Source organism: Oryctolagus cuniculus, chromosome 21, assembly GCF_964237555.1.
Source record: "Oryctolagus cuniculus chromosome 21, mOryCun1.1, whole genome shotgun sequence".
NCBI classification, from domain to species: Eukaryota; Metazoa; Chordata; class Mammalia; order Lagomorpha; family Leporidae; genus Oryctolagus; species Oryctolagus cuniculus.
Window position 1 is genome coordinate 22,197,694 of NC_091452.1, and position 70,575 is coordinate 22,268,268.

The 70,575-nt window shown below is 48.1% G+C and overlaps 2 protein-coding genes across 2 annotated transcripts; one reads left to right on the forward strand and one right to left on the reverse strand.

Moving 5' to 3' along the window:
* The first annotated feature begins 19,074 nt into the window (after positions 1–19,074).
* CCDC117 (coiled-coil domain containing 117) lies at positions 19,075–33,763 on the forward strand. The gene is made up of 5 exons (XM_051826653.2): positions 19,075–19,407; positions 19,998–20,054; positions 25,670–25,894; positions 26,562–26,699; positions 30,859–33,763. Exons 1-5 carry the CDS (start codon positions 19,226–19,228, stop codon positions 31,094–31,096), a joined length of 840 nt encoding a protein of 279 aa, XP_051682613.2. The 5' UTR covers positions 19,075–19,225; the 3' UTR covers positions 31,097–33,763.
* A 2,706-nt stretch (positions 33,764–36,469) lies between these two features.
* Positions 36,470–43,105, reverse strand: XBP1 (X-box binding protein 1). Its single transcript, XM_051826650.2, is given in 6 exon segments — positions 36,470–37,577; positions 37,842–37,925; positions 37,928–37,987; positions 39,376–39,510; positions 41,661–41,757; positions 42,820–43,105. Coding segments are annotated over 6 exon segments (1,167 nt in total). The 5' UTR covers positions 43,053–43,105; the 3' UTR covers positions 36,470–37,019.
* Positions 43,106–70,575: the final 27,470 nt, after the last annotated feature.

Sequence of the window (70,575 nt, forward strand, 5' to 3'; positions counted from 1 at the left end):
TGCTGGCGTCGCAGGCGGAGGATTAGCCAAGTGAGCCATGGCACTGGCCCATGAGTTATCTTAACTGTTAGGCCACATGCCCACCCTTCCAATGTGATCTCTGTGATAATTACTATTTATCTTTACTTTGGCAATAAAATCAGGTCTTTCATTGCAGAGTAAATATTATCCTTTCAACAAAGTTCCAGCACTTATCTTGTGAAAGACACTGCTCAGCCCTGGGAGAGATACATAGAGCAATTATCTGCCTCCTGTCTATGAGAAGATGACCAAGAACCAAAACAATAACAGAAATGTCCACTGGGTGCATGGTTACTTATTTTTTTTTAAAGATGTATCTATTTATTTGAAAGGCAGAGTTACAGAGAGGCAGAGAGAGAGAGAGGGAAGGAGAGAGAGAATCTTCCATCACTGGTTCACTCCCTAAATGGCTGCTGGGGAATGTCAATATTCAAGAGTCAATATTCAAACCCAAGTATCTCCAAAGTCTCTACCCTTAGGGAAGCTTAACCCACCAGGATTAAGTATCAACCAAGGAGCCGGCGTTGTGGCATAACGGGTAAAGCTGCCGCCTGCAGTGCCGGCATCCCATGTGAACGCCGGTTGGAGTCCCGGCTACTCCACTTCTGACCCAGCTCTCTGTTATGGCCTGGGAAAGCCGTGGAAGATGGCCCAAGTGCTTGGGCCCCTGCAGCAGCGTGGGAGACCTGGAGGAAGCTCCTGGCTCCTGCCTTCAGATGAGCTCAGCTCCAGCCATTGCAGCCAGTTGGGGAGTAAACCAGCAGATGGAAGACCTTTCTCCCTCTGATCTTCTTCTTCTCTCTGTGTAACTCTAACTTTCAAATAAATAAATCTTTAAAAAAATATATATCAACCAAGAGGGTTAAACAACTCATGACAAGAAGTGCCACTTACCAGAGCCTGCAATGTGCCAAGAAGAGGCAGGATTTGATTTCAGGCCCTATCTCCAAAGCCTGTTTAGAGAGGTCCAAGTTGGTAGGTCCTCCGGGTACAGGGAGGGATCACTCCCAGGTGTGGTAGCCATGGAAAAAGACTTCAGAAAAGAAGAGGAAGAGAATCCAGGCAGGCAGAACCTGACCTGGGTCAGATCCTCCCACCAACACCCCGGATCAGATGATTTTCTTGGAGGACTCAGGATATAGTCCTTTTCATTGCTTTAGGATCTATTACAGCAACAAAATACAAGCAAACAAAGGGAAAAGGCACGTGGGGCAAGTCCACTCAAAGTCAGGTGCAAGCTTCCAAGTCTAGAGAACAAGTCAAACTGGGTTTAATTTATTGGAATCATACAAGGTACTGCACATAGTGCCTATCATAAGTAACCATGCAGGGGCCTGCGCTGTGCCCGTAGTGGGTAAAGCTGCTGCCCGCAGTGTCAGCATCCCATATGGATGCTGCTCCACTTCCGATCCAGCTCTCTTTGATGGCCTGGGAAAGCAGTAGAAGATGGCCTAAGTCCTTGGGCCCCTGCACCAGTGTGGGAGACCCAGAAGAAGCTCCTGGCTCCTGGCTCTGGATAGGTGCAGCTCCAGCCATTGCAGTCATCTGTTAGAGTGACTCTCGGCCGGCGCCGTGGCTCACTAGGCTAATCCTCCGCCTTGTGGCGCCGGCACACCAGGTTCTAGTCCCGGTCGGGGCACTGAATTCTGTCCCGGTTGCCCCTCTTCCAGGCCAGCTCTCTGCTGTGGCCAGGGAAGTGCAGTGGAGGATTGCCCAAGTACTTGGGCCCTGTACCCCATGAGAGACCAGAAGTACCTGGCTCCTGCCATCGGATCAGCGCGGTGCGCCGGCCGCAGCGCGCCGGCTGCGGCGGCCATTGGAGGGTGAACCAATGGCAAAAGGAAGACCTTTCTCTCTGTCTCTCTCTCTCTCACTGTCCACTCTGCCTGTAAAAAAAAAAAAAAAAAAAATAGAGTGACTCTCTGGGTCTCCTCTCTCTCTAACTCTGGCTTTCAAAATAAATAAATCTTAAAAAAAAAAAAGGCCGGCGCCGCGGCTCACTAGGCTAATCCTCCGCCTAGCGGCGCCGGCACACCGGGTTCTAGTCCCGGTCGGGGCGCCGGATTCTGTCCCGGTTGCCCCTCTTCCAGGCCAGCCCTCTGCTGTGGCCCGGGAGTGCAGTGGAGGATGGCCCAGGTGCTTGGGCCCTGCACCCCATGGGAGACCAGGAGAAGCACCTGGCTCCTGGCTCCTGCCATCGGATCAGCGCGGTGCGCCGGCCACATCGCGCTGGCCGCGGCGGCCATTGGAGGGTGAACCAACGGCAAGGGAAGACCTTTCTCTCTGTCTCTCTCTCTCTCACTGTCCACTCTGCCTGTCAAAAAAAAAAAAAAAAAAAAGACTTCATTCTTCCAGCAACAAATTGAGACAACACATTTGTGTTTTTCTTGAGGACTACTGAGCACCTTCTGTCTAGCATGTACCAAAATTCTAGACTCGCAAAAGAAAAGCAGGTATTTGGCATGAACTACATTGTTAGTACTACAAACAACTTAAGCACAGTAGGCCACTCTTATTCTGGGACTAGGAAACCTTTGCAAAATCCTAGTTCCAGACACCAGCCAAAGGCCAACCCTGCAAACAAGCCACTGTACAGACATGCAAACCACAGGCCTGCTACATGAACTCTTTTCTACACAGAAGCCAAAGAGAAGCCCCATTATAGTCAAGGGAATTTTAGAACAAATAATTCAAAATCAAAGAGGACAACATCTCCATCACTGATGGGCTTTTTCCTGTCTGTGTGGCCACCTTCAGACAAACAGAAAAATGCTACTCTGAGTTGCCAAAGCAGGCAAGCCATCTAGTGCATTCCATGGCAAGTGACAAATGGCCACAACAGACATGGACCCAAGTTTGCTCTGACAAAGAATTTCTTTGGTTCTTTCCCTATTTTTGACATGTTGGATGTATCAGATTTGGCCATATGAAAAAATAAAGGTAAGAAGACATCATCTTTTCTTCTTCAGGGGTCATTATAGGGAGGCAAGAGAGACCCAGAAACTAATTATCAGAGAACAAAGGGGTAAGGGATCAGGCAAGAAACACACACAGTGACAGTGCTGGAGGTGGAGAGCAGAGACCTCGGCCACCAGCTCAAAACTGTGGAAGGGAGGAAGTAACACTATTTGACCCTCATAATTACTTCCACAAAGAAGTTCAGATACTGTGTTGATAATCTCCTGACTTTTTGCAAAAGAAAATGGAATTAAGAATTTTTTTAGTTTAATTCATTTTTTTAAAGATTTATTTATTTGTTTGAAAGTCAGAGTTACATAGAGAGAGGAGAGGCAGAGAGAGAGAGAAAGGTCTTCCATCCGATGGTTCACTCCCATTGGCCGCAACAGCTGGAGCTGCACCAATCCGAAGCCAGGAGCTTCTTCCAGGTCTCTCACACTGGTGCAGGGGCCCAAGGACTTGGCCTATCTTCTTCTGCTTTCCCAGGCCATAACAGAGAGCTGGATCGGAAGTAGAGCGGCCGGGTCTCCAACCAGCACCCATATGGGATGCCGGTGCTTCAGGCCAGGGCATTAACCGGCTGCGCCACAGCGCCGGCCCTGGTTTAATTCATTTTAAAGACAGAGTCAAAATAAAGAGATCTTCCATTTGCTCCACTTCCAATCCAGCTCTCTGCTATGGTCTGGGAAAGAGTAGAAGATGGCCTAAGTCCTCGGGCCCCTGCACCAGTGTGGGAGACCCAGAAGAAGCTCCTGGCTCCTGGCTCTGGATCGGTGCAGCTCCAGCTATTGCAGTCATCTATTAGAGTGACTCTCTGGGTCTCCTTTCTAGCTCTGGCTTTCAAAAATAAATAAATCTTAAAAAAAAAAAAAAAGACTTCATTCCTCCAGCAACAAATTGAGACAACACATTTGTGTTTTTCTTGAGGACACAAGGACACTTGCTGGTTTTCTCCCCCATCTGCCCACAATGACCAGAGCTTGGCCAGGCCAAAAGCCAGGAGCCTGGAAGTCCATCTGGTCTCCCACATGGATGGCAGGCACCCAAGCTCTTGAGCCATCCATCACCTAGCTAGGACTTGAACCAGACACTTTTCAATATGGGATGTAGGCCTCCTAATTGTGGCTTAACTGGTGCACACACCCGTGCCATAGCATTGTCTTTTTTTTTTGTTTTTTGGACCGGCAGAGTTAGACAGTGAGAAAGAGACAGAGAGAAAGGTCTTCCTTTCCATTGGTTCACCCTCCAAATGGCTGCTACAGCTGGTGCGCTGCAGCTGGCGCGCTGTGCCAATTCAAAGCCTGGAGCCAGGTGCTTCCTCCTGGTCTCCCATGCGGGTGCAGGGCCCAAGCACTTGGGCCATCCTCCACTGCACTCCCTGCCACAGCAGAGAGCTGGACTAGAAGAGGAGCAACCGGGACAGAATCTGATGCCCCAACCGGGACTAGAACCTGGGGTGCCGGCGCTGCAGGTGGAGGATTGGCCAAGTGAGCTGCATGGTTGGCCAGCCTTAGGGTTTCTCTCTCTCTCTTTCTCTCTCTCTCTTTCTCTCTCTCTCTCTTTCTCTCTCTCTCTTTCTCTCTCTCTCTCTTTCTCTCTCTCTCTTTCTCTCTCTCTCTTTCTCTCTCTCTCTTTCTCTCTCTCTTTCTCTCTCTCTCTTTCTCTCTCTCTTTCTCTCTCTCTCTTTCTCTCTCTCTCTTTCTCTCTCTCTCTTTCTCTCTCTCTCTTTCTCTCTCTCTTTCTCTCTCTCTCTCTCTTTCTTTCTTTCTTTCTTTCTCTCTCTCTTTCTCTCTCTTTCTCTTTCTCTTTCTCTTCTTTTTCTTTTTTGACAGGCAGAGTGGACTGTGAGAGAGAGAGAGACAGACAGAAAGGTCTTCCTTTCCATTGGTTCACCTCCCAATGGCCGCTGCGGCCGGCGCGCTGCAGCCGGCGCACGACGCTGATCTGAAGCCAGGAGCCAGGTGCTTCCTCCTGGTCTTCCATGCGGGTGCAGGGCCCAAGCACTTGGGCCATCCTCCACTGCACTCCCTGGCCACAGCAGAGAGCTGGACTGGAAGAGGAGCGACCGGGACAGAATCCAGTGCCTAGACCGGGACTAGAACCCAGGGTGCCAGTGCCACAGGCAGAGGATTAGCCTATTGAGCCGCGGTGCGGGCCTAGCATTAGGGTTTTAACAGGAAATTTCCCTGAGGTTTCCAGGTCCCACGGAAGCCACACAGATGGGAAGAGGAGAGAGGAGGGATAGGCCTGCAGAGGATGCGATAGGTGAGCCATCAGTTTAAAAGGGCTGGTGACATACAGCAGGTCAAACTGCCACCTGCAACTCCAGCATCCCCTACTAAGCAGCACTAGTTCAAGTCCAGCTACTCCATTCTCCATCCAGCTCCCTGCTAACGAGCTGGGAAAGCAGAAAATGGGCCAAGTACTTGGGCCCCTGCCATCCACGTGGAGACTCAGATGGAGCTCCATGCTCCTGGCTTCAGCCTGGCCCAGCTCTGGCTGGTCTATTTCTCTCTCTCTCTCTCTCTCTCTCTCTCTCTCTGTGTGTGTGTGTGTGTGTGTGTGTGTCTGTCACTCTGCCTTTCAAATAAATAAATCTTTAATAAATAAAATAAAAAATGAGGCAGAGTTCTGTCGCTCCCCCTCTTCGTGGAGGAGCGACACAGGACCCTGCGCTGTTCTTCTGTCTGCTCGGCCCTTCCCGGGTTTGCTGCTGGTTCTTCCCGGGTTGGCTACCGACCCTTCCACCTCCCTGGAAGGGCGGTTCCCCCTAGCCACTTTTCCCCACTTCCGCGGGGGAGCGGCACACCGCCGGCCGGCTCTCTCGGGGGCTGCACAGGTGTTCCTTCAGATAGATGTTCCCCTTAGATGTTCCTGGTGCATGCCGTCTCTCTCCTCCTTTATAGTCCTCCTCCACCAATCCTAACTCGGCTGCCCACACGCCGAGTACGCTGCTCTCCTCCAATCAGGAGCAGGTCCTGCAGCTTGTCAAGTTGGTGAGAGGCAGCTGGGTAGAAGCTGTTGCCTCCTCTCCCAGCGCCATATTGTGGGAGAGCAGATGCATAGAATAAGTCTTAATTCCAGTAACTCAGTCCAGTCGGGGTTGCTCCCCACAGAGTTCATTAAATGGACTAGACAAGGAAGAAGTTACAAAGTATAAACTTTCTATGCTACAAATTTCTCAGAAGCGCACAGAACTGGTCCATCTGGTGGGTTTACCATTTGGTACCCATGGCACCAGGTCTGAGAGTCCTGGACGCAGGGCTTGCATGCCCTCTCCCCACAGGATCAGGGCATGTCAGCCTCCTAGCACATCACTGTGTTCATCACCCAGGACGTACCACTGACCTTTGGTGTCTCCAGTTTTATTGTTTTCTAAATTTATTTGAAAAGCAGAGAAACAGACACACAGAGCTTCCATCCACTGCTTCAGTCCCCAAATACCTGAAATGGCCAGGACTGGGCCAGGCTGAAGCTGAGAGCTGGAAACTCAATTCAGGTCTCCGACATGGGTGGCAGGAACCCAACTACTTGAGCTAACACCACTGTCTCCCAGGGTCCACATTAGCAGGAAGCTGGGATCAGGAGCCAGAGCCAGGAATCAAACCCATGGACTCCAATAGGACACAGGCAACTCAGTGGCTAGGCTAAATGCCTGCTGGATATTCACAGCTTTTATTGGGGCTTTTTATATAAACATCATTAACTGAATCACTGGCTATGCACTTGAATTCAATCTCCAGTCTCCTTCCTCTATTTGCAAGCTGTGCTAGCTCACAAGCCCAATCTACTAATGGCATGGTTGGGCTTTCTGGTAAATAGCCCCCATCTAAGTCACCTCATCCTATTAGCAAAAACTGAGGTGTGATCCAAGGGGCTCATAAGTAACAAAGAGACACCTATCACTCAGAAAATTACAAGGATTTAGAGGCTCTCTCCAGGAAACAGTGACAAAGCTAGTCAAATTCTTTGTTATACTTTACTTGCATTTCTGTATGAATTTTACAATCAGTTTATCAGTTTCTGTAAAAAAAAAAAAAATCAGATGGAGGGACCAGCACTGTGGTAAAGCAGGTTACGCCGTCACCTGCAATGCTGGTATCCCCTTATGGGCGCCAGTTGGATTCTCAGCTGCTCCACTTCCAATCCAGCTCCCTGCTAAAGCGCCTGGGAAAGCAGTGGAGAATGGCCTAAGTCCTTGGGTCCCAGCACCATGGGGGAGACCCAAAAGAAGCTCCTAGCTCTTGGCTTCAGCCTGGCCCAACCCCAGCCATCATGTTGATTTGGGGAGTGACTCAGCAGATAGAAGACTTCTCTCTCTTTGTCTCTCCCTCTCTCTCTTTCTGTAATTCTGCCTTTCAAATAAATAAAATAAATATCTTTTAAAAAAATCAGATGGAAGTGCTAGCCTCTTGGCATAGCAGGTAGAGCCACCACCTGCAATGCCAGCATCCCATGTGGATGCCAATTTGTATCTGGCTGCTCCACTTCCAGTCCAGCTCCCTGCTAATAGACTTAGAAAAGCAGCAGATGATGGCTTAAGTGTTTGGGCCCCTGTTACCCTCCTGGGAGATCTGTAAGAAGTTCCTGACCCTTGGTTTTAGCCTGGCCCAGCGCTGGTGATTGCGACCATCTGGGGAGTGAACCAACAAATGGAAGATCTGTATGTCTCTCCCTCTCTCTCTGTAGCTCTAATCTTCAAATAAATACATATATCTTTCTTTAAAAAGTCAGATAGAATTTTAATAAGAATTGTATGACTGCATAGACAAGCGTGAGGAGTATTCAATATTAAAACAATATTAAGTGTGCTAGTTTTATGGCACAGAGGGTTAAAATGCCGTATACCACAACAGCTTCCCACATCAGAGTACCAGTTTGAGTCCTGGCTGCTCTACTTCCAATCTAGCTCCCTGCTAATGCACCTGGGAGGGCACATATGAAGGCCCAAGTACTTGGGCCCCTACTACTCAAATGGATGACCCAGATGGAATTCTTGGCTCCCGACTTCAGCCTGGCCATTGTGGCCATTGTGGAATGAGCCAGCAGATAAAAGATCTCTTTCTCTGTTTCTCCTGTATGTTGTCACTCTTTTCTTTAAAAAAGAAAAAAAATTTATTTTCTTGAAAGGCAGAGTTACAGAGAGAGAGAGAGAGAGAGAGAGAGAGAGGTCTTCCACCCACTGGTTCACTCCCCAAATGGCCACAACGGCCAGGATTGGGCCAGGATGAAGCCAGGAGCCATGAGCTTCTTCAAGGTCTTCCACATGGGTGCAGGAGCTCAAACACCTGGGCCATCTTCCACTGCTTTCCCAAGCACATTAGCAGGGAGCTGGATTGGAAGTGGAGCAGCCAAGACCAGAACCAGCACCCATATGAGATGTTGGTGCTGCAGGCAGCAACTTTACCCACTACACCACAGTGCTGGGCCAAAAATAAATCTTTCCAAATGTATATATTAAGTATTCTAATCCACGAACATGGACTATTTTTTTTTTTCATTTATTTAGATCATCTCTAACTTCTTTCAACAGCTTGGTAATTTCTTTTTCTTTTTTTTTTTTTCTTTTTGACAGGCAGAGTGGACAGTGAGAGAGAGAGAAAGAGAGAAAGGTTTTCCTTTGCCATTGGTTCACCCTCCAATGTCTGCCGCGGCCGGCGCGCTGCGGCCGGCGCACCGCACTGATCCAATGGCAGGAGCCAGGTGCTTCTCCTGGTCTCCCATGGGGTGCAGGGCCCAAGGACTTGGGCCATCCTCCACTGCACTCCCTGGCTACAGCAGAGAGCTGGCCTGGAAGAGGGGCAACCAGGACAGAATCCGGCGCCCCGACCGGGACTAGAACCCGGGGTGCTGGCGCCGCAAGGCAGAGGATTAGCCTAGTGAGCCGCCGCACCAGCTAGGCTTGGTAATTTCAATGTAAACATCATGAGGTTTTCTTTGTTAATTTTTTTTTTTTTTTTTTGACAGGCAGAGTGGACATTGAGAGAGAGACAGAGAGAAAGGTCTTCCTTTGCCATTGGTTCACTCTCCAATGGCCGCCACGGCCGGTGCGCTGCGGCCGGTGCACCGTGCTGATCCAATGGCAGGAGCCAGGAGCCAGGTGCTTTTCCTGGTCTCCCATGGGGTGCAGGGCCCAAGCACCTGGGCCATCCTCCACTGCACTCCCTGGCCACAGCAGAGGGCTGGCCTGGAAGAGGGGCAACCGGGACAGAATCCGGCGCCCCAACAGGGACTAGAACCCCGTGTGCCCGCGCCGCTAGGCGGAGGATTAGCCTAGTGAGCCGCGGCGCAGGCCAATTTATTCTTAAATATTCTTTTTTTTTTTTTTTTTTTTTTTTTTTTTTTTGACAGGCAGAGTTAGACAATGAGTGAGAGACAGAGAGAAAGGTCTTCCTTTTCCGTTGGTTCACCCCCCAGTGGCTGCTCCAGCGGCGTGCTGTGGCCGGTGCACCACACCAATCCGAAACCAGGAGCCAGGTGCTTCTCCTGGTCTTCCATGCAGGTGCAGGGGCCCAAGAACCTGGGCCATCCTCCACTGCACTCCCGGGCCACAGCAGAGAGCTGGACTGGAAGAGGGGCAACTGGGACAGAATCCGGCGCCCCGACCGGGACTAGAACCCGGGGTGCCGGTGGCGCAGGCGGAGGATTAGCCTTTTGAGCCATGGCACCAGCCTTAAAGCCTTAAATATTCTTTTTTAAACTCTTATGAATGGAATGATTTTTTGGGTTTTCTTTTCAGATTATTTATAATTGATCCTACAACCTTGCTGAACTCAATTATTAGCTCCAATATGTATTTTGGTTTTTGGCTTTTTTTACAAAACCAACACTAGAGACCCATTCACAGGGCCTGTTTTTATTTGTTTAATCTTACATGGTTGTATTTTACTTGGAAGATAAACTATGATCCCTAAATCTTTGTCATTTCACTAATCTCTCATAACCTGGCCCTGTCCAGCCCCTACCTGGAGGGCTCAGCTTCTGAATGCTGGAGGTCAAAGGCCACCCAGGCAGCTGGTGACCTGAAAGGCAGCTAACAGATTGATGTGGTTGTATAGCACCATTCCCAAAGCCATAACGGGCATAATCTTGGCTTACTTCTTTTTTAGAGGAGCGGCCAGGACTAGAAAAGGCGCCCAAATGGGATGCTGGCACTGCAGGGGGAAGATTAACCTACTGCACCACAGTGCCCGTCTCCTTGGCTTCCTTCTCTTCTCCTCCCTCTTCCCCTCCTCCCCTTCCTTCTCTTTTTTGTTTTTAAGATTTATTTATTTACTTGAAAGTCAGAGTTACACAGAGAGAGGAGAGGCAGAGAGAGAGAGGCCTTCCATCCTCTGGTTCACTCCCCAGTTGGCCGCAATGGCCAGAGCTGTGCCAATCCAAAGCCAGGAGCTTCTTCTGGTTTCCAACAAGGGTTTAAGGGCCCAAGGACTTGGGCCATCTTCTACTGCTTTCCCAGGCCATAGCAGAGAGCTGGATTGGAAGTGGAGCACAGCCGGAACTCGAACCCACAGTCATATGGGATGCCGGCACTGCAGGCGGCGGCTTTACCCACCAATGTGCCGGCCCTGGCTTCCTTCTTAAAGATGAGTAAGAGGTTGGGGCTGTTGCAGTGTCATAGCGGGTGGGGCCGTCGCCTGCAGTGCCAGCATCCCATATGGTCGCCGGTTCGAGACCTGACTGCTCCACTTCCCATCCAGCTCTCTACTATGGCCTGGGAAAGCAGTGGAAGATGGCCCAGGTAATTGGGCCCCTGCACCCATGTGGGAGACCCAGAAGAAGCTCCTGGCTCCTGGCTCCTGGTTTCGGATCAGCGTGGCTCTGGCTGTTGTGACTAATTGGAAAGTGCACCAGCAGATGGAAGACCTCTCTGCCTCTCCTTCTCTCTCTCTGTAACTATGACTTTCAAATAAATAAACAAATCTTTAAAAATGAAAAAAGATGAATAAGAGGCGTCGCTGTAGCATAGCAGATAAAACTGCCACCTGCAGTGCCAGCATCCCATAAGGGCTCTGGTTCAAGTCCCGGCTGCTCCACTTCCTATCCAGCTCTCTGCTGTGGCCTGGGAAAGCAACGGAAGACAGCCCAAGTTCTTGAACCCCTGCACCCGCATGGGAGACCCAGAGGAAGCTCCTGGCCCCTGGCTTCAGATTAGCCCATTTGGGAAGTGAACCAGCAGATGGAAGACCTCTCTCTCCACCTCTGCCTCTCTGTAACTCTGTCTTTCAAATAAATAAATAAATCTTAAAAAAAAAAAAAAAGAGTAGGAAAAGGATGCTGAAGATAACTGTCTTTCCCAAGAGCCCTCTCTCTTGTTCCCTCCTGGGCCCCCAGTGTCTGTCACACAATCTGATCTACTCCACAATGTTTTTTAGTAGATTTATTGGGCCAAAGCCAGGAGTTGGAAACACAATCCAGGTTTCCCAGACAGGTGACAAGGACCCAAGTATTTGAGCCATCATCTACTAACTCCCAGGGTGTGCATGAGCAAGAAGCTTTGTCATACACAAATGTCATACACAAAGAGCTATAGTTTTACTCCTTCTTTTCCATTCCGAATGCCCTTGTTTCTTTCCTTTTTTTATTTTAAGATTTATCTATTTAAAAAACAAAGAGAGCGAGAGGGAGGGAGGAAGGGAGAGAGAAAGAGAGAGAGAGAGAGATGTTCCATCTGCTGTTTCACTCCCCAAATGACTGTGACAGCCAGGTCTGGGCCAGGCACCTGGAACTCCATCCAGGTCTCCCACATGGGTGGCATGGGCCCAAGTACTTTGGCTCTCTTCTGCTGTCTTTCCAGGGAGCCAGATGGGAAGCAGGGCAACCAGGACTCAAATTGGAACTCTGAGAGAGGACACCAAAATTATGACAGCTTAACCCACTGTGCTACAACACTGGCCCCTGTTTCTTAAGTATCTTGCCTACTGGTCTGGCTAGAATATCAAAGCCATGTTGAATAAAAATGGCAAGAACAGACATTTTTGTTTTATTCTCAACTCTACCAGCAATCAGCTTTTCACAATTTAGTAAGATGTTAACTGTAAATTTTCCTAGATGCCCTCTATGAGCTTGAGAACTGTCTCTTCTAATCCTGATTTGTTTTATTCATCATAAAAGATGTTGCATTTAGACAAGTGTTTTTTCTGTATCTATTGAGATGATTTTATCATTGTTTTTTAGCCTGTTGATGTGGTGGATTGAGTTTATTGATTTTGATCATTGAACCAGTTTTACTGTACTAGTTCATTTTTCATTACTGTAATGAAATATTTGAGACAGGCTAACTTCTTTAAAAAAAAAAAAAAGACGTTTGTTTTGGCTCGCAGTTCTGTCTAGTGATGGCCTTCTTATTGGCAGCATCCCAAGGCAGCACAGACATCAAATGCCAAGAGCCAAGAATTACACGTGTGTATATATCTTCTGGTCTCTCTTCCACTCTCACTCTTCCTCTCTCTCTCTCTCTCTCTCTCTCCCCTTCTATAGCCACCAGTACTTAGTCCTGGAACTTCAACTTTGATGACCTTATCTAACCCTAATGACCTTCCAAAGGCCCACCTGTAAACCCTACACTTGGAATAAGTTTCCACTATCTTAATATCTCACAATGGGGATCCAGTCTCAACCCATGGACCCTTGGGGAGCATCCTCATACCATATCTAAACCACAGCATGTGCTTTCTGGAATTAATCCCATTTGGTCCTGGTATACAATTGTTTAAAATATGTTGCTGGGTTTGGTTTGCTAGTATTTTGCTGAGAATTTTTGTGTCTGTAGTCATGAAAGATATTGGTCTGTTTCTTTTTCTTGTGATATCTTTGTCTGGTTTTGATATCAGGGTAATACTGACCTTATGGAATGAGTGAGAAAAAGTTGTCCTCGCTCCTCTATTTTCTGGAAAAGGCTGTGAAGGACTGCTGTTGATTCTTCTGGAATATCCAATACACTACACACTACACTGGTGATCACATGCACATGGTCTTTTCTTTGTAGGAAGATGGTTAATTACTAATCCATCTCCTATACGTCTTTTCAGAAATTCTTTCTTTTAAATATTATTTTAAAAGCAAAAAGACAAAAAAAAAAAAAAAAGGAAGATACAGACTGACAGAGAGATCTCCGATTTGCTGGTTTACTCCCCGCTTGCCCCCAGTAGCTGGGGCTGGACCAGGCCAAAGCCAGGAGTTGGAAACACAATCCAGGTTTCCCAGATGGGTGACAAGGTCCCAAGTATTTGAGCCATCATCTACTAACTCCCAGGGTGTGCATGAGCAAGAAGCTTTTTTTTTTTTTTTTAAAGATTTACTTATTTATTTGAAAGTCAGAGTTACACAGAGAGAGAAGGAGAAGCAGAGAGAGAGAGGTCTTCCATCTGCTGGTTTACTCCCCAACTGGCCACAATGGCTGGAGCTGCGCCATTCGAAAGCCAGGAGCTAGGAGCTTCTTCCAGGTCTCCCACACAGGTGCAGGGGCCCAAGGACTTGTAACATTTTCTACTGCTTTCCCAGAGCAGAGCAGAGAGCCAGATTGGAAGTGGAGCAACCAGGACTCGAACCAGTGCCATTATGGGATGCTGGCACTGCAGGCAGTGGATTTATCCACTATGCCACAGCACCAGCCCCAAGTCAGGACTCTTTAGGCACTGTGATATGGAACGTGGGCATCCCTAGTGGCGGCTTAACCACTGGACCCAGTGCCCACTTACACCAGGTCCTCACACTTCTCTCCTCAGTCACTAGCAAGCTTGTAGCCAAATGCCTACCCCTATTCAGGATTTCTATTTCTATTCTATTTCTATTTCTTCTTGAATTTCTTCTGTTAATTTGTGTCTTTGTTGACACACATTTATTCACAATTCCCTCTTTGATTCCTGATTTTAGTAATTTGAGCCTTCAAATTCTGTTTCTTCATCAGTCCAGCTAAAGGTTTGTATATTGTATTAGTCCTTTTCTTTTTTAAAGACTCATTTATTTTTTTCCAAAGTCAGAGTTACAGAGAATGAGAAACAAAGAAAGAGAGAGATTTTCCAATTACTGGTTTACTCCTCAAGTAGCCACAAAGGCCAGGCTGAGTTAGACTGAAGCCAGGAGCTTCTTCCAAATCTCCCTCAGGAGTGGCAGGGGCCCAGGCAGTTGGGCCATCCTCCACTGCTTTTCCCAGGTCATTAGCAGGGAGTGGGATCAGAAGTGGAGCAGGTAGGACTTGAACCAGAGCCCATATGGGATGCTGGCATCTCAGGCGGCAACTTTACACACTACATAACAATCTTGCCCCTGTGTTAATATTTTTAAGGAACCAACTCTTGGTTTTGTTAATCTGTCTCTACTCTTTATTTCTGTTGTAATCTTTGTTATTTTCTTCCTTTTGTTTATTTTGGGTTTAGTTTGCTCTTCCTTTTCTAGTTTCCTAAGGTAGAAATTTAGATTATTTGAGACTTCTTTTCTAAAATAGGTGTTCATAGCTATAAATTTCCTTGCAGGCATTCTTTGTGCTGAATCCTGTAAGTTTTGGTATATATATTTTCATTTCGTTCAGAGAGGTCTTCCATCTGCTGGTTCACTCCCCAGTTGGCCGCAATGGCCAAAGCTGTGCCGATCCAAAGCCAGGAGCCAGGAGCTTCTTCCGGGTCTCCCACATGGGTGAAGGGGCCCATGTACCTGGGCCATCCTCTACTGCTTTCCCAGGCCATTGCAGAGAGCTGGATCGGAAATGGAGCAGCCAGGACTTGAACCAGCGGCCATATGGGATGCCGGCGCTTCAGGCCAGGGTGTTAACCTGCTGTGCCACACCGCCAGCCCCTACATATCTTTTTTTTTTTTTTTTTTTTTAAGATTTATTTATTTATTTGAATGGCAAACAGTTACGGAGAGGCCCAGAGAGAGAGAGAAAAGTCTTCTATCTGCTGGTTCACTCCCCAATTGGCTGCAACGGCCAGAGCTGAGCTGATCCAAAGCAAAGAGCCAAGAGCTTCTTCCAGGTCTTCACACATGTGCAGGGGCCCAAGGCCTTGGGCGATCTTCTCCTGCTTTCCCAGGCCATAGCAGAGCTGGATCGGAAATGCAGCAGCCAGGACTCAAACCAGCGCCTCTATGAGATGCTGGCACTGCAGGTGGCGGCTTTACACACTATGTCAAAATGCAGACCCCAGCCGGCGCCGCGGCTCACTAGGCTAATCCTCCGCCTAGCGGCGCCGGCACACCGGGTTCTAGTCCCAGTCGGGGCGCCGGATTCTGTCCCGGTTGCCCCTCTTCCAGGCCAGCCCTCTGCTGTGGCCAGGGAGTGCAGTGGAGGATGGCCCAGGTGCTTGGGCCCTGCACCCCATGGGAGACCAGGAAAAGCACCTGGCTCCTGGCTCCTGCCATCGGATCAGCGCGGTGCGCCGGCCGCAGCACGCCGGCCGCGGCGGCCATTGGAGGGTGAACCAACGGCAAAAGGAAGACCTTTCTCTCTGTCTCTCTCTCTCACTGTCCACTCTGCCTGTCAAAAAAAAAAAAAAAAAGCAGACCCCTAATCTACATATCTTAAACACCACTTATTTTATTAATGAAAAACCCATTCTAGCATGGATAATATTAAGAAGCAGAAACCTCTAGAATTAAGAAGAGTGAATGAAAGCATTTGTAGGAGCTGCCTGAGAAGGGTGGCCTTTGATTAAATCTCCAAACCACACCAGGAATGTGTGCTGTAGTTGGAGAGGTCCATACCAGCCCTGTGATGGGCCACTGCCAGCACCCACATTCTGTAACCCCCTCGGCATAGAAATAGTAAAGAAAAATTTAGGCCATATCGTAGTGCCATGCAGGGAGAAAATGTCTCTTGGTGAAACATAATTAACTGTGGTTTTATTTTTTTAGACGTATGTAAAAGGCTATGAGAGGGCCGGCGCCGTGGCTCACTAGGCTAATCCTCCACCTTGCGGCGCCGGCACAGCAGGTTCTAGTCCCAGTCGGGGCGCCGGATTCTGTCCCGGTTGCCCCTCTTCTAGGTCAGCTCTCTGCTGTGGCCAGGGAGTGTGCAGTGGAGGATGGCCCAAGTGCTTGGGCCCTGCACCCCATGGGAGACCAGGAGAAGTACCTGGCTCCTGCCATCGGATCAGCGCAATGCGCCGGCCACAGCGCGCCAGCCGCGGTGGCCATTGGAGGGTGAACCAACGGCAAAGGAAGACCTTTTTCTCTGTCTCTCTCTCTCACTGTCCACTCTGCCTGTCAAAAAAAACAAACAAACAAAAAAAAAAAAAAGGCTATGAGAACAAAGTATAATGAATGACCAAGAAACCATTCAAAGGCCCTTCCATTGTTCCTTGAAACCGAATGGAAACAAGGGAAATACTTCACTGCTCAGACCAATTGCCCATTTGTTCTGTCCCAGTCAAGGGCACCAAAAAGAGGCATCATGGGCATTCTCATTCATGTTGGCTCCAGCAAGCTATGTGAAAGTCCTGAACTTCCTGGTTTTTTCTGCCTACTAATAGAAATCATTCCACAGATAAGTATCCCAAGAATTTAAAGTAGAACCATTCTCTACTGCCTGCAATTTATATTGCCTTCCTCCTGCTAGATCCAAAAGCACCACACACAAGTTTTTAAATTTATGTATTTTCATTTAATCTGAAAGGCAAAGAGGAGAAAGAGAGAATGAGAGAGAGATCTTCCATCTGTTGATTTAATCCACAAATGCCTGTAATAGCCAGAGCAGGACCAAGCTGAAGCCAGAAGCCTGAAACTCAATTAAGGTCTCCTGCATGGAAGGCAGAGACCCAAGTACGTGAACCATCACCTGTTGCCTTCCAAAGTATGCATTAGTAGGAAGCTAGATCAGATGTGGAAGAGCCAGAACCTGAACCAGGCACTTGGATAGGGGATACAGTGTCCCAAGCATCATCCTAACTGCTGCGCCAACACTCACCCCCAACCACAAATATCTGATATAGTGGGAAGCTCTGTTTGGAAGCAACAGATGGCAGTTTTTAACTAGGAAGAGGGACAAATGTATGCAAAAGTTTGGAGGTCAGGGGAACTGATAGAAATTCAATTAAAAAATGGGGAAAAAAGAAATCCAAACAGCTGGATGGGCAGATCAAGTAGAGAGTGGGAGGAGACGAAGCTGGAGAGGTAGGCAGGAGAGGGATGCTGAGGAATTTGCAGATTAATCCTTGTCCCAGGAGTAAGAGGGTAGCTAGTGTGCTGGAGGAGTAGGAGTGGTGACAGAGAGATCAGCTGGGAGACTCCGGCAGGCAAGCGATGATGGATCCTATGGGGTCATAGTAACACGGATATCCCAGTCCCTCTGCAAAGTCCCACTTGTTTACACACTCAGTGGTACTTATGCTTACCTGTAAGTGGTGGTATATGCCTTGTCTTTTTTTTTTTTAAGATTTTATTTTTATTTATTTGAAAGAATTACAGAGAGACAGAGAGAGAGAGAGAGAGTCTTCCATCTGCTGGTTCACTCCCAACTGGCCACAATGACCAGAGCCTAGCTGATCCAAAGCTAGGAACCAGGAGCTTCTTCTGGGTCTCCCACACAGGTGCAGGGGCCCAAGAACTTGGGCCATCTTGTATGCTTTCCCAGGCCATAGCACAAAGCTGGATTGGAAGTGGAGTAGCCATATGGAATGCTGACATTGCAGGCGGCAGCTTTACCTACTATGCCACAGCGCTGGTCCCTGCCATGTCTTTCATCCTGTGTTCCAAGCTCTCATGTTGACGGACCTGAGAAGCCATATGTATGTGGCTCATCATCCATCAGTGCTCACAAGGATCATGCCCAAGTCCAGAAAGTCCAATTAATCAACAAATACATAAAAAGGGGGGTGGGGTGGGGAACCCATATGAGACCAAAACATGTTTGTGAAACAGGCAAACCTAATGCAATATTGAACCAAGTAGTTGGGTCCCTGTCACCCACTAAGTGGGGGTTGATCTAAGTTCCTGGCTCCTGGTTTCAGCCTGGCCCAGTCCCAGCCTTGGGGACATTTGGGAACTAATCAGTTGGGAGATCTCTTTCTCTCTATGTGTTTGTCTCTCTGCTTTTCAGGTTGAAAAAATGAAAAATTTTTAAAGACAAAAATTTTTAAAAGGAACTTGACACTGACTTGAAAAAAGGTTAAGTTTATTTTGGTGCAAAAAAATGAAATTCATGTACACAAGGGGTCTTCAAAAAGTCCATGAAAAATGTGTGTTATGAGCAAACTATGCATGGATTTCAAAAGTTTGTGCACAAAAATAAACATCTTTAAATTTCATTTTTCCATGAACCTTTTGAAGTTCCTTTGTAATTTCATGTGACCTTCACAGAGCAAGCTAAAAACAAGACCACATGGTAATCATGTCTGAGCACAGATAAAAACATGAACATTGTCCAAACCACAAAAATGATGGAACATCCAGGTTTGGCCTCCCTTCACTCCTCCTAGTGTCTAGAAAAGATAAAAATACCAACCTCACCATTATCTCTGCTTCCTGACTGTATTAATTCCTGAGCAAGGCTGCTTTTGTGAACCTTTCCCCTAAATCAGCCAACACCAGCCCAGATCTCATCAAGAGCCCTCTCCCTCACTTCAGTTAATCAATGAACCCATCTTGGCTCAATCACAGATGTCTTGTTCTTTCCCGGAAGGGCGCTGACATTGGCATAAGCGGCCCAGACTGCAAGACGGTGCCATTCCCTGAGGCGGAAAAACATGGCGCCCGGTCACGTGATCGGGGCCGACAGTCTCTGCTATCCGCTCCGCCATTACCCCCCTCAAGCGCTCTGACGCTTCCTTTGATGACACCGTTCCCTCTGAGGCATCACCAACTTCATTTAAACAGAAGGAGTCAAAATTGATCCCGGTGCACCAAGCAGTGTTCTGAGGGCTCTGAATGTTTGAATTCATTTACTCCTCACATCCAACAGAGTTATTCTCCTTTTTCACAACTGAGGGACACAGACGTTACACCTCTTCCTCAGGGAGGATTCGAACCGACGATTTACCTCAAAGCCCCAACGACGAAGTCAAGAGGCAGCCATATTGTTTGTAGTTCCCGAGGACCGCAACTCCCGGCATCGCTCGCGGTAGCGGCCCGCCACACACAACAAATCCCGGCATGCCCCCTGGGCGGCTCGGGGTGGAGGGTTCTAGAAGGCGTGACGTGGGGTCGGAGCGGGCTCGGAGGCGGGCGCCTCTCGGCAGTCGCCGTGGCCGCAGCTGCCGGGCCTGGGGACGCGGGTGGCGGGGGCCGCGGACGAAGCCTCCTTGTGTCGCCGGCCATGGCCGCGCTCGGCCGGCCTTTCAGCGGCCTGCCCCTGAGCGGCGCCTCGGAGTTCCTGCAGCCGCCGCCGGCCTTCCCCGGCCGGGCCTTCCCGCCGGGAGCTGAGGGCGCCGAGCTGGTCCCGCGGCCGGGACCCCGCGCCGCCCCGAGCAGCCCTTGCGGGAGCGCGGCGCGCGGACGGTGAGGAGCCGGGCGGGCGGGCGGGCGGCCGGGCTGACTCCCGCGGCCGTGCGCGGGCGGCTTCTCAGCCCCGTGGAGAGCTGAGGAGGCTGCTCCCCAGAGAGAGCGACGTTAACCGCAAGTCGCCTGCGGTCGCACCGCGCGGGGAGTCCCGTAGGACAAGTGAGACTTTCCCGGTCGGAGCCCGGGTGCCCTCTCGGCGCGCCCCCCGCCGGAGCGCGGCGCGGTGACAACTTGGGGAGCCTCTCGCGGACCCTCGGTTGCCTCAGGTCGGCGGAGCAGAGGGGGACGGAACCGGGGTCGCTGCCCGCCGTGGCGGGGTCCCGGAGGAGCTTAGCACGCACTGGCGGCCCTGCCTCGCTCCCCGCCAACCCCCCGTTACCTCGCCGAAATGACAAGTTTAGATGTCGCTGGCTGCGGTTGTGGCCGCGTCGGGGGCCGCCGGCGTGACCCGACTGACCCCGTGACCGGTACTTTCGGCCAGGAACGGGGTGCGCGAGCCGATTGGAGCAAGGGAGAAGTGATGCTCCGGTGTGTAACCGCGCGCGGAGCTCTGCACGGACTGACCTGGGTTTGTTTTGTTTCAACAGTGTCTCGGTTCATTGTAAAAAGAAGCACAAGCGGGAGGAGGAGGAAGAGGAGGAGGAGTAAGTTTCGGCGGTCTCTTAGTCCCTGCATAGTCGCTCTTAAGTTAACCCCGGGCCTAAACTAAACTAACTAAAGTGAAAAGGTAAAAAAAAAGAAGAAGTTAGGTGTGTCTCTGGACGGAGGCCCAGGAAGCCCGGAACGTCGGTTGCCTTTTAGGGACAGTGAGTGGCTGGCAGAGGAGTCCGGAGAGAAGTGTTCCCTCTGGAAGGGGTTGTAATTGTTTGAAGTTTGAAACATGCTAGCATTCTGTAAAAGAATTCAAAGGCACTTGTTGAAAAGTCATAAAGACTCCATGTACCCAGGTCTCCTCTCCAGAGGCAGCCACCGTCTTACCTGGTTCCTGTTTGGAAGACAGTCTCAAAACTGTCGGATTTGGGATTGTGTAAGCCTCTGGGTCTTCACTTTGCTGGGAAGATGCTGTCTGGCCTGTGTGACCCGGTTGATCTTTTTACTCCTGTGGTTCTACGTCAGCAAATAGCTCTAGCTAATTCTTCAGCAGTTGAGTGGGGTTCTGTTACAGGACTAGGTATGCATAATTAGCTAGTCATCGAACGATGAATTTCTAAGTCATTTCTGACTTTTTGCAGTTAACCAATTTATTGTGAATATACTTCTCAAGTCTCTTATGTATGTTTGCAAGTAGATGATTCCTTGTTGCAGAATTGCTGGGACGTAAAGTGTGTGCCGTTTAAAATTTGAACAATTTATACTTGCAGTGAAAAATACCCATTTTTCCATTTTTCTTAGAGAATTGCACTTTATTTTGAGAGGTAGAGGAAACAGAGCCGCCATCTGTGGCTTTACTGTCCACATGCCTGCAGTGGTTGCCACTGAGCTGGGCTGAAGCTGGGACCTGGGGACGCATTCCAAGTCTCCTGTGATGGTGGCGGGAACTGTGTTACTTGAACCGTCACTGCTTATTCCCAAGGTCTGCATAAGCAGGAAGGTGGAGTCCGGAGCTAGAGCTGAATAAGGAACCCAGGCACCCTTCGATGTGTGCCAGCACCGGTGTTAACTGCTAGGCTGAACACTCCTACTTTTTTAAAAAAAAAATTTTATCAGAGATCAACTGGTAGCTGAAAAATTACATCTCATAGACAGCCTATCTAATAGCAAAGGGAATAAGAAAATTCCCCAGAGAGTAATTTTCACATTACCAATCAAATGAAAAAGTGTTCAGCCATATCAGTCTCTGGGGAAGTGTGTAGCAAAGCCACAAAGCTCTCTCCCGCTAGATACTGTGGCACATATGGCACACGGAGAACACCCAGACACTGAATGAGAGCATAACTCAGTACATGTACTTTGAAAAACAGCTTGATCTTGTCTAATAAAGTTGAAGGCACACATACCTACCTGCTTACCAAACACCTTCCCTCCTGAGTATGTACTTAGAGAGCTTCATGGACATGTGCACCAGGAGACAAGGCAGTTCCTAGCATCCTTGGTCATGAGAATTCAAAACTGGAAACGTCCCAAATGTCATTGAGCAGTGAAACGGATGAAATACATTATGAATCTGTGCAGTAGAGTTCCATACAGGAAAAACAAAAGCTATACTTATCAACATCATGTGTCTTACAATATGAGCAAAAGAAACATCACAAGAATGTGTACAGTATAATTCTCTAATTGTTTAGGAGTGATTAACCTGTGTATTACTGATTCGGTTCACTCACCAAATGCCTACAGTGGCTAAAGCTAGGAGGTGAGAATGCAATCCTGGCCTTCCAGGGTCCAACCACTTGCTGCTCCTAGAGTGTGTATTAACAAGAAGCTGGAGTCCAGAGCTGAGGCTGGAGTCCAGAGCTGAGGCTTGAACCCAGCCAACCCAGTATAGATTATAGGTCTCCCAAATTGTTGTTTTTAAAAATGTTTTGTTTTGACATACAGATCTTCTATCCTTTGGTTCGCTCCCCCAAATGCTTATGACATCCAGGGCTGGGGCCAGGCTGAAACCAGGAACTAGGAACTCAAACCGGGGTATTTCACGTGAGTGGCAGGGACCCAAGTACGTGAGCCATCATCTCCTGCCTCCCACAGTGCACATTAAGCAGGAAGCAAGAATTCAAAAGTAGAGCCTAGACTCAAACCTAGGCTACCCAGTATGGGAGTCAAGTGCCCCAACCAGTGTCCTAACTTCTAGACCAAACAGCTGCATAGGGCTTTATAGTTAAAGAAGTGAACCGAGTTAGATTAGTATTTCAGTTTGTATTTATTCATTATGAGTGATATTGAGATATCTTAACTGCTAGGCCAGCCAGTCCATGTGTAGGTTTCTTATAGTTAAAAAGGTGAAAGAAGTACGTAAACTCTCAGTTTGTATTTGTTCATTATAAGTGGTAGTAAATATTTTGGTGTTTAACTTTGTGTGAATTCTTGTTTCTACACATTTTTATTAGTTTATTGGTCTTTTCAGTGGTTTATAGGGAAGTTAGCAGCTTATTATGTATGTTGCAAATAATGTCCTCAAATTTGTCCTTTATCTTTCAGCTTTGACCTTTTTTTGCCATCAGAAACTTGATTACATAAATTCATCAGTTTCTTTATAAGTTGCCTTAATGTATTTTTAAAATTTTGTTAAATATTTATTTATTTATCTGAAAGTCAGAGTTACAGAGAGAGATCTTCCATCCAATGGTTCACTTCCCAAATGACCACAGCAATCAGAGCTGGACCAATCTGAAGCCAGGAGCCAGGAGCTTCATCCGGGTCTCCCATGTGGGTGCAGGGGCCCAGGCACTTGGGTCATCTGCTGCTTTTCCCAGGCCATTAGTAGGGAGCTGCTTCAGAATGTATAGCAACCAGTACTTGAACTGGCACCCATATGGGATGCCAGCGTCACAGACAGAGGCTTTACCTGCTGTATCACAATGCTGACCCCAAGTTGCCTTAATTTAAAACCACTGGACCAGATAATATTTGTGATTTTTAAAAAAATATTTTTATCTATGGGTGCTGGCTTTGTGGCACAGCAAGTTAAGCTGCTGTCTTTAAGCTGCTGTCTGCGATGCCGGAATCCCATATAGGTGCTGGTTTGAGTCCTGGCTGCTCCACTTCTAATCTAGCTCCTTGCTAATGTGCCTAGGAAAGCAGTAGAAGATGGCCCAAGTGCTTGGGAGACCCAGAAGGAGTTCTGGGCTACTGGCTTTGGCCTGGCCCAACTCTGCCTTTCAAATAAAATATAAATATTAATTTTTTTAAAATCTATTTTCCTTTTATTTAAAAGGCAGAGAAGCAAAGATCTTTAATCTGGTTCACTCCCCGAATGCCTGTAACAGTCCATACTGGGCCAGGCTGAAGTAAGGAGCCAGGAATTCGATTAGGGTCTCCTGTGTGGTTGGCAGGGACTCAGGTTCTTGAACCATCACCTGCTGCTTCCCGGTGTGTGAATGTGTAATCAGAAGCACAGCTGAGATGCAGCTGAGGCGGTGTGGTATGGGCTTTGTGCATCCCAAGGTGCATCTTAAACACAGCTGTATGTCTGCCCAAATAGTTATACTCTTGCTGTGGATAAAATAGGGACCTTTTTGCTTTTACCTTTAGAAGTTTGCCCTAAGATCTTACTAGGTAAGGGGTCCCAGCTCTGAGATAAATAAAAAAGTTTAAAGTGTGAAAGTTTTTGGCTTAAAAAGTCAACCACCTTTAATTTGCAAATGGAGATTGAGATGCTGGGAGGATAAGACTAGACATTTGAATGTCCAGTGGCCAAATGTTTGCTGCCTGGCTGCTACCTTCATAGCTATTACCAATCTTATGAGTCTTCTATATTATATTACGTTTTGAAGAGAGGGCATTACTGATCTCTATTTCCAAAGTTGACCACCAGGCACAAAATAGCTGAATCATGTTAGAGAGCAGAACCCAACTTTTACACTCGTAATTTCATAGCTGAGTTTTTAGATGTGCTAGGAAATTGCCTATTCCTTTTAGATTTATTCTCCTTTTTCTTAAATGCATTTTTACATATATAACTATTGTTTCTAAAACATCACTTTATTCAAATGTTTTAGAAATATTCAGTATGTAACTAAACATTCTTAATACTTTCTTAGGAATTAAAACTAACGATAAACCCATCACTTTATTTGAGAGTTGATTCCTATCAAAAATTAGATAGAAGAGGACATTCTTGGTTGTCAGGTTTTATACAGCTGGAGACTAATGTTGATGTCCGCATTCTTGACATAATATAGAAATTTCCCCTTGTAAAAAGACTACTTCCTTTGATTCTCAGTTTAGAGAATCAGGAGCTGTGGTGGCCATTAATGATTGTTTTGTTTTGTTTTGTTTACAGAGCTGTATTCTGGTCTTGAGATTGTGCTTGCTGATGTCAGGCAATAACATACTTTTGGTTTAAATACTTAAATAGAAGAGAGCCAGGTGTCCATTTAGCTTGGTTCAGATAGCTTTCAGCGTATTGTAGTGCTTACAAATACTAGTTCATAGTACAGGCTGGAACAGCTGAACCACCTCTGAGGAGGCGGGAGGATTTAGAAATGGCATAGAGGTAGGTAGGGTTCAGGAACTCTGGAATGTGGTTGCCAACACTCAACTCCACTATGGTAACACTTTGGAGGAGCCAGTTTAGATTTTCTAGGTTCTTTTTTCCAACTCTGCAAAAGAAAGAATTTGAATTTGATGAATCGTAAGACACCTATGAAGTACAAATTTTTCCAAGAAATGGAGCATTTGCAAGGTAGGACCCCATTATTGGTTGGGGACTGATAGAACCTAAAGATAGTCCCTGATATATTGGAGGAGACCAAGAAATCAGTGATACCACCTGTCTCTGCAGTTCTTGGAACAGATCTGGTGAGGCCTATGTTTTTTTGTTTTTTTGACAGGCAGAGTGGACAGTCAGAGAGACAGAGAGAAAGGTCTTCCTTTGCCATTGGTTCACCCTCCAATGGCCGCCGTGGCTGGCACGCTGCGGCCGGCGCACCGCGCTGATCCGAAGGCAGGAGCTAGGTGCTTCTCCTGGTCTCCCATGGGATGCAGGGCCCAAGCACCTGGGCCATCCTCCACTGCACTCCCGGGCCACAGCAGAGAGCTGGCCTGGAAGAGGGGCAACCGGGACAGAATCTGGCGCCCCGACTGGGACTAGAACCTGGTGTGCCGGCGCCGCTAGGCGGAGGATTAGCCTAGTGAGCCGCAGCACCGGCTGAGGCATATGTTTTTGTTGTGAAGGAATGAAAAATGGATGCCAGACCATCTCCCATATATTTGATCGTGCAGCAGCTATGTGACAAAATATAACTGGTGCTGAATGGCTTCTTTGTGATATTTGGTTCTTTACTTCCCACTTGACCTTTCCAGAGTGAGATCAGTAGAAATGACTTCTGAGTTCCCATATTGAAGCTTTAAAATCTAAAAAGACAAGATTTTGCAGGTACAGCCTAATTTGACAATGATCAGTAGAAGAAAACATCTTAGGGAGGCTATAAGAGTGATGGAGAAAAATGCGTGATTTTCCATGTTGTAATCACACTCCATCAAAACTAGTTTTTTCTTATATTCATTTAATTTGAAACACATGATATATGTTTGCTTTATATTGGAATTTTCATTGAACAAATGAGCGAACTTTCTCTCTCTCCTTTTTCTCTTCTAGTTGTCCAGTAAGGAAAAAAAGGCTAACTGAAGCAGAGCTCTGTGCTGGTCCTAATGACTGGATTCTTTGTGCACAGCAGAATGTGGAGGGTCCTGGAGTCAGGCCGTGCCCTAGTGACCTTTCCGTCCCTGGCATGTTAGATGTCGTTTGTGAAGAAATGGATCAGACAACTGGAGAAGCCCAGTGTGAAGCTGCCCGAAGGAGGCTTCAGGAGATTGAGGACAGGTAAATGGCTCACTGCTGTTCTGTGCAACTCTTGCAAGCTAGTCTAGTTCATCATTTGGTGGTGTCTTGATCTTTAACCTCTCAGAAAGAATGTAAAACTCAGGGAATTCAAAGTGTGCAGCTTTAAAGTGAGTTCTTACAGAATTGTACTAAATACAAGATAGTTTTCCAGAACACCTTTCTCAAATTTGATTGAAAGGGGGTCCCCAGCTAGACTGATTCCAGGGTTCTTGTCTTGGCATAGGAGTTGAATTAAAAGCAGAGACATAGGTAAAGTTCCAGAATGGGATCAGGGTTTACTTAAAGAGATAGGTCACACTCAGAAGTAAATGGGGGCGGCCCCTTGAGGAGAATTGCGCACACTCCAGTTTGGCTTCTCTCTTGCCTGGGGAAGGGGAAGCATCTCTGGGAAAGTTTTATGGCATCTCTACACAGGGCTCAACATATACTTATTCACTGTGGCATCTTTGTGGTGGAGGAGACTGAGGTGCATCATGGGAAATTGGATATGTTGAATTTGGCATGGAAGAGGGTGGAGTTTTCAGTGTTACAGGGTAGAGACACAAAGACTGCCAAAACCTCTCAGCTCTTTCGTTCACTAACTCCCTGCCTAGCCCATATCCACCTCACTATTCTTTCTCTGCTTCTGCTGCCTTAATTTATTTAGGATAATTGATGAAGATGAAGAAGTTGAAGCTGACAGAAATGTTAACCACCTCCCCAGTCTTGTCCTTTCTGATACCATGAAAACAGGTTTGAAGAGGGAATTTGATGAAGTCTTTACAAAGAAGATGATTGAGTCCATGTAAGTTTTGGTGCCTGATTTCCATTTAATTATTTCTTGGACGGAAAACCTATTGTTTCTGTATACCATCGTCCAATCTTTTTTATTTAAAGATTTATTTTATTTATTTGAAAAAGTTACAGAGAGAGGTAGAGACAGAGAGAGAAGTCTTCCATCTGCTGGTTCACTCCCCAGGTGGCCACAATGGCCAGAGCTGCACTGATCTGAAGCCAGGAGCCAGGAGCTTCTTCCAGGTCTCCCACACGGCTGCAGGGGCCCAAGGGCTTGGGCCATCCTCCACTGCCTTCCTGGACCATAGCAGAGAGCTGGATCAGAAATGGAGCAGCTGGGACTAGAACCCGACGCCCACATTGGATGCCAGTGCTGCAGGCAGAGAATTAACCAAGTGAGCCATAGTGCCGGCCTTTTTTTTTTTTTAAAGTAGGGGCCGTTGCTGTGGCACAGTGGGTTAAAGCCACTGTCTATAACTCTACCTGTCAAAAAAAAAATTTTTTTTTAAATTAAAATGATGTATTTATTTATTTGAAAGGCAGAATTTTCAGAGAGAAAGAGGAAGAGACAGAGATAAGAGATTTTCCATCTGCTGGTTTACTCCCCAATTGGCTGCAATGGCCGCAGCTGCACCGATCTGAAGCAAGGAGCCAGGAGCTTCTTACGGGTCTCCCAAGCGGGTGCAGGGGCCCAAGCACTTGGGCCATCTTCCACTGCCTTCCTGGGCCACAGCAGAGAGCTGGATGGGAAGAGGAGCAGCCGGGACTAGAACCGGCACCCATATGGGATGCCGGTGCTTCAGGCCAGGGCTTTAACCCGCTGGGCACAACACTAGCCCCTAGAAGCACATTTAAAACCACATTTCTAGTCTACTTAGTTATTTCAGTTACCTAGAAGCACCACTGTGTTTCATAGCAGTCAAGATAGTTATCACAGGCTGGTGCCGCGGCTCACTAGGCTAATCCTCCGCCTAGCGGCGCTGGCGCACCGGGTTCTAGTCCCGGTTGGGGTGCTGGATTCTGTCCCGGTTGCCCCTCTTCCAGGCCAGCTCTCTGCTGTGGCCTGGGAGTGCAGTGGAGGATGGCTCAAGTACTTGGGCCCCACACCCCATGGGAGACCAGGATAAGTACCTGGCTCCTGCCATCAGATCAGCGCGGTGCACTGGCCGCAGCGCGCCAGCCACGGCAGCCATTGGAGAGTGAACCAACGGGAAGACCTTTCTCTCTGTTTCTCTCTCTCTCTGTCCACTCTGCCTGTCAAAAAAAAAAAAAAAAAAAAAAAAAGATAGTTATCACAAAGGCTGTAAACCAAAGTTTATATTCTTGGCATAGCATAGCCCCTCAGGGCTTTTAGCAGAGGTATTTTGCCCTTAATTTAAAGCAGTTTCATGAGCTCAGTAATGTGGTCTCCTAGATCATCAGAAGAAACAAATGAGTACAGAACAAACTCCAAGTAGAAACTGACCACAGTGTGAGGACAAGAGGGGAAATGGGAAAGCAACACAAGAACCTAAAAAGCAAAGTGGGCTGGGGCCATTTAACCTAGGAACTAATGATTAGCCCCATACTCTTGAAGTCCTTGAGCCTAGATGATCTCAAGTTGTCATTATCCGCTGTGTATAGTAGTAGGCAGATTATACAGTGCTATTGAGCTGTTCCAAGAATTGAAGCTGATTTGGTACTCAGAGTAAATTTCGGTTATGGGGCTGACACTGTGGTGTAGTGGGTAAAGCCTCCAGCTGCAGTGCCAGCACCCCATAGGGTGCCAGTTCAAGTCCCGGCAGCTCCACTTCTGATCCAGCTCTCTGCTATGGCCTGGGGAAGCAGTAGAAGATGGCCCAAGTCCTTGGGCCCCTGCACTCACGTAGGAGACCTGGAAGAAGCTCCTGGCTCCTGGCTTCAGATTGGCCCAGCTCCGGCCGCTGCAGCCAATTGGGGAGTGAACCAGCAGATGGAAGTCCTCTTTCTTTCTCTACCTCTCCTCTCTCTGTGTAACTCTGACTTTCAAATAAATTAATTAATTAAAAAATGTTTTAGTTACCTGAAAAAGTTTCCTAGGACACTTGCTGGGCACTGTTGTCTTTGAATACTGTGGGAGTGATTTGCACACAGAGGCTTCAGGTTCTGCATGAACTCCGTAGCTTGAGTTTATAATTAACAACCCAGCACCCAGGGCAGGTAAATAGTTCAGCCAAACATAAGCAGGTCAGGTTGCCTTCCAGCCAAAAGGCCTCTAGTGAACAATTTTTACTCTTGGTAGTTTTCCAGAAACTAGCCTTCGGGGTATTACCTTACTTGTTTGGGTTCTAGAAGTTATCACTACCATGAGGGTAGGAGGTATTTGTGATAATCATTTTGGCTTAACTGTAAAGCATTACACTTATTACTGTACCAAACAAAAGGGCATCTTAATATGTTCGTGCAGTGTTTCATTTTCATTTATATTGGTTAACTACAAGATAGGCAACTATATCTGGTAAGAGTAACCAGAATTCTTTTTTTAAAAGTTTTAAAAGTTTGGGGCTGGCGCCGGCGCCAGCGCCGTGGGCGGCGCCGTGGCTCACTTGGTTAATCCTCCGCCTGGGGCGCCAGCATCACATATGGGCACCAGGTTCTAGTCCCGGTTGCCCCTCTTCCAGTCCAGCTCTCTGCTGTGGCCCAGGAGGGCAGTGGAGGATGGGCCAAGTGCTTGGGCCCTGCACCCTCATAGGAGAGCAGGAGGAAACACCTGGCTCCTGGCTTTGGATTGATGTAGCTCCGGCTGAGGCGGCCATTTGGGGGGTGAACCAATGGAAGGAAGACCTTTCTTTCTCTCTCTCTCTCTCTCTCTCTCTCTCTCCTTCTCTCTCTCTCTCTCTCTCTCTCTCACTGTCTAACTCAATCTGTCAAATAAAATTTTAAAAAAATTTAAAAATAAATAAATAAAAGATTGTGCCAGCATTGAAGCATAGTGCCTGGGCTACCACCTGTGAAACCGGCACTCGATATCAGTGCCAGTTTGAGTCCTGGTTGCTCGACTTCCGATCCACCTCCTGGCTAATGGCCTGGGAAAACAGTGAAAGATGGCTCCTGCCCCTACATGGGGAGACCCAGACGGGACTCCTGGCTTCAGCCTGGCCCAACCACAGCCATTATAGCCATTTGGGGAGTGAAACATTAGGTGCAAGATCATCTCTATTTATTCTTTTTTTCTCTAGCTCTACCTTTCAAACAAAATAAATTTTTTAACTTTTTTTTTTAGTTTATAACTTTAAAAAAGTGCTTTATTTTTCATGTGGGATGTTATACTAATTTTTTTTTTTCAGATTTATTTATTTATTTGGAAGGCAGAGTTACAGAGAGGCAGAGAGAGATCATTCATCTGCTGGTTCACTCCTCAAATGGTCACAACAGCCAGAGCTGGGCCAATCCGAAGCCAGGAGTCAGGAACTTCTTTCACGTCTCCCATGTGGGTACAGGGGCCCAAGGACTTTGGCTACATTCTACTGCTTTCCCAGGTCATAGCAGAGAGCTGGATTAGAAGTGAAGCCAGCTGGATCTCGAACCATATTCCATATGGGATGCTGGCATTGCAGGCGGTAGCTTTACCCACTACGCCACAGCGCCAGCCCCCTGTACTGATTCTAATCACAGCACTAATATAACCATTTGTTTTGATTTAAAATACATATAGAATGTAAAATCTTATGTATTTGTCCTTTCTAACAGTCACTTTGAATTGTCTTAAATTCCTATTTTGATGCCATCAATTGTTAGTTGTAGGGGCTGGTGTTGTCGCATAGCAGGTAAAGCTGATGCCTACTATGCCAGCATCCAGTATGGATGCCAGTTGGAGACTCAGCTGCTGTACTTCTGATCCAACCCCTGCTAATTCAGCTGGGAAAGCAGTGGCTGAAGTGCTTGGTTCCCTGCACCCACATGGGAGAGCTGGAAGAAACTGCTAGCTCCTGGCTTTGGCCTGGCCCAGCCTAGCTGCTACAGCCATTTGGGCAATGAACCAGCAGATAGAAGATCTCTGTCTCTCTCTCACTCTGCCTTTCAAATAAATAAATCTTTAAAAAATTTTCTTCATTGTAAGGTATTAAGGCATCATTTACTAGCTTTTCTATATATAACTTTTATTTTCATGTTCTAAAACTTGATACAAGAACCTGTATTTTCTATCTTAGGAGCCGCCCTTCCATGGAACTTGTACTCTGGAAACCTCTCCCTGAACTCCTTTCTGATAAGCCAAAGCCATCATCTAATGCTAAGAACTACGCAGGAGAGAGCCAAACAAAGCATGCAGCTGCTGGCACTGCCTTCCCTGGGAGAACTGAACTGTTCTTGGAACCCCGGCAAGCAGAGATGCCTCTTTACAATAGTTTGGAGACAGCTGCTAATACGGAAGAAGAAATGGAACTCTAGAAACCGAGTTCTACATGAACGTCAAATGTTAGAAGGCTCTGTGTTCATCTGGAGCCTACTTGCCTATCTAGGGACTCGAAAATTTTATGAAACGGGTGTCATAATACCTCCACCTGTGATTTGGGGTGGGACTCTCATTTTGGGTAACCATTTATAGAATTCAACTTTTTGCCAAGGAAGCTTGTCTTAAGAGAAAAGCAGTTTTCTAGGGGGCTTTTTAAAGGAATGTTAGATTTTAGTCTTTTCAAAGGCAAATATAGAAGCTGTTTGTGTAAGGGTGACTTTAGTTATCTGTCACTTTGTCTAAAGATACTTGAAGATTATTGTCCTTGAGTTGAAAAAGATGGTTAAGAAAGATGCTCTTACTAAAACTGTACCCTGACAGTTGAGTCGCGATTTAGTCTGCACATATGAGCTGTTTATAGTGGTGACTGTATATGATTACAGAGAAGGTGGGAAGACAGCAGGGGCTTAACCTCTTGCCGAGCCCATGAAACTTGTATGTTAGTTGTCAGTCCAGTATAGCTGTATTAATTAAATAGCCAGTAGCATTATGATCTCCTCTTTGCCTCTGAAAATGCAATGAAAACATGAAGGTATTTTTCCTTCAAGGCTTTTTTTGCTGTGTGCTACTGTTGCTCCTTGGTTTCCCTTGCATAATTGACTAAGCCCAATTATTCCATAATGTTTACAACTTAATTAACTTTGAGGGATAGTTTAGTTTAAAATATTGTGAGGTAATCCATCTGCAGATCGCCTAGGAGAGATGCATCCTTTAGTTAAACCTAAGGAAGTGCAGTGTCAGCCAAGCTAGCAATTGAGAATTTCTGTAGTTTAACAAATATTTTACTTGTGTGAGCAAGTAGAGTTTTTAAATGTTAATTTTGAAAACAATATTAACTGAGAATGTATGGGCAAGTGACATTGAGATTTACTGGAATAGCCAACTTGTCTGGTGCTTAAACTTAATAGTTCTTCTAAAAGTTAGGAGCGAATAGCTTCCTGCTAGCAGAAACCCTCATCTGCATGAGTGCTTAAATCAGACTCCAGGTGTCTTTTGAGGATAACCAGGATTGAAGTTTTTAATTCTCAGGAAGAGCTCGTCCACGTGGCAAGGACTCACAGTGCAAATAAAAACGAGAGCTTCTTTATTGCTATGGAATATCCACTATAAGCTATTGATTTAATGTCATAGTGTAGTACTGGCCCTTTTATCACACAACAGGCAACTACCCCAGTTCTCTTTGTTTTCTGGGTTTCTTCCTGCTTTGTAAGAATCAGATACCTTTTGTAGAAAAACATGGTTTACACCAAGTAGGAACCAGCTTCCAGGCATTTTTGAAACCCATGCTGAACTCCCGCCTCTCATTACAGATGGCGTAGAAGTCTCAAGTCTGTTCTTTGGACTGTTTCTTCTTTTGCCTGCTGTTCTTTCTCTATTTCTGTCTGAATAGTCAGGAAAAGATTTAATGTTTAATATTTAAACAATATTTAATGTCTATACAGTAAAATTATTCAAACTTCAAAACAGTATTGAACCAGTTGGAAACCAGCTAATAGTTTCTTAATCTCAGACTTAGAGATGAATGTAAACTGTATTCTTTTGAAATGTGCAAGTGTTTGATTCATGCCATTTGAAAAACTCCTGCCTTGATGTCATTGTTTAATGGGACCAACTTGTAAAGTTTGTAGCCTTAAAGAAATCATACTGAAAGTTTGATCTGATACAACCCAAAAACGTGAAGAGACTGAGTTGGAGTTAGTCCTAGTGTTAGGGTGGAAAGGGAGTTGAAAGCTTTCCAAAGAGCAGAGCCAGAACACACCAAGATGTCTTCTGCAGGAACTGCTGGGCTGACCTCTGGTCAGAAATGTCAGTGGTGAGGATGACGGGAGAGGAGCCTCCTAACAAGACTCGATGCAAATGAGCAAATACAGGAGACAGTGAAGATTCTGTTCATTAGACTCTGGACAGAACTGGTTTAGGAGTCAAGCTATCTAAAATAATTATTTCTGCAGAAAAATGGATGTTTGATGCTCCTTTCTAAACTTAACCTTGCAAATGTTTGTACAAAACCTGTCTTCTTCCTTGTGGTGCTTACTCATCTGAGCCGTCTCCACAGTCCTAAGGCCTCTGCATTATATTTTATTTTTTTCTTTTCTAGCAAAAGGCTTTTGCTTTTGCCTTAAGGTTTCCCTGGGGAATTAACAGGTCTTTTCATTTTGTACAGCTTTGGCAGCATGGATCAAACATTGGCTTAACTATGCTAATGTGTGAAGAGAAAAAAATTACCTAAAGCAGGTGAGCTTTAAAGTACCAATGTATATTTTCTCTGAGTTTGAGTAGGGTGTGTGTGGAGTGGGTCTTAATATGAAGAAAGTAAGTCCAATTCTCACATATTAATCAGTTTTTTTAAACCTACTTTTTCTTGAAAAGGTACAAATGTATAATTTAGAAAAATAACTAGAGTAGGAACTAGGACCATGAAAAGAATGTTTACCAGCAGGTTCATTTGTTACTTTGGATCTAGAACTTGGTCTTATTTTTTGATAGTGACAAGAATGGTGCAGTACTAGCAAAGTTCTGGAAGATGCTGTCAGTTTTACTTTGAGAATTTGGTGTTTCTGTATTTTGTTTTCAATAAAATTTCTTAAGTGTTTTGGACTTTTGATATATTTGTATTATTGTACTTAAGTAAATGAAATTGTGTATTTCTTCTAAATTTTAGCTGAAACAACATTCATATCAGTGAAGGACTTGTATTTACCCTAAAGGGATGATTTTATTGGGTTAGAGATAAGTTCTGTAATTGATAAAGTTTCCAAAAGAAGCAGTCTGTGTTTTGCCATTCAGAAACCCATACAGTGCTTCCACCCCACACAGGACAGTTCACTGTGGCTGATTGTCAGCACTCAGGCAGCAGTGGTGACTAAGTTTTCAAAAATGTTCAGATGTGGAGTTCCCTGAGAGAGGTCTGGGACCTTTAAAAATGAGGAATAGGAAAATTCCATGATGTTATCTGGTGGTTCATGCCTGAAAGTTGTCAGGTAGTCACTGGGTGGCAGTATTGCCTGCATATTTACCATCATTCTTTGATAAATGTGGAGTCCCCTTTTGGGTTGCCGTTAACAGAAGACAAAGTATACTGTTATTTGTGTTTAATGAAAATTTGGAAACCATAGCTAAAAGCTACCTATTTTATAGATTTGGACACTAAAAGTCTAAGTAGATAGTAACAATGTAGTTTTATAATCCACCTTACCAATGTTCTTTCCACTTGACCAGTTGGTTTTACAGAGTCTTTGCACTGCTACCTTGGATCTGAGTTACTGTACAGTACAGTGTGGTGCAGGTAGTCTAAACTCCTTGAGGGAATAGAGTTTTATGTGTGCTCATGCAGTTCAAATCTCCTAACTCTGTAACGTACTTCCCACAGAGCACCAGTGGCATTTTAGAGATGAAGCAGATGCAGGTGTAATAGTGCATAGTATAGACCTGAACCTCACCAAGGCAATGCTTCCCATCAGCTGGGGCATGAACAAGGTGGTCTTCTTGTCCCTTAATGAGCTTTAGGAATCCAAAGGGTAAAAATTCAGTTCTTAGGAGACTAGAACAGAACTGACCCCTTACAGTATGCCTGGAGTGGGTAGTATCTCTGCTCCAGGAGTAATTTCAGTAGGAAAGCAAGGAGGCAAGTGTAGATGGGTGTTGCAAAGCCTTTAGAAATGATGTGTGTCTTGTCACCTGCATCTTTAATCTCAGGTATCTGCACTTAATGGAAATCCTGGTTTGGTTTTTGCAGATTGTGATTTTTAGCTCTAACCAGGCAATTTGGTGTTTCATTATGAAAATGTCCTTGAATGACAGGTGTTTTCTCAAGGCCAAGCACAGTACTTGGTAATTTTCACCCATCTGTGCAGGAAATGAAAGTCCTGATAGTCTACATAGGTTATGTATATCCTGCCCTGTATGTACAGCTGCCTCTTTCATATGATGTCATTGAATGTAAATTACTTGAGCCTCAACCTCACCCTGCTATTATGATGGAGGCTAAAATACATCTATAATTACACCTGCTTCTAAAATCCCTAAATAGATTCTTGACTCTCAAGTTTTCATTTCAGTTGTACTGACAGCTTGAAGCCATCCTTACAGAAACTCCAGTGCCTTAGCAAGCTTGTGTTGCTGAACACCAGGCTTGGCTCAGGCTTGAGTGGCTGGATCTTAGCCTGACTAACCTTTAAGCACTCTCATAGATCTACCTTTAGTCACCATACTTGGTTTAAACTGTAGCCTTCTTTGGTCTCTTAATTCACTTTGACCGCTTAGAGGTAGTTTTAATGTGGAATATATCATTTTGATGCTATATTGGTAGAGTGACTTCATCTGGGGAATTTCTTTAATATCTTGTAAGATCCCCAAGGAAAGGATGGTGGGGGTTACCGAGTCTTTCTTGTGTTGGGGTTGTATTAATGTCTGTAGGATTTTTTCTTTGAACAGCTTTATTTTGTGAAACAAGGAAATATGAGATCAGGGGCCAGCACTGTGGCGTAGTGGGTAAAGCCACCTGTGGTGCTGGCATCCCATTTGGGTACGTTTTGAGTCCCAGCTGCTCCAGTTCTGGTCCAGCTCTCCCCTACGGCCTGGGAAATCAGGAGAAAATGGCCCAAGTCCTTGGGCCTCGGTACCCACATGGGAAGCCCACAGGAAGCTCCTGGTTCCTGGCTTCTGATCGGCCCAGCTCCAGCCATTGTGGCCATTTGAGGAGTGAACCAGCAGATGGAAGACCTTGCTCTGCCTCTGCTTCTCTCTAACTCTGCCTTTCAAATAAAAAATGAGATTAAAATTCTTCCAGAATGGATTAGGACATAAAACCTAACTTTCAAGTGCTTAGTATGCTGCCTGGTGTATACTAAGTCCTTATAATGCATCATGGTTTTGAATCCTTTCAGTGACCTTCAGCACTATCATCACTCCTTGTAGATAATAAGTGACGTTATAGCCCAGCTCATCAGTGGCAGGTGAAACCAGGGGGTTTGAGTCTAGAAAATGCTCCTATTCCCTATTGTAATGGCGAGAATGAATCTCGATATCTGAGGGCATGTTCTCACATTTACAAGCTAACACACAGCACAACAGTGGTTGTGGTAATGGTCAATTAGACTAAGAAACTCTCAGATAACTGCTCAAATCATGGATTATATCACATACAGCAGTCGGGAACTGGAGCAGGTAGTTAAAGCAGAAAAGCCTTCAGTCACTTTAAAAATGGCAGCCTCAGTTTTGTTGGATAAATGACGACCACAGCACACAGTGGGACATCTATAGAGAAAGTGAAACTTACAGCCTTAGAAGAAATCAAAGAACAAGGATGCTGCATTGCACTTTTTAATTGCATGGGTAGTTTTAAATAAATGGAGAAAGCACCTTCCAGAAGCTAAACTAGTAGGAAAAGATTCAATCAAGCATTTACATAGTAAATTTCTGTAATTTTACAAAAGATTCTTGATCTTTACTTGAAGCCCCCTCAGGTAGGTGTTCTCTGCTTGCAGAAGCAAACTAAAGGACCTAAAGTCAGAGGCAAGCCTGGGATGCTGAGAAGGGGAGAGAGAAACGACACAGGGCCATTCCAAAGTTCCATGTCTACTTTAAGACACTTGTCCATTAATGACTTAAATAAGGATTGTAGGGCAAGCTACCGCCCTTAAAACCTCCAAAGCTGTAGTTCAGAATTATGTATCTGAATACCTTGGACTGCTGAATGTCAAAAGACAGTACTTGGGCTCATCTATGAGATTGAACAAATACTTTAGAGGAGTTCTCTACGCCCTCTACTTTGGCTTTCTGAATGAAGCACAGACGGGCTTTGCTATCCTCCAGGCAGTGGAATAGTTAGGGGGAAGGGGAACAGTATTAGATCATTTCTTAGACACTGATCAGCTGGGGAAAGAGTTCATTGGCAAAAGTGTCCTCCCAAGAATGGTTTACACCAAGGGGAGAGGACATGGCGCTGAAGGGGGAAGGGGCGCCCTCGTATCCACAGTCACCATACGCATCCAACAGGCAGGAAGATGGCTTCAGGCAGTGGCTGGATGAAAGCAGGTTTGAGATACCCAGCTCTGGAATGAAGTCATCTTCTCTAGGTTCTTCCTTCACTGAGACAATGAATTCGGGGTGATCATTTTGTGAGGGGCTGAGAGGTGCTTCCTCGATTTTCACTACCACATTTGGTTGGCTCTCTGTCTCAGAGGGTATCTCTAAGACTAGAGGCTTGGTATAGACGTGGTCAAAACGAATTAGTTCATTAATGGCTTCCAGCTTAGCTGATGACGTCCCCACTGACAGAGAAAGGGAGGCTGGTAAGGAACTGGGTTCTTCTGGGTAGACCTCTGGGAGCTCCTGCAGGCTGGCAGTTTCTGGGGAAGGACATTTGAAGAACATGACTGGGTCCAAGTTGTCCAGAATGCCCAACAGGATATCAGACTGCAAGAGGCAAAAATGGAATGAGCACAACTTGTCAGAATACAGTTGAGAATCTGCCCGGAATGCTTACCACTGGTCCCATAATGAGTAAATTGCTCATTCCCCCAACCCCAGACCCCACTTTCTCTATGTCCTAAACTCCAGGAACTAAGAACATCATTGATGTTCACCTCTGACCCCAGCAAAACTAACTCTGCCCTCATCTGTCTGGCTAGGGTTACCAGGCATCAGAGACACTACTGAGGAAGTCGGAAGGATCCGTACCTCAGAGTCTGAAGAGTCAGCGCCGTCAGAATCCACAGGGAGATGTGGTGGAGGGGTGACAGCTGGGCCTGCACCTGCTGCAGAGGTGCACGTAGTCTGAGTGCTGCGGACTCAGCAGACCCGGTCACTGGCCTCGCTCCATTCCCCTGGGAGGAAAGGTCAACGTGAACACACAGCAGCAAGCCCCCCAGGAAACGCTCACCCGGAAGCTGTGATCCTCAGTTTTTAAGAAAGCCAGAAAACTACTCTTTATAAAGTCTTTCCCCTGGTATTGTTGCTTCCATTTTCTTCAGACCCTCTCAAGAAATGAGAAACGAAACTTTCCATTGTGATTTTCTGTGAAATGAAGGTTTTTTTTCTTCCCTACGCAAAGATTTACACAGGACTGATAAGTGATAGCTTAATAAAATTCTCAATAACAATAGTATTCTTTTTTTTTTTTAAAGAGTTATTTATTTGAAAGAGTTATACAGAGAGAGGAGAGGCAGAAAGAGAGAGAGCTCTTCCATCCACTGGTTCACTCCCCAGTTGGCTGCAACGGCCAGAGCTGCACTGATCCAAAGCCAGGAGCTTCCTCTGGGTCTCCCATGTGGGTGCAGGGGCCCAGGGACTTGGGCCATCTACTGCTTTCCCAGGCCACAGCAGGGAGCTGGATCCGAAGTAGAGCATGCCGGTACTGCAGGTCAGGGCGTTAACTCGCTGCACCACAGTGCCAGCCCCAGTAGTATTCTTAATAATAAAGTTCTGTAGGGGCTAGCATCTTGTGTGTGCCCCACTTCTACCCAGCTCCCTGTTAACATGCATGGGAAGGCAGTGGAAGATGCCCCAAGTCCTTGCATCCACGTGGGAGACCTCGATGGAATTCCAGGCTCCTGGCTTTGGTGTGGCCCAGACTGGGTGGTTGCAGCCATTTGAGTGGTGAGCCAGTGGATGGAAGATCTCTCTCTCTCTTTCTGTCTCTCCCTCTATCTGTAACTTAGTCTTTCAAATAAACAAGTCTAAAAAATAATAATAAAGTTATATAGTGATGTAAGTGAATTTTTTGGATTACAATTTAAATTCCTCCTGAATATTTCCATGACAGAATAAACTGCCTATTTTCAATTGTAGATCATTTAGGTGGTGTCATCAAATCCGCCAGTATATAGATTAAATAAAACCCATAAATTAACCTTCTTTTATCAGAGATGTCACTATCACAATAACCTCTTCCCCCACTCATTCATATTCATCAAAAACTATCATTTGATGGCATTCAAAGTCAATCTGATTGTCTAACTCTGGTTCTCCTTAATGCTTCCATTGTGGTACATTTTATTGGCAACAGATAGGTCTCAGGACTTGTTCTGAGAGAGCCATGTTATTTACTTTGATTATTAGGATTTAGTACTGTTTGCTGTCATTAAAAAAGAACATCTTGCCTGCCTGGAAACATCTTCAAACTAGAGAAGAATTTCAGAGGACCAGAATGTGGACCTGACCCCTGGGCCGTGTCCCCGGGAACCAGTTAAAGCAGCTCACACAGTTTATCTACCTTGGCCTCCGCCTCTGCCTCCTCTTCAGTAACCATGGCATCCATCCCCAAGCGTTGTCTTAACTCCTGGTTCTCAATGACAAGGCCATGAGTTTTCTCTCGTAAAAGCTGGTTTTCTAGTAGAAGTTTTTGGTTCTGGAAGAAAGAGGCAAAACCTCAAATTCTTTCATTTAAGAATCTGTATTTTTGAAAAGATTTATTTGAAAGGTGGAGTGATGCAGGAAGAGGGAGAGAGACAGAGAGAGCATCCTTTGCTTATTCACTCCCCAAATATCTATAATGGCTGGCCCTGGGCTAGGAGCCCAGAACTCCATCTGGGTCTCCCGCGTGGGTGGCAGGGGCCCAGCACTTGGGCCAGCATCTGCTGCCTGCCCAGATGCACTAGCTGGGAGCCGCATTGGAAGCAGAGCAGCTGGGACTTGAACCTGAGTCCATATGGGATGGCGGCATCGCAGGCAGCAGCTTAACCCATTGTACCACGACACCTGCCCCTGTTTAAGAATCCATCTTCTAAAGTTTCGCTATAATTGGGTTCTCTTTCTTTGAACTCTTGGATACCCTATGCTTATGCAGCTGCTTACAGCAGGTATTAGAAGGATAGGCTGTAATTATTAAAAAAAAAAAAAAAAAGTTATTTAAGAAGAGCCATTTAATGGAGTCAAAAATAACACAATGCCTCCAACTACTAACAACATAGAGTTCAGCAATATAGACTGTGGCTTTCATCTAGTTTTGATGTTTTAAAAATAGCCTATCTTGGGCCAGTGCAGTAGCTCATTTGGCTAATCCTCCACCTGCGGCGCCGGCATCCCATATGGGCACCGGGTTCTAGTCCTGGTTGCTCCTCTTCTGGTTCAGCTCTCTGCTGTGGCCCGGGAGGGCAGTGGAGGATGGGCCAAGTGCTTGGGCCCTGCACCTGTGTTGGAGACCAGGAGGAAGCACCTGGCTCCTGGCTTCGGATCGGCGTAGCTCCAGCTGTAGTGGCCATTTGGGGGGTGAACCAACAGAAAAAGGAAGACCTTTCTCTCTGTCTCTCTCACTAGATCTGTCAAAAAAAATTTTTTTTAAAATAGCCTATTGGCCAACGCCGCAGCTCAATAGGCTAATCCTCCACCTTGTGGCGCCGGCACACTGGGTTCTAGTCCTGGTCGGGGCACCGGATTCTGTCCCGGTTGCCCCTCTTCCAGGCCAGCTCTCTGCTGTGGCCAGGGAGTGCAGTGGAGGATGGCCCAAGTGCTTGGGCCCTGCACCCCATGGGAGACCAGGATAAGTACCTGGCTCCTGCCATCGGATCAGCGTGGTGCACTGGCCGCAGCGCGCCGGCCACGGGGGCCATTGGAGGGTGAACCAACGGCAAAGGAAGACCTTTCTCTCTGTCTCTCTCTCTCTCTCTCTCTCACTGTCCATTCTGCCTGTCAAAAAAAAAAAAAAAAAAAAAAGCCTATCTTGAATTGGCAGGTAATAATAAAAGTGGTAGTGGTACACTATAAAACCAAAATGAAACAACCCACTGCTCCCAAATGATTTGTGTTTATTGTAAGAACCAGTTAATGGCTCAGATTAGATAACGGGGCTGCTGCTGTGGCGTAGTAGGTTAAGACTCTGCCTGCGGCACTGCCATCCCATATGGGTGTCAGTTCGTGTCCCAGCTGCTCTCTTCCAATCCAGCTCCCTGATGGTGGCCTCAGAAAGCAGTGGATGATGGCCCAAGTGCTTGGGCCCCTGTAACCGTGTGGAAGACCCAAAAGAAGCTCCTGGCTCCTAGTTTCAGATCTGCCCAGCTTCAGCCATTGCAGCCATTTGGGGAGTGAACCAATGGATGAGAGACCTCTCTCTGTGTCTCTCCCTCTCTTAATAATTCTACCAACCAAATAAATACATAAAAATCTAACAACAACAACAAAAAAACTCTTATAAAAAAAAAAGATATCAGGTGGACTTTGAGAGACAAAGGAAAACTTGAGTGAACTTTTGGCCAAGCCAGGAAGATGCTAAAGTTTAAGTACTGATTTTGTATTTGCCTTGCTAATTGTTGTCTCAAACTCACTAAATATTGTTGACAGATCTAGCACCAAATGCTAGAGCAATTACTTGTGCTTTCAACAAACTTCAGCACTTCACCAAACTGCCAATCATGCCCTAACTTTGCTCAGTTTAGCTTTTAATTACATACTCTACTCTGTCCTGGAAGAGACTAAAAGCACTTGGTGTGGGCAGTCAGTTCCGGCACAGTCCTGGCAGACAGATTCACATGGAGAAAAGAATCTGGCCTCCAGCCGTTTTACCTCTTCTTCCAAATCCACGACTTGCTGTTCCAGCTCGCTCATCCGAGCCTTCTTGCGATCTCGGGCGGTCTGAGCTGCCACTCTGTTTTTCAGTTTCCTGAGAAGAAAGGAATGCGCCACACACTGAGTCATCTCCAACCTTATCTGTATCTTGATTTGCAAACCTGGCCAGCTGGTGCTTTCAAGGCAGAGGACAAGGCAAACTAATGGCGAAAACACGCCTCAGGAGCCCCCCTCCCCCCAGCAAAACCAATAAACAAACACAGGCCTCTGTCCATCAGCCTTGAAGACCTGCGTTCCTCTCTCCCCGATGGCGTCATCCGCCTGGGTCTCACCCTGCCGCAGAAGCAGGCCTGGATCACCGCTATGTACCCGGCATCATAAGGGACTTCTCTCCTACCCCTTCAACTCCCCCACCGCTTCCTGACTCCAGTGCCCTGGAATAGATCCCAGGCTGGGTGATGAAATCCAGTGTTCTGCAGCCCACGCCCGCCCGCCCGCCCTCCCCAAGCCCCCCTGATGGGCCTCTCCCGCCCCAGTGCGGAGACCCTCGGCAGTGCCCTGATGACCCGGGCCCAGGCCTGCTCGAGGAGAAACTCGAGAGACCACAAAAGGCACAGTGATCATAAAAGAAGGAGCGCTGACCCACGCCTGAGCGCCAGGCACGTTATATGCACGTCTCGCTCTCCGCAGCGACCTCCTGGACCCGGGGACTTTTCCGGGTGAGCCTCTCCAGGGTTCCCAACTCTTTCACCCTTCCAGCAGTTCTGTCATTTCACCTCTGCACCCCACCCCACCCCCCAAAAAAAGCAGGGCAACTCAGAAGAGCCCCATCGACTCCGTGTCGCAGAAAGGCTGAGCGACCTGTCTGCGGCCGCACGGCAACAGGGAAGCCCTGCATCCCCCAGGTCCGCTCATCTCTGACAAGGCAAGGGGAAAGTAAAGAAAACAGGCCCGGGTAGCCCTGGACTCCAACCAGCGCGGCGGATCCGGTCTGTCCAGCCGCCCCGCCCCGCGCGCCCCGCCCCGCGCCACGCTGGCACCGCACCCCCCAGGCCAAGGGCGCCCGAGCCGCTGTGGGGCGGCCAGCGCCCGGCCCCAGCCCCCAGTTCCCTGTCCCGGCTTCAGATGCAGCCCCACACCCGGGCCCCTCGCCCACCTCCTCAGCGCCTTCTCCTCGGGGCTCAGGTGCGTGAGGCGCTGTCGCTTGCGCGCCTGGGGGGGCCCCTCGCCCGCCGCCTCCGGGCTGGCCCCTCGCTGGCCCGGTATCATGAGCGGCAGAGCCCTGCCGGTCGGGGCTCCGGCGGCGGCGGCGGCGGCAGGCTGACCCGGCAGAAGCAGTACTTTGGGAGCCCCGGCGGCCGGACTCGGCGCGGCTGCCACCACCACCATGGCCCCGGACTGTCTACGCGAGTGCGCGCCGCCGCCGCCGCCCAGCGCGGAGCCCCGCCGCGCCCAGCCTTTCTATGGTCGTGGCCCTCCGCGATTGGCCAGCGCCGCGTGACGCGCGGGCGAGCTCGGCGCTCATTGGCTCGCCGGGCCCGGAGGGAGGCGGGGCTCGAGTGTCCAGCGTGGCAACTGTCGGTCCCACAGCTGGGAGCCGGGGGCTTTTTCCACGCAGGAGACTTGACGGGACCCCCGCGTGGGGCCGGAAGTGGGTGCGATGCGGGGTTAGGGGAGACCTCCAGACCTGCGAGGGAGACCTGGGGTCGGTGCAGCAGTGTCCTAGAGCGAGGCGGAGAGTTTCCTCAGCAAACAAGCTGACGCACTTTCACCAGTATGACAGGCTGTAGTCCGCCACCGAGAGATTTCCAGACGGACGAGTGTGTTGCCCTGACGAACGGACGATCCCGCCGGGCTGACAGCATTGTGTGTCGTGCGCCGCTCGGCCTGGAACGGGAAGTCGTGCAGGTCAGAAAGGAGCCCCCGTGTTTCACAGCCGAGCCGAGCGGGGGCCCCGGCGGTGCTGTCTTCGGGTGGTGGCAACACTTAAACTTTCCACCCCGGGTGACCGTCGTTATTGGGGTTTTTCCCTTTGGCCCCCCGCGCTGGCAGAGGTCAAAGGCTGCGGCCTGGCGGTTATGAGGCGCTGGTGAAAGACGGGCCTCCAGACGGACGGACAGACAGCCGTCCAGACGCGCGGATAAAGCGAAAAGCTGAGGCAGCTCCCCACGTGCTTAGTCATCCGCGCTCCCCCACTCTTTTTTTTAAGCAACTTAGCAAAATGTTAAGTTCCCTGGAATTACAAAGGACTGCTTAATTTAATTTAATTTGTTAAAAGATTCATTTATTTTATTTGGAAGGCAAAGTTACAGAGAGAGAGAGAGAGAGAGAGAGAGGTCTTCTATCTGCTGGTTCACTCCCCAGATGGCCACAAGGGCCAGAGCTGTGCTGATCTGAAGCCAGGAGCCAGGAGCTTCTTCCAGGTCTCCCACGTGGGTGCAGGGGCCCAAGCACTTGGGCCATCTTCTACTGCTTTCCCAGGCCATAGCAGAGAGCTGGATCGGAAGTGGAGCAGCCGGGACTCAAACTGGCGTCCATATGGGATGCCGGCTCTGCAGGCAGAGGCTTTAGCTGCTACGCCAAAAAGGACGACATTAATAGAAAAAAAAAGATTTATTTATTTGAAAGGCAGAGAGAGAGATCTTTAATCTGCTGGTCGACTCCCCAAATGGCTGCAGGGACCCAGGGCTAGGCCAGGCTGAAGGCTGGGTCTCCTACATGGGTGCAGAGGCTCAAAGACTTGGGTCCTCTTCTACTGCTTTCCCAGGCACATAAGCAGGGAGCTGGCTCAGAAGTGGAGCAGCCAGGACTCAAACTGGTGCCCATATGGGGTGCTTTCACTGGCCAGCCCAGGATGCTGGCCCCAGCACCTTTTTTTTTTTTTTTTTTTGACAGGCAGAGTGGACAGAGAGAGAGAGACAGAGAGAAAGGTCTTCCTTTGCCGTTGGCTCACCCTCCAATGGCCGCCGCGGCCGGCGCACTGCGGCCAGTGCACCGCGCTGATCCGATGGCAGGAGCCAGGTGCTTCTCCTGGTCTCCCATGGGGTGCAGGGCCCAAGCACTTGGGCCATCCTCCACTGCACTCCCTGGCCACAGCAGAGAGCTGGCCTGGAAGAGGGGCAACCGGGACAGAATCCAGTGCCCCGACCGGGACTAGAACCCGGTGTGCTGGCACCGCAAGGCGGAGGATTAGCCTAGTGAGCCGCGGCGCCGGCGGCCCCAGCATCTTTAACAAGAAGTGTTGCTCAGCAGTTTCCAGGTTCTAGGAGTGTCTGCTGGTAGTACGTCAGCTTAGGTCTTCGATTGTGTTCTGGTAGGGAGGGAGCAGGATGGAAAGGGGCTGAAAACAGTTTATGTCCATTGATACCCAGCCATTTTGAAAGGGCACAATCTTTGCTGTTCCCAGGAGTCTCTAATATGCACTTGTATTTTCTTCCTCTGTGTTAGCAAAGGGAAACCAGAGGCTGTCTCTGTAAGCTGGGTTGGGCCCCACTCAGGGCATCCAGAGCGACCGTTTGTTTCTGTGGGTAAGAAAGGAGGTGGGGTGATGAGAGTCTGCAGGACAAGGAGGAAACCTGCTTCAGCACTGGTGAGCCCTGAGCCGCCGGATCCTAGTTGCCTCCAGAGGTCAGGAGACTCCCCCACCCCCACCCCAGTCAGGAGGTCTCTGGGGAAAGTGTGGAGATGTTTTCAGGTTGAGACCTATAGGTTTCTGTTTAGGATCTTGGAAAACTGAAACAGAAGCGTAATTATGTCATGCACCCTTTTAGTTATGAAGTTAGCATTTATTAATGCCAAAAGAATGCCCACATCTCATATCAGAGTGCCAGGATTTGAGTCCCAATTCCACTTCCAGTTCCAGCTTCCTGCTAATGTGCATCCTGGGAGGCGGCAGGTGATGGCTCAGATAGTTGGATTCCTGTCACCCACGTGGGAGACCCACATGGAGTTTCTGGCTTCTGGCTTTAGCCTGGGCTGGCACCAACTGTTGTGGGCATTTGGGGACTGAGCCAACAGTTGGAAGATCTGTGTGTGTATGTGTCTTTTTTTCTAATAAAATAAATAATGCTTAAAAAAGAAATCCCAGGGAAACTAAACAAAATTTAAGGCATTTAAATATAAAGAGAAGATGAATGAGGCCCCTGTTGGTCCAGTGGGGTGAAAACGAGTAACTGTGGAGATGGCACACGATGCCACAGCAGGAAGTCAATGGATTGCATTTTGCTCTTGGTTTATTGGATAGGAATAGAATGTTAAAGATTTTTTTTACCATGCTTTTACTTTTTTTCTGAAATACACTTTAAAACACTAAGACATTTAAAATTACTGAAAACAACAAATTGGCCCACTGCAGATTGCTGTTCATAAAGGTTTGAACACTCATGTCCAAAACCATAAAGAGTTTCATATCCTTTCCGTAAAACTGATCTGATAATTCTTGCATCAGATCCCATTAATGTTTTGAATCATTTACTAGCACCTGTGATAAGAGCTATCGTGGACATAAAATGCAAAGTTCTCAGTTGTTGTGAAATGCAAGAAGCAGTGATGAGCAGATAATCCACCAAAACAATCTAAACAAATGTCATTGTAAAAATAAACAACAATCTGAAACTAAAATATGAGAATTGGCCTGTCCCCTGTGGTAGCCACAAGCCACATGTGGCTAATTGAGAACTACTCACGTGGTTAGTCTGAATTAAAATGTGCTGCACCATTACCCAATGCCCGACAATGTGTGTGGACTTAATATCACTTAGCTGTGTACTTAGAAATGGCTTAATGTTAAATGTCATGTTAAGTGCATTGTACTACAATTTAAAAAAAGGAAAAATGCTGCACATGTGAAATACTGGATTTGAAGACTTAGTATGAAAAGAGATTGTTAAATGTATCACTGATCCTTTTTATAGTGATTGTTGAAATGATAGTATTTTGACACTTGGAGTTAAATAAATTTGGTTTATTAAATTTTACTTGCTTCTTTTATAAAAATATTTATTTATTTGAAAAGCAGAGTAACAGAGAAAAGTGGAAAGAGATCCTCCATCCACAGGTTCACCTCCCAAATGCTCATAACAGCCAGGGCTGGGCCAAGCTGAAACCATTGGCCAGGAACTCCGTCTGAGTCTCCCACTTGGGTGGGTCCATGTCATCAATCATTTGCCAAGACTCGTGATGTATAACACAAAGGGATGAACCCTAATGTAAAGCTGAGCCGATGTGACAGTGTAGGCTCATTGATGGTAACAAATGCACCATTGTAGTGGGAGACATCAACAATGAGAGAGGCTGTATGCAGGGAGTATATGAGAACTGTCTGGACTTCCTTCTGTTTTGTCCTGAACTTAAAACTGCTCTAAAAAAATAAGTTTCTTAATTTTTTAAAAAGGCTTAAAATTGATGTTGAATTTTGTCAATTTCAAGCAATAATTGCTATCTTTCTATTGAGTAATGAATCCAAAAAGTCATTTCTTCCTTTCTTTTTAAATTTTTACATACTTATCTTCATTTTATTGGAAAGGCAGAGATAGAGACATACAGATGGAGAGAGATCTTCCATCCACTGGTTCACTACCCAAATGCCTGCAACAGCTAGGGCTGTCCAAACTGAAGCCAGGAGCCTGGAACTCCATCTGGGTTTCCCACATGGGTAGCAGGGACCCAAGCACTCCAGACATCATCTGCTGCCTTCCTAGGGTGCACATTAGCGGGAAGTTGGAATCAGGAGCTAGAGCCAGGTGTTGAACCCAGGTACACTGATATAAGATGTAGACATCCTAGCCACTAGACTAAATACCTGTGCCTCAAAGAACTTTTTTATTTTTTTAAGATTTGTTATTTATTTGAAAGAGTTACAGAAAAAGAAGGACAGACAGAAAGAAAAACAGATCTTCCATCCACTCGTTCACTTACCAAACGGCCACAATGGCCAGAACTGGGCCAGGCCAAAGTCAGAAGCCTGGAACTCCATCCAGGTCTCCCACGTGGTGTCAAGAATTCAAGTACTTGAGCCGTGGAACACATGAGCAGGAGATTGGAAATTGAAGAGAAGCTGTGTGGGACTCAAACCCAGGCACTTCATTAGGGGATGCCACATGTCCCAAGCATATTTATGAGGCTTGCGTTGTGGTGTAGTGGCTTAAGCTGCCGCCCGTTGTGCCGGCATCCCATATGGGCTCCAGGTTGATTCCCAGCTGCTCTACTTTTGATCCACTCCCTGCTAATGCACCTGGGAAAGCAGCAGAACATGGCTCAAGTGCTTGGGCCCCTGCACCCACGTGGGAAGATGCTCCTGGCTCCTGGCTCCTGGCTTTGGTCTGGCCCAGCTCTGGCGAGTGAACCAGGGGATGGAAGATCCCTCTCTCTCTCTGTAACTCTTGCCTTTCAAATAAAATAAATAAATCTTTTTAAAAATTTTTATTCATTTATTTGAAAGACACAGTAACAGAGCGACAGAGAGAGAAAGAGATATTCCATCTGCTGTCTCACTCCTCAAATAGTTGCAATGACCGGGGCTGGTTCAGGCTAATGCCATGATCTTGGAACTCCATCCTGGCCTCCCACGTAGGTGGCAGGGACCCAAGTACTTGGGCCATCACTGCTGCCTCCTATGCACATGGATCAGAAAAGGAGCAGCTGTGACTCAAACCAGTGCTCTGATATGGGATGCTGGTGTCACAAGTGGCAGCTTAGCCCGCAGGACCACAATCTCCCTAAGCCCCTTAAGCAGCCACTTAACTACTGCACCAAACGCCTCCTCCAAAAGGCTTTATTTTAAAAGGCCACTACCTCCAGTATCATTAGATATGACATCCTTTATGAATTCTTAATTTATGATGAAAAATTATAGATGTCAACTTAAAAATGTGTGAGGAGCACTAAAGATAGAATGATTCAAAGACCCTTATTACAGTGGGAGAAAGGCAGACTATTCAGGACCACTGCAGTGGGATTATGTAGAGGGGGAGAGAATTTGAGCTCAACTCCAAATACAGCAGGAGCAAAGGGGAATTTATAGGGGGGCTGGCGCTGTGGTGTTGCAGGTAAAGCCTCTGCCTGCAGGGCCGCCATCCCATATGGGCGCCGGTTCTAGTCCTGGCTGTTCCACTTCCGATCCAGCTCTCTGCTGTGGCCTGGGAAAGCAGTAGAAGATGGCCCAAGTCCTTGGGCCCCTGCACCTATGTGGGAGACCTGAATGAAGCTCCTGGCTCCTGGCTTTGGATGGGTGCAGCTCTGGTCATTGGGCCCATCTGAGGAATGAACCAGTGGATGGACGACCTCTCTTTCTCCCTCTGCCTCTCAAATAAATAAACAAAAAAAATTTTTTTAAAGGGGGGGAATTTATTAGGCAGGGAACAGAGTGGGAATCAGCGGGTGGGAAACGGCTAAACGGAAGGATCAGAGGGCAGGAGGCCTCTGGCTCAACCCACCTGACAGGAATGTTGCTGAAGATAGGCCAGGTGAGGACACATCACCTGGGGGACAGGGGAGGAGGAGATCAAATAACCGGGGTGGTCTGACACAGAGGAGGAGTGCAGCTAAGAAGATCGAGCAAGGTTCTCGCTAAAACCGGATTTTACAAGGAAGGGGCCAGATGGGCCTGGGAGTAAGTTCGAGAGCCTTATAAAAATATGGCCAAGCAGAGAGTCTTTTTCAGGGATATACAGTTCACTCAATTATTTTAGGGACCAAGTGAACAAAAAAGTTAAAGCCCGTGACACAGTGGGTTAAGCCACTGCCTGAGGCACCGGCATACCATATCGGTGTCAGTTCATGTCCTGGCTGCTCCTCTTCTGATTCAGCTCTCTGCTATGGCCTGGGAAAGCAGTGGAAGATGGCCCAAGTCCTTGGGTCCTTGCACCCATGTAGGACCCGGAAGAAGCTCCTGGCTCCTGGCTTTGGATAGGCTCAACTCTGGCCTTTGGGCCATTGGGGAGTGAACCAATGGATGGAAGACCTCTCCCTATCTTCCCCTCTCTGTAACTGCCTCTCAAATAAATAAATCTTAAAAAAGAAAAAAGGTTTAAGCCCACACTGGAGTAGTGGAACCAAAGCATTAGGAAAAGGAAGAGCAAGAAATGGAGGGAGAGAGAGAGAGGATTAGAGAACAATGAACAATTTTCTCAGAAAATAAGAAAGGTACACCCAAGAAACACAGTAAGTGGAAAGCATGAAATGACGAGGTAGGAATAAGTCCAAGCAGATAAATAAATTAAAATAAATAGGAATTAATTATATTCTCTTCTTAAAAAACAGAGGTTCTGGGCCGGCGCCATGGCTCAATAGGCTAATCTTCCACCTAACGGCACCGGCACACCGGGTTCTAGTCCCGGTCGGGGCGCCAGATTCTGTCCCGGTTGCCCCTCTTCCAGGCCAGCTCTCTGCTGTGGCCAGGGAGTGCAGTGGAGGATGGCCCAAGTGCTTGGGCCCTGCACCCCATGGGAGACCAGGAAAAGCACCTGGCTCCTGGCTCCTGCCATCGGATCAGCGCAGTGCTCAGGCCGCAGCGGCCATTGGAGGGTGAACCAACGGCAAAGGAAGACCTTTCTCTCTGTCTCTCTCTCTCACTGTCCACTCTGCCTGTAAAAAAAAAAAAAAAAAAAAAAAAAAAGACAGAGGTTCTGATTGGGTGAAAAACCCAAACCCAGATATGTGCTTATTTACAGAGACACAGGTAACACAAAATGTTGTAAAAATGGACAATGGGGGCTGGTATTGGGGGCATCGGGTTAAGGCACTGTCTGCAACTCAGCCAACATCCCAAACTGGAGTGCTGGTTGGAGTCCTGGCTACTCTGCTACCTATCCACCTTCCTCTAATGCACCTGAGAAAGCAGCATAGGATGGCCCAAGTACTTGGGCCCCTGCCACCCACCTGAGAGGCCTGGATGGAGCTCCTGGCTCGTGGCTTTGGCCTGGCCCAGCCCTGGCTGTTGTGGGCATTTAGGGAGTGAACAAGGGAATGGATGATCTCTCTCTCTCGCTCTCTTTCACAGCAATAAAAGAAAAAGAAAAAAAAAAAAGAATGGAAAATGGCTTACCAGGCAAATGTTTACAGAAAGAAAGCATATGGGGCAATGCAAATATCAAAGTAGAATTTAAGGAAAAAATATTAAAAAGGATGAAGAGGGCCAGCACTGCGGCTCACTAGGCTAATCCTCTGCCTATGGCGCCGGCACCCCGGGTTCTAGTCCCAGTTGGGGCACCGGATTCTGTCCTGGTTGTTCCTCTTCCAGTCCAGCTCTCTGCTGTGGCCCGGGAGGGCAGTGGAGGATGGCCCAAGTGCTTGGGCCCTGTACCCACATGAGAGACCAGGAGGAAGCACTTGGCTCCCGGCTTCAGATTGGCGCAGCACACTGGCTGCAACGCGCAGCCACTTGGGGGGTGAGCCAACAGAAAAAGGAAGACCTTTCTCTCTGTCGCTCTCTCTCTCACTGTCTAACTGCCTGTCCAAAAAAAAAAAAAGTGTTTTGTACAAGTTACCAGTCATGAATCTTTAATGGACATTGCAACACAGTTTTCAAATGTATAAAACAAAAGCTAAAAATAAATGCTGAAAAGGATAGGTCCATAATTGCAGTGGGAGATGCATGTACCTCTATCAGAGTCACTAGCTGGTAGATGGCTTTGTGCAGTGGGCATCCCATGAGTGCCAGTTTGAGTCCCAGTTGCTCTACTTCTCACCCAGCTCCCTGCTAATGGGCTTGGGAAGGCAGCAGACTATGACCCAAGTGATTAGGACCTTGTCACTCATGGGGGAGATCCGGGTGGAGTTCCAGGCTCCTGGCTTCAGCCTGGCCCAGCCCTGACTTTGCAGCCAGTAGGTGAACCAGTAGCTGGAAGATCTCTCTGTCTCTTCCTGTCTCTCTGTAACTTTGCCTTTCAAATAAATAAAATAGCAAATTAAAAAAAAAAGTCAACAGCTGGAGAAGGCAAAAGAGATTTGAATAGTACAAATGACAAACTTGATGTCACAAGAACTTTGCTCCTAACCAAGTACATGGTTTTTTTTTTCCCCCACTGAGAAACATTCCCAATTTTTTTTTTTTTTTTTTTTTTGGACAGGCAGAGTGGACAGTGAGAAAGAGAGACAGTGAGAGACAGCGAGACAGGTCTTCCTTTTTCCGTTGGCTCACCCTCCAATGGCCGCTGTGGCCTGAGCACTGCGACCAGCGCACCGCGCTGATCCGAAGCCAGGAGCCAGGTGCTTCTCCTGGTCTCCCATGCGGGTGCAGGGCCCAAGCACTTGGGCCATCCTCCACTGCACTCCCTGGCCATAGCAGAGAGCTGGCCTGGAAGAGGAGCAACCCAGACAGAATCTGACACCCCGACCGGGACTAGAACCCAGTGTGCCAGCACCGCAGGTGGAGGATTAGCCTATTGAGCCACGGCGCCGGCCACATTCCCAAATTTTGATCCCATTTTGCTACCAAAGAGGTAGCTACTTTAGGTTTTTGAAATATAATTGTTTCTAGTTTTTAGCTTTTATGGATACAGCTGCTGTGAGCATTTGTGTACAAACCTTCGTGTGGAAGGAATCTCTATATTTTTATTTTTCTTGGATAAGTACTTTGGAGTGGAGCTGCAGGATCATATGGTGGATGTATGTTCAACTGCCAGGTTTCTGGGATGGTTAGACCATGTTACATTCCCACCAGCACTGTAATCACTGTTGCAGATTGTTATTTAACTCTCATTATTACCCAACTTTTCATTTGCTGTGTTTCAACAAGCTCATTAGAATCAAAAGCCAAGATTATACATCTTTGCAGTGTTCTGTGTTTATTATAGTGCTGTACATACAAGGCCTACAATAAATATTTTTGAATGATGATTGAATTGTTATATTGTCTGCAATGTGCTTTCTTTAAAGATTTATTTTATTTATTTGAAAGACAGAGTTACAGAAAGAGGTAGAGCAGAGAGAGAGAGAGAGAGAGAGACGTCTTCCATCAGCTAGTTCATTCCCCCAGATGACTGCAATGACCTGAGTTGGGATGATTCAAAGTCAGGAGCCAGGAGCTTCTTCCAGGTCTCTCACATGGGTGCAGGAGCCCAAGGACTTGGGCCATCTTCTACTGGTTTCCCAGGCCACGGCAGAGAGCTGGATTGGAAATGGAGCAGCTGGGACTCAAACCAGCACCCATATGGGATGCTGGCACTGCAGGCTGGGGTTTTAACCTGCTGTGCCACAGGGCCAGCCCCTGCAGTATGCTTTAAATGAAAAACCATTTAAATGACAGAGCAGAGGCATGTGTTCAGCCCAGGGATCCTGACACAGGTTAGGAAGGCCACATCCCATATTGGAAAGCCTGGCTTCCTTTGTTCTGTTTTTGTTTTTGTTGTTGTTTTTTGTTTTGTTTTTGTTTTTTGACAGACAGAGTGGACAGTGAGAGAGACAGACAGAGAGAAAGGTCTTCCTTTTGCCGTTGGGTCACCCTCCAATGGCCGCCGCGGCCAGCGCGCTGCAGCCAGCGCACCGCGCTGATCTGATGGCAGGAGCCAGGTGCTTCTCCTGGTCTCCCATGGGGTGCAGGGCCCAAGCACTTGGGCCATCCTCCACTGTACTCCCTGGCCATAGCAGAGAGCTGGCCTGGAAGAGGGGCAACTGGGACAGAATCCGGCACCCCAACCGGGACTAGAACCCGGTGTGCCAGCGCCGCAAGGCGGAGGATTAGCCTAGTGAGCCGCGGCGCCGGCCTTTGTTTTTTTTTTTTAAAGAACTATTTACTGGGGCCAGCATCATGGTGTAGAGGGTTGACCTCCTCCTGCAGTACCAACATCCCGTATGGACGCCGGTGCCAGTTCCAGCTGGCACCTGATCCAGCTCCCTGCTAGTGTGCCTGGGAAAGCAGTAGAGGATGGCGTAGGTCCTTGGACCCCTACACACCCATATGAGAGACTCGGAGGAGGCTCCTGGCTTCTGGCTTCTGCCTGGCCCAGCCCCGGCTGTTGTGGCCATTTGAGGAGTGAACCAGCGAATGGAGATCTCCATAAGTCTGCCTTTCAAATATATAAATTCATAAACTTTATACAGAGAGAAGGAGAGGCAGAGAGAAAGAGAGAGAGAGAGAGAGAGAGAGAGAGAGAGAGAGAGAGATCTTCCACCCACTGGTTCACTCCTCAAATGGCCACGTGGCTGGGGCTGAGCCAGGCCAAAGCCAGGAGCTTTATCCAGGTCTCCCAAGTGGGTCCTGGGGCCCAAGTATTGTGGCCATCTTCTGCTGCCTTCTCAGGTGCATTAGCAGGGAGCTCAATTGGAAGTGGGTCAGCTGGGACTAGAACTGGTGTTTATATGGGATACCGGCATCACAGGTGGCAGCTTAACCTGCTATGCCACAATGCCAGCCCCAGGGAGCCTGGGTTTGATACCCAGCTCTGGCTTCTGACTCCAGCTTCCTGCTAATGCAGACTTGGATTGAGTCTCTGTCTCCCAGCTTCAGCCTTGGTCATCGCGCGTGTCTATGGAGTAAACTAATGCTTGGGAGCTCTCTATTTCTTAAATAGTAAATGAGCAAACAAACAAAAGCAGCAGCACTTTTTTTTTTTTTTTTTTGGAAAGATTTATTTAAAGGCAGAGTCACATGGAAGCAGAAGCACAGAGAGAGAGAGAGGTGTCTTTCATCTGCTGGTTCACTCCCCAGGTGGCCGCAACGGCTGCAGCTGCAAAGATCCGAAGCCACTCAGGTGTAGGGGCCCAAGGACTTAGGCCATCTTCTACTGGTTTCCCAGGCCACAGCAGAGAGCTGGATGGGAAGAGGAGCAGCTGGGACTCGAACAGGTGCCCATATGGGATGCCAGCACTGCAGGTGGCAGCTCCACTATGCCACAGCACCGGCCCCTGTAGCACATTTTAAAAACAAATACAATAGAACAAATTACCCTGGGAGAATGATGTATAACATCACTCCCTCGAAAGCAGAATTCAGTACGAGACTGGTCTGCCTTGGGCTCATTACAAAAGTCTGGGGTATACTTATTAAAGCACAAAGACAACATTTTCTACTTGCCTACGCAGTAGCTATTCTGCTTTTCTTCCTTATTGGAAAAAAAAAAAAAAAAAAAAAAAAAAACATGTTTTGCTTGCTCAGCTTCCAGATTTCCTTGGAGCTATAGATAGTTCTGGAATGCAGCTCAGGCCAATGTATGAGGAATCTTCAAAAAATTCTTGGAAGACGCATATTATCTTTTCATTCTGTTCATCCACCAAATATTTTGAAGTGCTCTCATATAAGTGAAAGTTCTAGGCCCAGCAGACTCTAGGACGGCTGCTTAAAGTAGGAAAACTTTCTTTTTTTTTTTTTTTTTGTCTGTTTCCCTTTTCCCCTTTCCCTTATCTTTTGGCCAGGAATGTAGAAAAGTTTCAAAGACTGAGAAGGTTCAGCAGCCTTTTTGCAAGCCCGAGGAAGGAAGCCACTTGCCAAGGGTGTCGGAAGGGAAAGACAGGGATCTGGGTTCCTGATGGCATCACAGAGTGGACATCCAGCCCTGGACAGTCCACTTCCAGATACCAAGTTACATGAAAAACATAAGGCTCACGGTAACTGGGTCGGTAAAACACAAGTCCTCGCTTGTAGAGACCCTTCGGCTGCCGCGCTGCCCCGTGCTGGATTTCCCGGACACTGCCTGTGTTTTTCTCAAGCTACCAGCCCTGTGCAGGAGCAGGCATGCTTGAGTAGGTCAAGCGGAAGTAGGTGGGTCCCAGAGATGTAATCTTTATCCGTGGTACTTTCTTCTGACGTCGGGAAGAGATGAGTCACTTGGCCTTGTAGCAGCACTGGTTTTGGACAGGAAAGTTGAGGTTCAAAGGGAAGAAATAGTCAGCTTAAGGCTATAGATCACTTCAGTCCACCCTACACTGAAGTCCTACCATTTCCTGGACCTTCCTCCCCTTCGCTTCTCGGAAAATCCCATTTCTTCTCTCCATTTAAACCACTGCTTCTCAGCCTCAGCATTACTGATACTAGGGGATGGACAGTTCTTCCTGGTGAGGGAATGGGCCTGAACCTTAGAGGATACTTAGCAGTAAACCTGGCCTCTACGCAGGTGCCAGCCAAGACTTCATCCTCAAGTTGTTCCAAAATTGTCTGTAGACATTGCCAGATGTCCCCGGGGGGCAGGGCCTCTCCTGGTTGAGACCCATTGCTTGAAACAGGTCAGCTGCACTCTAATATGCACTTTCCTTGTACCCGTGCAGCCCCTACAGACTTCTAGTGTCATAGCTGCTACATTTGGTAGTTCAAGGTCAACAATCTGTCTTCATGTTGGACTTTTTAAAAAATATTTTATTTATTTATTTGAAAGGTAAGTTACAGAGAGGCAGAGTCAGAGAGAGAGAGAGAGAGAGAGAAAGAGAGAGAGGTCTTCCATCCACTGGTTCACTCCCAAGATGGCTGTAACTGCCAGTGCTGGGCCTATCCGAAGCCAAGAGCCAGGAGCTTCTTCTGGGTCTCCCACATGGGTGCAGGGGTCCAAGACTTGGGCCATCTTCTACTGCTTTCCCAGGCCATAGCAGAGAGCTGGGTCAGAAGTGGAGCAGCTGAGTCTCGAACTGGCACCCATATGGGATGCAGTGGCTTTACCCACTATGCCACAGCACTGGCCCCCAAATTAGACTAAGCTCCTTGAAGGCAGTAACTCCATCTGTCTCTTCTTTGTAGATCTCTGTTGATCGAACAAATAGATTGAAGAATGGTTCAGAGGACAGTCACTTGGCCTAGTGGTTAAACCACTACCTGGGGAGGCAGGGGTGGGAGGATGGGGACATTGTCACCATTGAGGCCCAGGGGCTCAAGCCATGTTGCAATGCTGGCATCAAATAATGGAGTCCTAGCTGCTCCGCTTCCCATCCAGCTTCCTGCTCATGCTTCTGGGAAGACAGTAGAAGATGGCCCAAATTCTTGGACACCTGCCCATGTGGGAAACCCAGATGAAGTTCCAGGCTCCTGGACTAGGCCCAGCTGTTGTGGCTATTTAGGGAGTGAACCAGTGGATGGAAGCAACCTCTCTCTCTCTTCATTCTGTTTTTCAAATAAATAAATAAATCTTAAGAAAAATATACTACTTTCGGGGCCGGCGCTGTGGCGTAGCCGGTAAAGCTGCCTCCTGAAGTGCTGGCATCCCATAGGGTGCCAGTTCTAGTCCCGGCTGCTCCACTTCTGATCCAGCTCTCTGCTGTGGCCAGGGAATGCAGTGGAGGATGGCCCAAGTGCTTGGGCCCTGCACCCCATGGGAGACCAGGAGAAGCACCTGGCTTCTGGCTTCGGATCAGCACAGTGCGCCGGCTGCAGCAGCCATTGCGAGGTGAACCAACAGAAAAGGAAGACCTTTCTCTCTCTCTCTCTCTCTCTCTCTCTCACTGTCCACTCTGCCTGTCAAGAAAAAAAATATTAATGTAACATAGATATTATGCTGCAGCAGGTTTAACCACCACCAGGGATACCCCATCCTGTGTTGAAGTGTCTGGGACCAAAACCCACCTCCACTTCCAATCCAGTTCCCTGCTAATGCTCCTGGGAAACAACAGGTCCTTGGGTCCTTGCCACCCACATGGGAGACCCAGAAAGAGTTCCTGACTACTGGTTTCAACCTGGCGCAACCCACTTGTTGGCATTTGGGGTATGAGTCAGCAGATGGAGTCTCTCTCTCTCTCTCTTTCTCTCTCTCTCTCATTCTCTCTGTCACTCCACCTTTCAAATGGATTAAGATAGTGATGAAAAGAATGATCTATGAGCAGGCTGGGAATCTAATTCAGGAACTCTGGCTCCTGATGCCAGGATTTCAGACATTCACTGCTGAAGATCCCTGTGTGTGCCTTTGCTTGGCATCGTATGTTGTAACTGCAGTCAGATGTAGATCCTGGCGAGGAAGCACCGCATGTCCGCTTGTCCATTTGGCACACCCACCTCTCAGAATGCCGGGGCTCAAGTCTCTTGTCCCTGCTTCCAATCCCAACTTCCTGTGAGGGAGGCAGCGGGTGAGGGCTCTAGTGGGTGGATCCCTGACAGTCAGGGGGGAGACTCTGACTGAGTTCCAGGCTCCTGGCTTTGTCCTGGCCCAGCCCTGGCTGTCGCAGGCATTTGGAGAGTGAACTAGCAAGGGAAAGATCTCTCTGTGTCTGTTTCTGTCTCTCTAATGTTCAAATAAGTGAAATAGAAATAAATAACCATCGGTTAAAATGAAAAACGAAAGCAAACGGTTTGGCACCACTATTTGTATACCCCTAGAAAGAAACTCGGAAAACTCTTCAGTGATCCCAGAGAGAGCAAGGGTGAGGTCCTAGCTAAGATTTCGCCTCCTGCACAGGCTCAAAGTTGAGTCTTAACCCTCTCGGTTCGAACTTCTCCTCCTGTTCTCATCCTCGACGATTGTGGGGTGTTTGTCAGAACCAAGAAACCCACTTGGTGGAAGAGGCCTTCATTACCCTCTAAGAGGGATGAGGTCATTTTGGTTTGCCAGGACCGGTGGGTCCCAGTGTGTTTGTTTAATTTTATTAGTTTTTTTTTTTTTAAAGGATGTTTATGAACTGTGAGAGGTGGAGTGTGAGAGCAGGAAATCCTTCGGTCCCTTGGCTGCCTACCCCTTTCTGGGAAAGAATTGCGACACTTCCTGGAGCTCTTTCGCGTGTAATCAGGTTCTAAGAAATTCAATGCTCATTTGGCTTCTGTAAAACGTGGGCCATTCACTTGCACAGTCAATTAAACTCAAAGGGCTGGCAACAAGAGGAAAGGTGCAAAGATACCACTCTCTCTCTCTCTCTCTCTCTCTCTCACTTGGCATTGATCCAGAGCAGTAAATGGCTCTGGGTAAGAACAGCACAGGCTCTCCATTGTCAGAACTGTGCCTCACCCCAGGTTCGAAGTTTCAAGCAAGTTCTTATCTTGCTTGAAAGAAGTTTGAGCACTACAGCTCCCCTTCATTCCCGCAAGGAAAAGCAACACCAGTCAGTTCACTGGCATTGACATTTTTGGAACAGACTCTTTATTTTGGCATAATTTAATCTACAAAACAGACACAAAGCCAGGGCAGAGGACACCCTCACCCATTCCCGTTTCCCCTGATGCTGTCAGCTAACAGAGCGCTGGCACAGTTCTCAAAACTAAGGGCCAACACGAATGCCCCAGACTTTATTTGGATTTCATTGTTTTTCCCTTAGTATGTCCTTTCTGTGTTCTGGAATCCTGCACTGGATTATTGATTGATTATCAGCTTCTGGATGTACTTTTTTTTTAAATTAAGTTTTATTTATTTATTTGAAAGTCAGAGTTGCAGAGAAGGGGAAGGATAAAAAGATTTTTCTATCTGCTGATCCAAAGTCAGGAGCCAGGAGCTACATCCAGGTCTCCCACGTGGGCGCAAGAACCCAAGCACTTGGGCCATCTTCTGCTGCTTCCCCAGGCACGTTAGCAGGGAGCTGGATTGGAAGTGGAGAAGCTGGGATTGGAACCAACACTCATAGGAGATGCCGGGGGTTGTGGGAGGCAGTTTAACCCACTGTGCCTCAACACGGGATCCAGCATCCATTGTTGCCAAGTATGTCATGATTAATTTCAGTAAAGGATATTTCTCTGAATTGCTGATTTAACTCAAATTTACCTTCCCAGACATACCAGAAGCCTTAACTCCAAAATGACAACTGAACCCCTCTCTCCTTTGGTGAGGTGGCATTGCTTTTAGGTGAGTCTGTGAGTTTGTTCCTGACCTGGCTTGTAGGAGACTGGATTTCCTGAGAATGATCTAGAGACTGTGAAATTAAAAAAAAAAATTCTCTCTTTTATTTATAGCTGACTTTGCACATCTGATGTTCATGTGTGGAAAGACAGCAAACTGTATTTTTTCCTGTTCTCTGATCATTTAAAAAAAGAAATGAAAACAGCCAGGATTTATGTGGTACCAAGAGCCGGTCGGGTAAAACACAGACTAAACTCTGGCTTGGCGAGAAAAGGGAATATAAGCAGAGAGAAGCTTCAGCAGTCAGTATAATTTTTGTTATATAATTATATTATATAATTTTGTTATGGGGGAGACCATGCATTCACACTCCACTCACTGTAACCCGCAGCGTTGCCTTGGAAAACAGATGGACTTAGGGTAGTTTTTCAGCTCAACCACATATTATTGGGCAACTTTGGACAAGTTGCTTAATTTCCCTGAGCCCCAGTTTCCCTATCTCTAAAATGAAAATTGAAGGGCGGGCATCTGGCACAGGGGTTAAGAAGCTACTTGGGATGCCTGCATTCTACATCAGAGAGCCTGGCTTTAAGTCCCTCTCCTTTGCTCCTGATTCCAGCTTCTTGCTAATGCACACTCTAGGAGGCTCAGGCGATGTTTCAAATAGCTGGGTCCCTGCCAATCCTGGGAGAGACTTGGGTTGAGTTTTCATTCCTGGGCTTTGGCCTGACCCAGCTAGGGCTGTTGTAGGCATTTGAGAAGTGAACCAGTGGATCGATCTCTCTCTTTCTCTCTCGCTACATCTTTCTACCTTTCAAATAAACAAGTAAATGAACAAAATGAAAATTGAGTATTGAATAAGATAAGGCATCTAAGACTGTATGACACAAAGGGCGCATGTAACATGTGTGAAATGTTGTTATTTCCAAAGATGGCCCCTGATACCAGCCAGCACTCCTGGGCTCTTTTAAGGCTATCATTTAAAAAAAAATGATATATAGGACCGGCGCCGCGGCTCACTAGGCTAATTCTCCGCCTAGCGGCGCCGGCACACCGGGTTCTAGTCCCGGTCGGGTCACCGGATTCTGTCCCGGTTGCCCCTCTTCCAGGCCAGCCCTCTGCTGTGTCCAGGGAGTGCAGTGGAGGATGGCCCAGGTGCTTGGGCCCTGCACCCCATGGGAGACCAGGAAAAGCACCTGGCTCCTGGCTCCTGCCATCGGATCAGCGCGGCGCGCCGGCCGCGCCGGCCATTGGAGGGTGAACCAACGGCAAAGGAAGACCTTTCTCTCTGTCTCTCTCTCTCACTGTCCACGCTGCCTGTCAAAAAAAAAAAAACAAAAAAAAAAAAAAAAAAACCCTTGCTTGAACCGTGGGTAGACCAGAACTGTATTTCAGGTCATGTGCACAGGGTGAGCAACCACCTGCCCGGTGCACGTGGTCTGAAATACGATTCCCGGCAGAGGACTGCAAACACTGGCTGAGCACCCAGACCTGTGACCTATGACCTCCGGCGAGATTCCAGGGGCAGAGTTTGGATTTCGCCATAACTGGGGGTTGGTGGCTGGAGGCGGCTGTTCTGTACCTGATAAGGTGAGTGTGCGGTCAGGTCTAGCGGAGAAGAGATGGGCATCTGCCACTTTAAAATGTGACTTTGTTGTTGTTTTACACAAAACACCATCGTTTGTCCTTTGGAGACAACTCGGATTCTGCAGCATATAATTCTGGAATATTCGTTTTAGGGGCCCGGTGCTGCTGTGCTGTGGATTAAGCGCTACCTGTGACATCAGCATCCCATATCTGAGTACCAGTTCCAGTTCTGGCTGCTCTGCTTCCAATCTAGCTCCCTGCTAATCCTCTACTGCCTTTCCAGGCCACAGCAGAGAGCTGGCCTGGAAGAGGGGCAACCGGGACTAGAACCTGGCGCCCACATGGGATGCTGGTGCCACAAGGCGGAGGATTAACCAAGTGAGCCACGGCGCCAGCCCCTAGTGGTGTTTTTTAAAAGATATTTATTTATTTATTTATTTGAAAGGCAGAGTTACTGAGAGGCAGAGGCAGAGAGAGAGAGAGAGAGAGAGAGAGAGAGAGGTCTTCATCCACTGGCTCACTTCCCAAATGGCCGCAATGGCCTGAGCTGTGTCGATCTGAAGCCAGGAGCTTCTTCCAGGTCTCCCACGCGGGTACAGGGGCCCCAGTACTTGGGCCATCTTCTACTGCTTTCCCAGCTCATAGCAGAGAGCTGGATCAGAAGTGGAGCAACTGGGACTCCAACCAGTGTCCATATGAGATGCTGGCACTGCAGAGGGGGCTTTATCCGCTGCGCCACAGCCCCAGTGCCTCACGTAAAGTTTTTAGAATATTTGTTTTCTATAAGCGTTTGGAAACCCCCGGATACATGGTTTTTAAATTTTTTTTTTGCACTCAAATAAGCTCATGTTTGACTCCTGTTCTTTCCCACTACCTTGCAGTGACCTGTGACCTCGTGGGTGGCCAGGAGGAGGAAGGGTAACTGCTGGACTGGAACCGGAAGACGTGGGTTAGCACAGAGCCCAACTGGCTGACCTGAAATCAAGGGCTTCCTCTTTTTTTTTTCTTTGTTTTTGTTCATGCTGGAACAGTGGGAATGGCTGAACACAACCTTAGCTGAATGCCTGGGGCACAGGAAGGAGCCTGTTTAATTTAGAGCTCAGGGCTCCAGAACTAAGGCAGCCGGGCAGCCCCAGCGGCAAACTCTCCGGAGGTGTCTGAAGGAGGCACTAGCAACGGAACCAAGCCCTGGTCCTGCAGAGTGGGTTCTGGGGCTTGGGACAGACGCCAGCTCAGCATCTCAGACAGCGACCCCAGGGCAGCCCAGGACAGAGACAGCACACGCGAAGAAAGGGAGACTTTCCAGCCCCCCAGACTACACGCAGGAGGTACTTTAAAATACCCGTAGATCCGCAGGCGCCCTGGCGCAGGGGGTGAAGTGCTGCCCGAGGCCCCAGCATCTCAGATGGCCAATGGTTTGGGTCCCGCCCAGGTGGGAGATCCGGAAGAAGCTCCTGGCTTCTGGTTTCAGCCTGGCCCAGCCCTGGCTGTTTGCTGCCATTTAGGAAGTGAATCAGCGGATGGAGGACCTCTCTCTCTCTCTCTCTCTCTCTCTCTCTCTCTCTCTCTCCCTCTCTGTAACTCTGCCTTTCAAATAAATAAAGATCTTTTTCAAAAAAAAAATGTTTGTGGAAAGTAGAAATAAAAGGCAAGTTCATTTTTGGTACTAAAAGCTTTTGAAATCCATGAGGGGTGTTCAAAAATTTCATGAAAAATGTCTATTATGAAAAACCTAGACACCCATTTCCATTTTTTTGGCACCAAAATAAATTTACCATTCACTTCGATTTGTTCCATGAACATTTTGAAGTTCCCTTGTACAAATGGGAGGGAGGCAGGGGGGGAGTTCCTACAGAGGCAGCCGCCAGGTGACCAAATGCCTGTACAGCACCACGGGTCTTTGAGCCCTCTCCCCTCCCCCTCCCCCTCTCCCCTCCCCCTCCCCCTCCCCTCCCCCTCCTCCTCCCTTCCCTTCCCTTCCTTCCCTTCCTTCCTTCCTTCCTTCCTTCCTTCCTTCCTTCCTTCCTTCCTTCCTCCCTTCCCTTCCCTTCCCTTCCCTTCCCTTCCCTTCCCTTCCCTTCCCTTCCCTTTCCTTTCCTTTCCTTTCTTGAGTTAGAGTTACAGACAGTGAGTGGGAGAGACAGAGAGAAAGATCTTCCTTCCGTTGGTTCACTCCCCAAATGGCCGCAATGGCTGGAGCTGCGCCAATCCGAAACCAGGAGCCAGGAGCTTTTTCCTGGTCTCCCACGTGAATGCAGGGGCTTAAGCCATAGCAGAGAGCTGGACTGGAAGTTGAGCAGCCAGGACGAGAACCGGTGCCTATATGGGATGCCGGCACTGCAGGAAGAGGATTAACTTACTGCACCGAGGTGCTGGCCCCAGGGTCTTTGAGTCTTTTCCTGCCTTCAGGGTCAAGCCGACAGCTGCTGAGTATGGCTTTGACCAGAAGTAAAGGTCTCTCCAATTGAAATACTTCAGCAATATCTTGAAAAGCCAGACTTGTCCAAGACTATTGAAAGTGCTCTGATTCTAAGTCTCACCTGAAAGTCTTGGGAAAAGTCATCAAAAGCAAAACTTTCCATTTTTAAAATTTTTAATGGTTTATTATTAGAGAGAGAGAGAGAGAGAGAGAGAGAGAATCTTCCCTCTGCTGCTTTACTCCCCAGATGGCTGCAATGACCAGGGCTGGGTCAGGCTGAAACCATGAACCTCGAACCCCATCGGGGTCTCCTACATGTGAGTGGCAGGGGCCCAAGCACTTGGGCATCTTCTACTGCCTTCCCAGGTGCATTAGCAGGGAGCTGGATCAGCAGTGGAGCAGCTGGGACTTGAACCAGTGCTCATATGGAATGCTGGTATCCCAGGCAGCTACTTAACCGGCTATGCCACAATGCCAGCTCCTGTAAACAAAGTGTTCTTAAGGGATTCCCCTGATCTTGATTGAGCAACTGTCCCACACTCCCCCAGGGGCCAGCGTTGAGGAGGAGGAGAGCAACCTGAAACTCTCCACCCATGCTCTGTCATTTGCATGGGGTGCTTTTTTCTGAATGTCCAGGGTCTGGGTAAACTTAGCCATGGCACCTGCAATAAACGGATATTTCCAGCATCATGATCGAAACCACTCAGAAAACCTTGACTCGGCATCGTGCATTCATCAAACACTGCCAATTTTAGGGAAGCAGGACTAGAGGAGGGGAGAGGCATGCAAATACAAGGAGTACCTCAAAACGCTTGTGGGAAAACAAAATTAAAAGTATGGGTGCAGGGGTGGGTGTTGGGCTGAGCGGTTAAGAGACACTGGTGAGAAGCCTGAATCTCATACCGGAATGCCCGTCCAGCTCCAGCTCCTTGCTAGTGCATGTCCTGGGAGGCAGTGGTAATGGCTCCAATAATTGGGTTCCTACCACCTGCACGAAGACTTAGATTGCGTTCCTAGCTCCCAATCCAGCACCCCTCCTTCCCATGATGCACCTGAGTCTCCTCCAGCACCAGGAAGGAGGGGAGGCCCAGGGGCACACGTAAACCGAGCTCCACTTGGAGGTGGTATGTGAACTCCCCCGGAGGACGTCATGCATGCTGAGCCACACCCAAACCCCACCCCGTCTGGATATTCTGTCAGGGCACTGCCTCCTACCCAAATAAAAGGGACCACAGGACTGGGGCACAGCCCCTCTGTCACCCTGGTGGGCAGCCTGCTCTCTCTCTCTCTGGACCTCTCATGGGGAGCGTCTCTCCTCATGGGGTTGCCTGCACTCACACCTGAATGTATACTCACTCTTGCTTTAAATCAATTTTCTCCCAATATTGTATTTACTTGTGTCCTTGCTTGGAATTCTTTTTTTTTTTTTTTTTTAAGATGTAGTTTTTACTTATTTATTTGAAAGTCAGAGTTAGAGAGAGAGAGAGAGAGAGAGAGAGATCTTCATCCACTGGTTCACTCCCCAAACTGCTGCAACAGCCAGGGCTGGGCCAGGCTGAAGTCAGGAGCCGGAGCTTCATCTGGGTCTCCCAAGTGGGTGTAGGGGCCCAAGTACTTGGACCATCATCCACTGCTTTCCCAGGCACATTAGCAGGGAACTGGATGGGAAGTGGAGCAGCCGGGACTCGAACTGGTGCCAACATGGGATCCTTAACCTGCTACACCATGATGCGAGCTCCCCCCCTTTCTTTAAAGTATGAGTTCATTACGGTACCCCAAATGTGTTCACAATACAAGGGAAGATACACATTATGAAAGCCTATGCATTGATGTCAAAATTTGGGGGCACCAAAATAAACCCATACTTTTAATTTCAATTTTTATGACCTTTTTGAAGTATTCTCATAGTTCCAGTGCTGAATACCTGTAATGAGCCCTCAGCAGTGGTGCTACTGAGGAAACAGGCCTAACACCCCAGCATCATCAGGGAAAGCTTCATAAAGAAGGGCATGATCCGGGCAAGCGCTGTGGCACAGCGGGTTGAGCCCCTGACCTGCAGCACCACATCCCATCTGGGCACCAGTTCAAGTCCCAGCTGCTCCACTTCCAATCCAGCTGTCTGCTGATGAGCCTGGGAAAGCAGCAGAGGATGGTTCAAGCGCGTGGGCCCCTGCAACCTACATGGGAGACCCAGAAGAAGCTCCTGGCTCCTGGCTTCAGATTGGGTTAGCTCCAGGCCTTGTAGCCATTTGGGGAGTGAACCAGCAGATGGAAGATCTCTCTCTCTCTACCTCTCTCTGTGACTCTGTCTTTCAAATAAATAAATATTTTGTTTAAAAGGAGGGGATGTTTGCATGGGCTTTTAAGGGTGAATAGGAGTTTGTGCAGGATTTAGCTTTTCTTATCCCAACTGCGTCCCATCTCCCTGCTTGAGAAGCTTGATGTGGGGCTGGTACTGTGACATAGTAGGTTAAACCTCCGTCTGTAGCACCAGCATCCTATATGGGCACTGGTTTGAGTCCCGGCTGTTCTACTTCTGATCCAGCTCCCTGCTAGTGGCCTGGGAAAGCAGCAGAGGATGGCCCAAGTGCTTGGGCCCCTAAACACATGTAGGAGACCTGGAAGAAGCTCCTGGCTTCAGATCGGCCATTTGGGGAGTGAACCAGCAGATGGAAGACCTCTCTGTCTCTCCCTCTGTCTGTAACTCTGCCTCTCAAATAAATAAGGAAATCTTAAGAAGAAGAAGGAGAAGGAAGCGGGGGGGGGGGGGGGGGATGAAGTAGAGGAGGAGGAGGAAGCAGCAGCTAGATGCTATCTGACCCCTGAGATAGACCCTCAGGAAGACAATCATCTGGAGCTAAAAGGACCTGAAGCTGACAAATATCCATTCAAGGTCTAACACCTGCTGCCCTTGCAGGAGAGCGTGAAGAGCTCCTCCAGGACTCCTTTGTTCTCATCTAACTCATCCCTTTCTCCCCTCCGACCTCCAGCCCCTGTAAGACTTCATGAAAGCCGGCGCCGCGGCTCACTAAGCTAATCCTCCACCTAGCAGCACTGGCACACCGGCTTCTAGTCCCGGTCGGGTCACCGGATTCTGTCCCGGTTGCCCCTCTTCCAGGCCAGCTCTCTGCTGTGGCCAGGGAGTGCAGTGGAGGATGGCCCAGGTGCTTGGGCCCTGCACCCCATGGGAGACCAGGAGAAGCACCTGGCTCCTGCCATCGGATCAGCGCGGTGCACCAGCCGCAGTGCGCCAGCCACGGCGGCCATTGGAGGGTGAACCAACGGCAAAAGGAAGACCTTTCTCTCTGTCTCTCTCTCTCACTGTCCACTCTGCCTGTCAAAAAAAAAAAAAAAAAAAAAAAGACTTCATGAAAGAACCCTGGAGCAGGAACAGGAGGAGAGAGGACACCTGTACGTCCCACCCCTGGGCCTAGATCTCCCCACCTCCGACTTCCCTGCTTTGACTCTTGCCCTAAAGCAGCAGGAAGGAACTTCCAAAGGACTATTCCTCTCCCTAGCAGGCCCGGGAGAGGTTCTCTCTGGGTCAGGAGCTGGGACCTGTCCCCCACACCCACCTCGCCTCCTCTCTGCACGGTGAGATCGCCGCCTTCTGTCTTTCCTCTGCTTTTGGCTCTCTGTACCCTCACTTGGCGCTCTGGCAGCTGTAAATCCTCCTCGGCATTTCTTTTTAAAAAATATTTATTTATTTGTTTGTTTGTTTATATTTAGTTGAAAGGCAAGAGAGACTGTGAGAGGAGACAGAGATCTTCCCTCTGCTGCTTCACTCCCCCAAATCAATGCAACAGCCGGGGCTGGGCCAGCCTGGAGCTGGTAGCCAGATGGGTAGAAGGGGCCTTCCCGGGGACCACATTAGCAGGAAGCTGGGATGGAGAGTGGAGACAGGGCTGGCCCCCAAGGACGGTGATACTGGGAGGCAGGCATCTCAAGTGGGGTCTTCCCTGCTGCACTAAGGGCCCACACCCCTCCTTGCTATTTCTTTTTTTTTTTTCTTTAAGGTTTATTTATTTGAAAGTCAGAATTACACACAGAGAGGAGAGGCAGAGAGAGAGAGACACACACACACACACACAGAGAGGTCTTCCATCCGCTGGTTCACTCCCCAGTTGACTGCAACGGCCGGAGCTGCGCTGATCCGAAGCCAGGAGCCAGGAGCTTGTTCCATGTCTCCCACGTGGGTGCAGGGGCCCAAGCACTTGGGCCATCTTCTATTGCCTTCCCAGGCCATAGCAGAGAGCTGGATCAGAAGTGGAGCAGCCAGGACTCGAACCAGCACCCATATGGGATGCTGGCACTGCAGGCCAGGGCATTAATCCACTGCACCACAGCCAACAGTTAGGACAACAGTTAGGACACTATGTTCCTTATTGCAGTGCCAGCTCTGCTCCGGATTCTAGCTCCCTGCTAATGCAGACCCTGGAGAGCATGGCGATGGCTCAAGTAGTTGGGTCCCTGCTACCCATGAGGGAGACCTGGAATGAATTTCCGGGTCCTGGCTTCAGACTGGCTCAGCCCTGGCTGTTGTGAGCATTTGGAAAGTGAACCCAGGTGTAGGTAGGCCTTGACATGTTTATCTGCCTTCTGCCCTTGGCCTCTGGCTGGACAGGTTTCACTGGCTCCCCTGGGAGAATGGGCAGCTGACAAAAAGCCCAGAGGCCCTGCAACCTTGCAGTTAAGTGCCCTTGTTTGCATATCCTGGTTCCAGAACAGGAACTGCTTGTTGGGAATTGATTAGGGAGACAGAGTTACTGACCGAGTGGATTTGCTTCCAGCTGCAGGCAGCAGCCTCCCTGAGACAGAGCGGACCTGCAGGGCTGTTTCCACAGATGAACATCTCCCGCTCTGTTCTCTTTCTCCTTGAACCCTCTCCTGGGAAGAAGCCAGGGCGTGAGAAACTAGAGTGGCAGAGCCCAAAAGGCTGTGTTGTTGTCCTCTTACTGTGCAGTTCCCTTCATTTTCAAAGGAGACGTGCAGGAGGGTGTGTGGCTAAGTGCATGTGAGGGGCTATGCCGAGCACCTGGCAACAGTCCTCTCTCTCTCTCTCTCTCTCTCTCTTTTATTCCTGCAAGTCAGAAACCGGCCTCATTGCTGCAACTCTCTGAGAGCTGAAGCCCAAAGCGACGGCCAGGCATTGCCGGTGAACCTGGGATTCGAACCCTGGTCCCTGTGACTTTTGATCTGTGCCCGTGTCCTGAAGGTTGCACAGACCTGGAAAGGACCCAGGCCTGCCCCGCTGCCTTGAGGATGTGACACTTCTCAGGCAGCCTCCACTTTCAGTGATTTGCATTTTATGAGCTAGAAACCGAAAAGTCCACTTAGGGTGTCTGAAACCAGCAAAAGAATGCAACTTTCAGTCTTGTTCCCACTCCTTGGCTGGGGGAGTGGATTGGTGGGGCCTGGTGCTGTTTGCTGTGTCAACAGCAGCCCAGGGGCGGGCAGAGCCCTCACCTGGCTAAATAAACAGCAGCTGGAGGCCCTGGCAGGGCGGGCAGGCAGGCTTCCGGGCCAAGCTTCCCTTTGTAGGTGAGCAACACGGTTGCCCACAGCTGGGGAGCCTGGGACCCAGGGCTCTGGCCCCTGCAATGCCACCATTAACACTTCGCTTCTGCTTGTTGCTCCTCATCCCTAACGTGCAGGAGACCAAGCTGAGGGTGCCCGAGTCCAAAACTGCAGGAGTTCCTCTGATGGAAGCATGTGGACGGTAGATTGCAGCTGCCTGGGTTCTAGAATGAGATTTGTGGCTTACAGACTCTGAGATTTTAGACGAGTCCTGAAGTGTTCAGAGCCCCGCTTTTCCTATCAGTGACCGAGAACTTTGGTAGGGTGCATCTTCATGGGATCGTCAAGAAGCCAGAGGGTAGAAGAAACACAACATTCCAGAACATTCTGTGACGGCCAGGAGGGGCCTTTCCTTTGACTCTCGCCCTTTCTAAAAAGTTGTTTATTTCTTTGAGAGACAGAGATGGACAGAAAGAGCTCTCATCCACTGGTTCACTCTTCAAATGCCCACGTTGGCCAGGGCTGGGCTGGGGCTGAAGCAGAGGGCAGGAACTCAACTCAGGTGTTCCACACGAGTGGCAGGAACCCAACCACTTGCACAGCCTGACCCCAGCTCCCTGCTAATGCACACCTTAGGAGGCAGCAGTGGTGGCTCGAGTAGGTTCCTGCCACCCAGGTGGGAGACCTGGATAGGACTCTCTGGCTACCAGCTTTCACCTGGCTCAGCCCTGGCTGTTCTGGGCATTTGGCGAGTGAGCCAGTGGATGCAAGATCCCTGTCTCTGCCTCTTAAACTGGAAAAGAAAAAAAAAAGACTATGCTGGAGGCATTGGGTGGCACTTAGGGTTTCCCTCCAGGGTTGGGATGGGGTGAGTCAAATGAGGCACATACAGGAGCAAAATTTAAGGGCAAAGCCCTAAAGGCAGTAATCAAGATGAAGAACATTTAGATGCAGCATTTCCAAATTAATGCAAAAACTCCCTGATGAAAAATACCAATTTTTAAAGTCAAGCAGTATTAGCATTCTTGATTTTTTTTTTCCCTTTTGCTGCAGGCTCTGAGGAGGTTGGGTCTGTGTTGGATGTGAATCCCACATTGCTCCGTAACCATCAGGGGCATGTAGGTCCCTCTGAAGACCCCAGGTGGGCGACCCAGAGGTCCAGAGTTCCAGGACCGAGGAGTTCCTGGGATGGGGCAGGGGCTCAGTACTTGAACTGGCACAGTCTTGCACAACCAGGAGGCTGGGTTACTTGCCCAGAGAGAGAAACCAAGCCACTTGCTAGCACTCAGAACTTATCACTGACTGTGTGCTTTTAGGCAGAGCGCTCAGTGCATCCCTAATTCAGTTGCTTATTGGAGGCACAGAAAGGCTAAAGAGTGACCCCGGACGGGACTCACTGGCAGATCTCCGTGGCTCCAGCATCAGGTTTGTCGGGCTCTTTCTTGGGTGTCCTGCCTACTGCCCCTGATCCACGTCCACCCCTGGGGTGCCTGAGGTCGGCATCCTCCTCCAGTGCTCAGTGAGGGCTTGTTTGCCTGAAACCTGCCCAGAAGGCCCAGGCTTCTTTATTATCATTATTAGCACTATCATTACCACGTCATTTTCTTTTTCATCTGCTTGAAAGGCAGAGTGAGAGCAAGAACAAGTGAGAGAGAGAAGGAGAGGGAGAAATATTTTTAATCTGCTGGTTTATTCTCCAAAATGCCCACAACAGCTG

Bases quoted from the DNA above. Each gene is read 5' to 3' on its own strand.
- CCDC117 (XM_051826653.2), top strand. From the start codon at position 19,226: ATGGCCGCGCTCGGCCGGCCTTTCAGCGGCCTGCCCCTGAGCGGCGCC. The intron at 20,055-25,669 runs GTAAGTTTCGGC...TTTCTCTTCTAG, and splicing joins GAGGAGGAAGAGGAGGAGGA to TTGTCCAGTAAGGAAAAAAA. The intron at 26,700-30,858 runs GTAAGTTTTGGT...TTTCTATCTTAG, and splicing joins AAGAAGATGATTGAGTCCAT to GAGCCGCCCTTCCATGGAAC.